This window comes from Mercenaria mercenaria, chromosome 6 (genome assembly GCF_021730395.1).
Source record: "Mercenaria mercenaria strain notata chromosome 6, MADL_Memer_1, whole genome shotgun sequence".
Lineage (NCBI taxonomy): Eukaryota > Metazoa > Mollusca > Bivalvia > Venerida > Veneridae > Mercenaria > Mercenaria mercenaria.
The window spans coordinates 40,822,855-40,894,943 of NC_069366.1; the positions used below are offsets into that span (position 1 = coordinate 40,822,855).

The following is a 72,089-nucleotide window of genomic DNA, read 5'->3' on the forward strand; positions in this document are numbered from 1 at the left end:
TCACAATTTACTATTTATTTTGCACCGGGATATTCTATGGGTATTTTTTCCCCCAGAGTTTAATGCATTGTAAACTGCCATGGACACATATAAATTTTATTACTGTATTCTGACTTTCGCCGTATTTGGAGATCTTATTCAACATTTGGTCGAATTGCACTCATCAATGTGTTTGAAATACAGAGAGTACGTACTGTTATTATTACTGGTAGAAGAGGCTACAGAACTACAGAATTAAAAAAAAATCCGAAGGAGAAGTATTATTTCCAAGCGATAAAACAAAGTCAGTATTTATGAATAATAAATGAACACACCAGTTAAATGTGTAGAAAAATCACATGCAATAGAAACTTAAGCATCCGCAACAGCTACCTATCAGCCGTCAGATACACTGACACTTAAGTCAAAGGCGGGGAATTGTTCAGTTTGCTTTAAGTTTGAGTCCAGACCTAAATATATAAACATTTGTCACATGTACAGATCAATTCAAACTTTAGTTTCGAAGATCATTGAAATTTCGTCAAATATTCCTTAGTGTGTAGAATTCTTTCATGTTAAGAAGCCATCCAGCTGGCTTTCGGGAGGTCTGTAGATCCGCTTGTCGTGATAAAATAATGCCCAGTGGGAAACCTAGGTTCTTATTCCGCCACCAAAAGCTGGAAAATCGCCATTATGACCTAAATTGTGTCGGTGTGACGTAAAACCAAGCGTAAAAAACATAAGTTCTGAAGTTTCATCAGATTTTCCGTATGATATATGCAATGAAAATCTATTTGGCATGTGACTATATCACGGCATATACATGACCGCAGTGATATACTGTGTACAGATTTCTATTTAAAATAAGATTGTCGCTATGGTAAATTTTATAAAAATTGTTTCTAAAATTTGTAATAATGTCCTTTCTTAAAGGGGCTTTCATTGTTGAGTAATCATCTTGTAATCATCTTGTAATTACGGTAAAATATAAAGTTTCATCATTAGGAACTGTATGTCGCCTTTATTATCATCATCAGGAAATATTTATAATCAGTTGTCTTCCGGTGATCAGCGTGTAAATAATGCATAGTATGATCAATGAACTTTTTGAGGAAATAATTTGTCTCGGCAACAATCGAGAATATATTTTCAAAGTTACTAAAATAGAAAATCCTGAAGAAATAATACAAGGATAGTTTAAATTACTTGTCGGATACTCAAAACTTGTCGGATACTCAAGTTCAGTTGCATCAAGACGGAGACTCTGGGCTACATTTAGTTGCAGCGACTTTCATTTGTGTTTAGATAGGTTTTTGTTTCTGGTATACATGTAGTTGCTATTGTGTTATTCGTCATTGTTTGGTTAATCGTTAAAGATTCATACACGTCATCTGTTACTGTATATAGAACGGAAATCCCGTGCGATTGGAAGAAAAAGATTAATAGCGACAACATTAAACTGTTAGACAATGTCTGAAGGTCACAAAAAGCCAATCCGAGTACCGCGACTGGACTGATCTATAACGTCATCAAAATGGCGGCCAACTTTGAAAATATAATTTTGCGTATCTTAAAATTTAAATAAGTTATACACCGCAATAATTAATAATGTCTGAAGGTCACAAAAAGCCAATCCGAGTACCGCGACTGGACTGATCTATGACGTCATCAAAATGGCGGCCAACTTAGAAAATATAATTTTGCGTATCTTAAAATTTAAATAAGTTATACACCGCAATAATTAATATTATTATCTTTGATTTTTCATCCTGGAATATTCGCTGTCAAAGTAATAACAATATCGGAGTATATAAATGACTAAATGATATGAAATAATTAAACTAATCGAACAGATTATTTGAATATTGAATGTATTTGTTTCGTATAAGCTATACCGTCAAAATACGAATATCATCATATTCCAACAGTGTTGTGGCTTTATTTATGATTTAAACTATCTCACAGTGATGTATACAAGTCAATATCGATATTTATATAGCCTGTAATTGAACAAAGCTCATTCTCTGCTACACATGAGCATTATTCTATACACTTTGCTAGCCAAGCATTCGTATCACGTTGAACTGCACAAAGATTTTAAACACCCGCACTTAATTAAATGTAACGATTAACATTCGTGCATATAAGCCCCGACCTTTCTGCTAGAGTTTCGTTGCCGTTTTAATTCAGTGATGTGATGAAGCTTTTCAAAGGTAAGGATTCATAGTTTCCATAGGATCTCAAAACTTTATAGAACAATAATGAAGTCTTTGAACAATAAAGTTTCCATAGTCCATTGTTTCCATTGTTACTTTCATTTTAGAATATGTCGGCCATTTTAGCCCAGTCTGTGGCAAGCAGTGTGCGAGAAGACAGAATTGATTTTTTGCTATCACATTCTTCTCCCTCCCTGAAATCATTTTGTCAACGGCAAAGAACGTATGTCGACCACTTACAAAATTTCTTGAAATGTAGACACCCTAAGTAGAGCACGGTTACTTTATTAGTCCACTACTGGTTGAAAACCAGTTTCGGGGACTATAGGGATGCGCTTTTCCGTCCGTCTTTCCGTCATTCCGCCCGTCTTTCCGTCCGTCCGTCCGCAATTTCGTGTCCGGTCCATAAGTCTGTCATCCATGAAGGGATTTTAATATTACTTGGCACAAATGTTCCCCATGATGAGACGACGTGTCATGCGCAAAACCCGGACCCCTAGCTTTAAGGTCAAGGTCACAATTTGAGGTCAAAGGTCAACTGGGCTTTTTTCCTGTCCGGTCCATAACTGCCATCCATGAAGGGATTTTAATATTACTTGGCACAAATGTTCCCCATGATGAGACGACGTGTCATGCGCAAAACCCGGACCCCTAGCTTAAAGGTCAAGGTCACAATTTGAGGTCAAAGGTCAACTGGGCTTTTTTCCTGTCCGGTCCATAACTGCCATCCATGAAGGGATTTTAATATTACTTGGCACAAATGTACCTCATAATAAGACGATGTGTCGTGCACAACTTTCAGACCCCTGCCTCAAAGGTCAAGGTCACACTTGGCAGTCAAATGTTAACATGGCATGAACAGGGTCTGTTTCCTGTCCGGTCCATAACTCTGTCATCCATGAAAAGATTTTAATATTGCTTGGCACAAATGTTCCCCATGATGAGACGACGTGTCATGAGCAAAACCCGGACCCCTAGCTGAAAGGTCAAGGTAACAATTTGAGGTCAAAGGTCAACAGAGCTTTTTTCCTGTCCGGTCCATAACTCTGCCATCCATGAAGGGATTTTAGTATTACTTGGCACTAATGTACCTCATAATAAAACGATGTGTCTTGCACAACTTTCAGACCCCTACCTCAAAAAGGTCAAGGTCACACTTAGCAGTCAAATGTTAACATTTGAAAAGGGTCTGTTTCGTGTCCGGTCTATAACTCTGCCATCCATGAAGGTATTTTAATATTACTTGGCACAAATGTTCCCCATGATGAGATGATGTGTCAAAGGTCAATAGGGTTCTTTTCCTCTCCGGTCCAGAACTCTGACATCCATCAAGGGATTTTAATATTGCTTGGCATAAATGTTCCCCATGATTAGATGATGTGTCATGCGCAAAACCCTGATCCCTAGCTCAAAGGTCAAGGTCACAATTGGAGGTCAAAGGTCAATAGGTTTTTTTTTCCTGTCCGTTCCAGAACTCTGACATCCATTAAGGGATTTTAATATTACTTGGCATAAATGTTCCCCATGATGAAACGACGTGTCATGCGCAACACCCAGAACCCTAGCTTAAAGGTCAAGGTCACACTTTGAGATCAAAGGTTAATGGGACATTTTTCCTGTCCGGTGTATAACTTTGTCATTCAAAACAGGATTTGAATATTACTTGGCACAAATGTTCACACTATAAGAGGGAGTGTCATGCACAATAACCTGGTCCCTAGGTCGAAGGTCAAGGTCACACTCCGATGCCAAAGGTCAGATACAAGAATGACTTTGTCTGGAAAACTTCTTCTTCATGCATGGAGGGATTTTGATGTTACTTGACATAAATGTTCACTATCATGAGACAGATTGTTGTGCGCAAGAACCAGGTCCCTAGGTCTAAGGTCAAGGTCACGCTTAGAGGTCAAATGCCAAATTCAAGAATGACTTTGTCCGGAGCATTTCTTATTTATGCATGGAGGGATTTTGATGTAACTTGGCACAAATGTTCATCACCATGAGGCACTCTTGTTTTGTAGAGTTATTTTTCCCTTTGTTATTACTATAAAGAGCTTATATTGTAACTTACCTATTACAGGCCGTAGGGAAAAATCGAGTCCAGTTTTCTGTGGTACAACATGGATGTTACATCCAATTTTTAGGTGTATTTTGACCTATCTCTACCTGTTAAAGAGTTTCGTGTGGACTTATATGGATTTTTTTTTTACTTTAAATAACATTACCTTTTATGTAAATATATTACAGACTTCATTTAACTATAGGGTTTTATATTTACAAATTTTAATCCAAGTCTTTGTTTATAGCATACTGTATATATAGTACAATATTGTTTATACATCATTGACAGATATCAGTTCATTATGCTATACTGCAGTAGAGAAAATTAGGTGCCTTCCAGTTAGGGGACTTTGTATTGCATGGCAATACTTCATTCACTTGTTATTAACAGCTATCTGATTCTGATGGGCTAAAAGTAATCTACTTAAATATTAACCCATGTAAGAAGTCTTTTAGTTCTGTAGGTTTTAATGTAGACTGGCTCCCGTCCCTATGTTTGTTCTTTTTTATATACAAATGTATATCAGTTTTCTTCATTGAGGTTATTTGTGCCCCAGGCTCCGAACATAGGTATGTATGGTTCTTTGTACATGTACTTTTTTAAACTTAAGATGTCTGTGAGTGAAAATAATACTTTCAAAATTGTATTTTGTTTAAACAGTGCTATATACATTATGTACAATAACCCCATCCCGTTTGTTATAATTAAGATCGATACATTTTCTGAATGAGCTAGTTTATACGTATTTTGGCGGGAAAGTTGCACGTGCTTTCCTTGATGTGCCTTCGGTAGACCGTTATATGTTGACCTTACATTTATCTTAAATTAGAAATCAACAAATAAATTGAAACGCAACTAATTTTTGATTGGCCTACACGCTTGTCATTGTAAGAGTAAACGATGGCTGGTGACTGTGACGTATACATTATAGTTCAAACATCTTTTTTATCCAATGCCAAGCGATGGATTTTCAAAAAAGTAACCAACTTATTTTCATATTATTACATATCTGAAAAAAAATGGTCCACTTAATCATGAAGTAGTACAAAATAAATGAGTATTCATTGTTCGGCCTAGCCTATTTCATAGTTTTTTTTCCACATTCAGGGAAGCGGAGAAACTACCAAAACAGGGACTGCTTACAAGCAATAATGTGTCTATGTAATGAACGGACCAAGTATATAAATATGATTTCTTTCTTCTTCTTTTTAATGCAAGCTGTACTTTCATAGATCAAGTTTGATCTTTCTGCATCTTTCACTCATGATCAATTACCCCTACTGGTCTAAAAATAAACCAGAATGCACTTACCTTTTCTTGTTTCATTTTTAAAGTTATACATATAGTTGCTTAAATAGTACTGTTAGATTATTACGAGTTAAACCTGCATATTATATTTTCATTGAATAAGAATGTAATATTGTGTTCTGCAAACTACTCGATAAGTGAGTCGTCTATGTATTTTCAAATCTTAAACTTTTTTCTCAAAGTCACCTTTTGCAAAATAAAACAGAAACAGATTTTTTAATTAGATATTGTAAAAAGTCACTATGTACAAATGTGCAAATATAAAAATAAATGTTTCTACTGATGTACAGTAATTTGATAAATCACTCTCGTGATCAAATCAACAGACGCTTATTAAAGTATTATACTGGCGAAACGGCCGTCACGTAATAAACCGAATCGGGTCCAATTTTCAAACGACAACTGTTGATTTCTCAGACTTTCAATCATAAATTCATTCCTTCCACATGTAGAAAATACTAATACTAACGATCTGATAGAAAGTTTTTCACGACACAAATTTTTGTCCTTCTGCTGTTCCCACGTGATGTTGGCGAGATTTGCTCTTTATGTCTTTTAAGTTGCCGGTCTATTTATTTTTATAGCTCTTTGTTTTTATATCTAAAAAAACCGCTTTCTGTCATTAAGGATAAAACGTCGTCTGGAAATGAATACATTGTTGTGACACGAACCAGTGTAACTGGGACATATTAAAATAAAATGATACTCGTACTCAACATCATTGAGATTACAGTATGTACAGTATCGTTCACCTCTAACAGTTCTAACACCATATCTGCCAGTTTGAACATGTATCGAATGAGATGATACTCTAATTTTAGTAAGAAATATTCTTAGATTACTTGGCAGTATATCAAGGTAACTATAAATGAATCTTTTACAGGGTTATATAAATTCAATACAGCACTGTTCTCTTTATCATTATGCCAGTTCTGTATAAAACCGTCTATAACTCTTTTCTTAAATAAAGGCACAAAGACTTTATCATTTACAGATTCGGGATATTCCCAAAAAAAAACCGTAGTTACAAAGTAAACTTTTAATATTTGACAGCCAATTTTTCTTTCCAAGACTACAATCAGCAAATGCAATGTTATAAACTTCTAACAATTTAAACCAGTATTTAACGATTTTTACATATCTTGATATATTTACAAAGGGTAAACGTGCAAGTTCCCCGTATACAACAGCATTACATGTATTTTGTTTAACATTAAGTATCTTTTTGCAAAATTTGAAATGGACTCTTTCTATTTCCTTTGACTTACTATTAGACCTTTATCATGGATATAGACATGGGAATGTAAATGTAAATGTAAATGTAAACGTACTCTGTACTTCGTTCAAATTTGGGGGGTTTTCTCAAACATGTTTTAGGAACTTGTTTTATTAAGAATATATATGATAACAAATAAAAGCGCATAGTGAGATAAAGATTTATCCAAGTATAGTTACTGCAGCATGTTGCATAGGCTTACAGAAAGCAGTCATTGTGGTAGAAAAAATACAGATCCTTCGCCTATTTGTTATTGTGTGGGAAAGGGTAGGCTGTACTGAAACAATAAAAAAGAAACACAAAAAATTTAAACAGAAAGGAATATGAATAGAAATTACAATGAATAACTGAGGATCGGTGTAAAAGTGTTTCGGGGGTGGGAGGCTGGGGCAGAGTGAGTGGTTTAGTGTACACTTAACAAAATTCCAAATTGGTCAGTTTATATTGTATTACTATTTTGTTAATAATGCACGTATTTACAAGAAGTCTCACATACTTGAATACATATTTGAATAGGTACTGCAGCTAATTATTGATTTATTTTTGGCCGACTCACAGCCAGTGTAACCGCATTTGGCGTTTTGACCAATATCGCATATTTTGCACGTGCAGGGCATGCGCACCAATATGCACTTGTTAGTGAACAGTTTTGGCATTACTGACGAAAGTCTTACTAGAAAAACACATATCACTGTGAAACTGACACAAGAGCAACGCGCCCGGACTGTCGGAATTTTACAACAAAAAAAAAACTTCAATGAATGGTCCTTGGGTTAAATTTTGCCAAAAGAGCGCGGTGGTAGATAACCAACGACTGAAGGTTCCTGTAAACGGAAATAAGGTTAAAAATGGAAATGACCATCAAAGTAACGGTTACAAACAAATTATATCCAAAACTCCTTTAAAATTGCAAATATAATTACACACGAGTCGAAAATGTGTCTCGCCTAGCAACATTCCGACAGCTCGATCGCGTTGCTTTTGTGTCAATTTCACCATGATATGTGTTTTTCTAGTACGACTTTCGTCAGTAATGCCAAAAGTGTAAACGAACACGTGCATGTTGGTGCACATGCCCTGCACGTGCAAAATATGTAATGTTAGTCAAAACGATTAATGCGGTTACTTTGGCTGTGAATCGCCAAAATAAATCAATAATTAGCTACAGTACCTATTCAAATGTCGTTATGTGAAATTTCGTGTGAATACAAGCATTATTAAAAAAAATAGTAATACAATATAAACTGACCAATTAGGGATTTTGTTGAGTGTATTTAGGAACAAAATGAGCTGTAACACGGCCTGTAAACACTTGCTCTACCTGCTTTTGTTTGCAAATGAGGTGAGTCGAAGAAAGAGCTAATGGTACTTCCGAGGTGGCGCTAAGTCTCCTTTTTAAGAAAGTCTCCTTTTTGTAACAATATGGAACAGAATTTCAGTTAAACGGTCAATTGGTTCCATATATGTAGAGCGATTTACAGAGATTACTGTCAAATTAAACGAAAGTTGAAATAGTACCGAAATTGTTTGGTAAGGAGAAAGGATACTTCTTTAGAAAAATAAGTTTTGTAGTTTACTGATTGTATTGTTTTGACTTGTCTGTTTCCATTTTTGAGATGCCAATTCCACATGTGTAGGCGTTAAGAGTTGGAGGATACTAAACAAAGTCAATCCTTAAGTAATGCCTTTTGATTAAGAAGGTATCGAGGAGCGTGATATAAATATCTAACCAACATTATTGCAAAATATGAGATTTGATAATCATAGGGACAATTTAATGTGAAGTTAAGATGGTGACCAACTTTTACCCACATCGGCACCGACGCCGGCGTGATAACAATATAACTTTCCTTATTCGCTTAAATTGATTGAGCCAAATAACTGTAGATAAAAAGGAGATATTACGATAAGACTTTGTTGATAGTAAGTATATAAGATTGAAAGTCTCGGATATATTGGCAGGTGCAGCTTATTTAAACTTATTTGATACTTAAAATAGAGACAAAGGTTTGAGGTGAACTTTGGATATTACATGCTTATAAAAACTCCAGCTGCTTAAGTATCATTTCAAGTTGCTTAGGTCAAAGCTGCTGTGTCATAAACGATAAATGTTGTTCTCCGAATTACTATACTAATTTGTTTGACTTAGTTCGACCAAACTTGATTATTATGCAGAGGCATAGCTCTGGGCTATTTGAATTGAGGTCAACTTTATTGTACCTAAACAAAGAAACAGCCACCGGTAAATGAATTTAGTTCTGACCTATTGTCACCAAACTTGGTGTATTGCTAATGTATATCAGGACTCACCTTAAGAATGTATTTTCGGCCGCTAAGATGAAAAAGATCAACCGTTCAAAATTTGTTTTATTGATTGGGTTGATTGTTGTCAGACTAACAAATTAAATGTCGTGAATTTACAAAACTAGATCCAAAAGAATATTTTATCAAATGGCAAGTAACAACAAGTAAAATTAAAGGAAAGTGACGTTTTATTAAACTGAACATGGTAATGTTTCGTAAGATGTGGAAATGTGTGTTCGTCTGTGTTCTTACACAAGATTTATTCACAGCAGAGTATAACACTGTCAAGAATTATGAAAATATGATGTGTCTTGATAATTGGGCAAAAACTTTGATTTGTCTTGATAATTGGGCAAAAACTTTGATCTTGGTGTCTTAGAAAATAAAACGCACCTCTGTGGTTATGTTTTTCGACTTTTATGTTTTGAGAAATCCCCCAGATTTTGACCATAGTACGTGTACATTGTCCATGTCCGTTGTAAAGGTCTATTACCCCATTCAGCAGCATCGCTTACAAAGCATTCCAACAAATGAATCAAAAAGTTGACATAAGATTTTTACACATTGAGAGTTTTTCCAATAAGTTGTTTTTGATTTAAGGTCCAGTATAATTAAAAAACAGTTCCAAGGTAATTAAAATCATTAAAATCATTTATAACCGTCATATACAAATTGTTCATTTTGCTTCAAACCGCCTCTTTTTCTAAACACAACAACTTTGGTTTTATCTACATTTGGTATGTTAAATCGTTTAATTCTGGTAATTTTGTAATGAGTTGCGATCTAAATACGACCATTTATACGAGATATAACTGTCATTATGTTTCCCACACTGATCACTCAATACCTCGTCACATCTTAGCTTGAAGGAAATATTATTATTATTATTTTATTATTATACCAGATTTATATAGCGCCCTTTTCATGATCAATCTCGTTCAAAGGCGCTTTACATAGTTCAAATGCAGCCACACAGGGCGCATAATTCATCCTCTACTAGTACAGACACAGAGCGATCTGACCAGAGGGACAGAGTGAGACAAAGCCCCCACGACAGAGAGATCAGAAATCAGATACAGGCTTGTCCGGCTAACTTAGCCTAGCTCGTTGCAAATAGACAGCCTGGTTCTTTAACGTGCCCAGTGTATAGCACTGATACACGCAAGGATTGCCTGGGTTCCTGACCAGTACACCTCTAGTTGGGTGGGAAACACTGAAAAGCGTTTCTGAAAATTCCCGAGTAGCTGCCGGGGATCGAACCCCGACCTCAGGATTGGAAGGCCAGTGTGCAAACCACTGAGCTATCCGTCCACCAAATAGGACAATGGTCACTCCATTCATTAAATTCGTGAACAGAGAAGTCACTGATTTGGGAAAAGTTACATTCCCTTACTAAAAGATAGTCAATAACCGATGCGCCTAGTTTTGAAATGTAGGTAAATTTACCGTTAACATCATTGATCCTTCCATTCACTACGCGTAAACTCGTGGAACTCGAACTCTAACAGCCGATAGCCAAACGCATTACAACGTGTGTCCGATGAGGCCCTACTGAGGGGTTCGTCAGGAACATAATCATCAAAATCAATGTCATTATTCACGGTGTCACAGACATTGAAATCATTTCTAGTTCCAATCCTAGAATTCCAGTCATCTATGAGATAAAGACTACCTTTATTTTCGAATTCATAAATATCATTTTTTTCAATTTCAACCAAATTATTGTGTCATGATGACTACGAATGATCTCAATTCCGTCTTTTAAAAATTCTCTATAATATAAAGCGACACCACCACTGCATCTTTTGGCATTTCTCTGTTGAAACTTTCTATAATAGTTATATGAAATATACCCGGAAATATCAATTTTACTGCTACTTTTGGACTATGTCTCATAAAAAAAAAACATAGGTACTTATAATAACGACTTAGTTCCCTCTCCTCGCGCTCCTAACTCATTTCCCTCTGTGCCTTCTCATCAATATAAAGGGTATCGTAAGACAGCCATGCCCTTTGACCCTTGCTTCAGGCCTCCTTCATCTTTGGTACAAGTGCACTGCGCTTAGCCACGACCTCCTTAGGAAACTGTTCATAGACAAAGTAATTGGTGTTCTTCAAAGCAATACCCGATTTTCTCACCAGCTCCCTCTTTTGGTCCTTAATGATATTCCACAATTTTACCAAATCTTTAACCGTCGTTTATATGACTGAAAAATTGTTGAAAAATTGTTAAACCCGAACACACACACCAAATCTTTATCAAAATTTTCAATTTTTTTCTCCAATGTCGCCAGAGATGACAATTTTGGTTGATATATGGTTATCGCCCGACGTCTTCCTACTTTAGTAAAGCTGAAACGTCCTGACGCTATCCGAATTTTATTTCTTCGAGAGAATTTTGTCTGTTATTACATTATTTTTTTTAATTACAGAATGAATAACAAGATGGTTCTAATGGGTGACGTACAGGGCAATTTATCTGTACCGGCAGTGATAGCGGAAATGATGCTAAATGTCGATCCAAATATGACGTACCTAGCAATGTCGCCAGAAGAACAGGTAAAACTAAATTTAACTTCTAACAGATTACAACAACAGTCTTTAAGTGCCGTGTGGCGGTCGTAGATTGTTCCCCAGTGTACACACTATGTACCCGGATAATCTTGACTCTGTTCAGCGATCCTGACTCAGTGCCAACATGGCTGACGGAAAGACCCGGTGAGAGAGAGAGAGAGAGAGAGAGAGGGGGGGGGTACCGAACTTCGAACATCTGTGGTATGAAATAAAATTCTTTTATCGTTATATAATTGTGTGCTTTGATATAAATTATTTTGAATAATACATTAAATTATTTTCGAGGGTTTATCCAGATTTTTGCAAGCATTGCTATTTGCATAATACATAAATTAGTATAATAAAAACTATTTTACTGTAATGGGCGTACCTAGAACATCTTGTAAAATTAATGACAAAGTTTGAAGACGATACCTCTTATAAAGTAAAGTAATGTGTACAATATTCAGACCATGTACATGTGAACTCATTCATTGCTATAGAATATTAGTTAGATAGGTATTTATCCTTCTACGATTTCGTGTAAGTTAGGTTTTATCTATTCCTCATGTAAACTCGAAGTTAGGTTTTATCCCTTTTCTCGCTGTCAGCACATTTGAACGTGTTTTGTATCAATATAGTATAAACGGGCCTATAAAGCAGTATATTTTTGCTTCCAAACAACAAAATAGTAGGGGCAACAAAAGCATATAAGTATTTTTTAAGATTTTTGGCTGCGGGTACGTGGACTCGACAATAGCTTTACAGTAACATCTGTCATATAATTGGACATTTAGATATATTAGGCACAAAGCTATAATTAACCATAAGGGTTAATAATAGTATTTTACATTTCAATGGCAGGGGATTCTTAAATATATTTAGATAGATTGTTTAAAACGTTCCTTTTATTTGTAGTGATAGTTCAATAAATTTCATCATTGATGGCCTATTGTAGTAATATTTCTTAAAGTATTTCTTTCTTATATCAATATAACACTGGCATATTTAGATGAAATGATATTCGTCTTCAATATCAAATGTTCCGCAACATAGACAGTATCTTTCATTGCGTGGTATTCTGTTTTGGCCATATCTACCAGGCTGGATTCTAAGAGCGTGTTCGGGTACTCTGATTCCTGTTACATTGAATCTAAAACTTTAAGGCATTACATCAAGATAATAGTCATATGCTATTGTCTTTTTACAATTTTCATACAAATCTTCTACAGACCCGTTCCTGTCGGTTACACGTAATACAAGTATATAATTATGGCGAGTTGGGACGACATCCCCTATATATAAACAGATACGTTAGTATTATAAAATATTGGTGTAAACAAATAAATATAGACCATATAATACTGAAATCTATTTATGGGCTAAGGGTATCCGATTGTTAATTCGGTAACAAATGTTAAGAATAGTTCAGAAATGTTTAAACGTAGAGATAATTATATACAGCTCTGTAGAAAATAGTTCAGTCTTAGATTTGTATAAAAATTGTAAAAAAAGACAATACTTCAAGTCCCCACTGATTACAATATGTATCAAGTAAAAGGAGGCTATTCTGTAAATCCTCAGGCGTTTTTACATACAATCGCCATATCGTCAGCAATAAACAACAAAATCAGTACAATCTCATTTTGTAAATGCAACTCTAAATCTCCAACGAAGAGGGAAAACAGGATGGGCGATATTACCTACCCTTGTCTCAAGCCTACTGCATATTGGAAATAATCAGAATATGAGGTGCAACCATATATATCCCTTATATTTCGTAACCTTGGATACCGCATTTATACATTTTTAACCACCATTAAATTCTATCAAAACAGGACTTTAGCATATAATTATTATGATACTGGCCTGAAAGACACTAATATTGTTTATATGGACTTCTCTTCTTTTCAATCTCTTCTCTGTTCTATTCTTCATTTCTTGCTATGTTTCACTGAGAAACCTTCTCAAAATCAACTGAAACAAAATCTTTTAATCCTTTATAATTGAATGATATGTGTAATGAATCTACAGAATGGACTACAAACACTACCAGGGCACAATTGGGTAGCTCACTGTCAGGGTTCAGTGACAACTTTAACACTGTATGAAGCTTTGATCCGTCCCTTTAATGGTTAAAGAGTCGTACCCGAATAGACGGTGTGCCATCTCAGGAAAGCCGAGCCAAGAAGAACAATGCTTTAGGAATAACATCATTACACCAAGTCGTATCCCATACAGCAAAATGTTAAAATATATATTGAAAGCGGTAAAATGATAGCCTCAGTCTTCAAATTATAATACTTTGTATTGACATACCAAATTTGTATCTGTCATTGTAAGTATTTGTGCTTTTGTTTGTGTTCTATCTAAAACATTTGATAATGTCGAAAAGAGTTTAATGGTAGACCTCCTAAATCATGGAATAGCTTTCTTAGATGGGATGAAAACAAAACTGAACTATTTAGATTTCTTGCGGATAATACAATACCTATCACTAATGGCACAAAGCATACCCCCAAGACAGCAGCGTATTATCAGAGGATCGGGAGAGGAACGGGGGTATTGAAAGTATGATACATTTGTATATTATAAAGGAAGAAAATGTACTAAGATGCACAAAAAAATGTTGTGCAAAACTGTATAAGATCTCAGAATTTCGTTGCTGTGGCCTTAAAAAGAAGAAGGTAGGTCAAAATCACGTAAAGTCAGTTTTGAGATGTGTGGTCAGAACTGTACAAGTAGTCCAAATGTTATGGCAATAACTTAAAAAAGGCAAATGTAAGTCAGTAGGTCAAGGTCATGGTCAAAGGACCATGTAACATTCTTTTTAATCTTGTTTTTGGCAGTTTCTGTGATATGCAGGCTCCATAACCACAGACCCCTGCGTTTTTGGTACGTGGCATTCCCTGTTTGATATTTGTCTTTGTTATTTTTTACTTGGTACCAATAATAATTACAAGGTTTGATAAAAGTCTCGCATATGATGACCCAGAAAAAGCGCGGACAAATTTTTCCCATATACACAAAAAGAAAGAATTATTAATAGGCCATAACTTAATTGAAAAATCATCCAAATGGAATCCGCTTTGCACATGGACAACTATAGGCTTGTACTGATCATAATTACAAGGTCTGATTGGAATCTGGCAAATAATTGCTCAGAAATAGCGCAGACTAATTCCGTCTACAGCATCTGGGGATGTGCCGATATTGTTTGCAATTTAAATATAAACAGAAATGCGCTTGCTCCATGTAATAACGAAGAAGCTAACAGTCGTATGTTTGTTCATGCAAAGCATACCTCATTGACAATGCCACCAAACAATTACAATTGGTAGTTAGTTCTTGCTATATTAGTGTACCCTGATTTAAATATTGATGCTTTGTAGCTAGCTTTTGAAAAGGTAAGAATTTTAGATTTATTCGGATTCATGATGTTTGTAGATCACTTGATCCTCGTTCAAAGGCAATTCCATTTTTTTCATGTTTTTACTGGTTGCGACACTGTTCCTGCATTTGTCGGCAAGGGCAAGCAATCTACGCGGCAGGCATGGAATGGAAGTATTTCATAGTCTCAGCGCTGCCAAAGAAACAATAACTGAGTCGGAAATGGATACATTAAAGAAAATATAGTTACATTGTATGATCGATCAAGCACGACATGCAAGGTGGATGAAGCTCAACTTGATTTGTTTGCCAAGAAACAAAGAGTGTGTATATTGCGGTTCCACCAACAAAAGGTGCTCTGAAACAACACATCAAACGAGCAATTTTTCAGGCAGGTCATGTCTAGGGTCAAAGCAACAGTTTCCATGTAGCAACTGCCAACTCCGTCAAACTGGGGATGGCTGAAGCAGAACAATGTGCAAATTCCTTACTGGGCGTAGTTGTCTGTTATAACTGAATGCTGCCTGGGGGCAATTGCAAGTGCCACCGCTCAGGTCTGTTATGCACAGCAGTTTCTTCTTGCAAATGTCAGGAAAATGACTAAATGCAGCATATGCATATTTTTTGCTTCGGTTAGAACATTATTTCGATGTGTATAGATTCATGGGTATATATAGTAAATCAACAGTGGTAGTTTCTTAAGGTTTGCATTATAGGAAAATATGGCTTTTGACTGTGCAAGTGCTCGCGCTTGCCCTATTTCTTTGTCCCCTTATGGTTTATAAGACGCATTTTCTTAAGATGTTGATTTATTGCATTGAATTTAATCTGAATAAAATGTATATAAAAAAACTGTATTGGTTAGTGTGCTTCAGATTTAACCACTGTTAAAAAATGTAAGTTATAAAAACAAAGTGTTGGGATGTCTACACACATGAGCGTAGTCTTACAAAGTTGATTACAAATTAAAATAATATGCATTCTAAAGCTGTTCTTAAGTGAAACGAAAGTGTATAAATAAAAAAAAATGCAATCGTTTTAATGTATTACATGCTTACCTGAAATGAAGTATTGAAAAGTACCAAAAAATGGCGGCCATTTTGTTTTTGTGGCGGCCATCTTGAAAATGACAAAATTTCAAGTGGCCCCTTGATCTTATGTTAAAGTGCATGAAAGGAAGTTACTATCCTGTAAATCTGATGCTTGTATCATCAACTGAAGTATTTTTGCAATATCCCGCTCCACTATTCTCGTTTGTCTCTACAACATCTTAAAACATCCACAGCAATCGCGAAGTATCAATATGCCTAAAAAAGTGGGGCCAAACATACGGGGTGTTAAAGCAGTAAAAAGACCCAACGTCTCAAAGCTCCTGCATATCAGAAGTCAATACAGATCCTCCTGAGCCAGCTCCTGAACGTGAAAGTAGAAAGGATGAGCATCATAATTTATCCCCTCTCTGTCTCAAAATCCAAGGATGGAGGAGGACGTTGTCTTCTCTCTAGTGTTCCGTCACATTGTATTCTTACTCAGATTCCACCAAAAACTGCATGAAACCAACATTTAATATGTTCAGAGCTACAATATTATCCATGGTTCCGGCTAAACCTTGTGCCCAATTGTTGAACCTGTTCGGCAAATGTGCAAATGTATTGAAATTGACGCCAGATCGCATTACGTCATACCAAGTCTCTAGTACGATCGAAGTACGGCAGTTCTTAGTAGAAATTGTCGGCTTAAGTTGATGTGGACAATGAACTGTGAATGTGCTGTAAATCCTGGGGGTCTTCTCATACTTGTTCATTTTCATTCACTGTTACAGTAGCTGACTTTGTTCATGACAGAACGTCATTCAAGTATAATACAAGTTAAAGCATAGCAAAAGTTCCTTCTAGGGCACATCTATATAAATATATAATGATCATCTTGTAAAATTTTGGTTGCAATGTCTGTTTTATACTGCCAAAAAATGTCAAGTAGGTATTAACGCTAGTTATAATTTAACATAAATTGTCAAATCCAACATCAAATTAAATCTGTTGCCACTTTCAGTTGAGTAAATAAGGCAATAAGACATTGATCCGGTCAATCCGTTATGATTCGATGCGTGAATTTGTTGCACATAATTAGAGGGTCGCAATGGGGTTTGTTTTCACATATTAACCATGCATTTGAAGATAACGATAATATTTAGTTGTTTACATGTAAATTTGCTGATATATGTCTATCTGTTTGTACATATGTTATGTTCTTCAAGAATGAAGGAAATAAAAGAATCAGTCAACCATCCTCGGGTTTAGATATGTAATCCATGGACGCGTTCAGTCAGATAGTCGCCTCAATTAGGAAAGAATAGTTTTAACGTCAGAGATTATTTCTAAGGTCACGGAGTTTGACTGGCCAGCTTATAATGACAACAGCTTTCGATATCAGTAGCTCAGTCTAGTGTGACTTACCAAACTATAATGTTCCTTCTCAAGAGAAGGAACAATAAACAGACTGAATGAAACATAGTCTTGGTTATGTTCTATGCTTGTATATAGGAAGTAATTAAATTTGGGACAATTTAAATGAATGTTAGTATAGAAATGTTTTTATTAGAAGAGAAGCATGAGTAAAGTGTTTGTATACATGTACTAGGAATAAGATTTCTTGTTTTAAAAAGATAGTCATTCTACAAAAGTTCCATAAACTATGTTTCCCATTTCATTTGATACATTTATTTACTGCCCTCGTCATATGTACGTCCGTCTCTCCTTCTTTATATAGCCTGTTCTAGCTTCTCAAAATCCTCTGCTAGGATTTAAACGGAACTTCACAGAAATGCTTTTATGAAGCCTTGTTGTGCGTATCCTCTGATTTTTTTTTGTGAAGTTAGAGTCTTTTCGAATGAAATTTGTCCGAACTTTTTTATAATTAGCAGAATTTGAAAACAGTTTCATAGGAATGATCCGTACAAATTCTAGCTGAGCATGTATCACGAGGTTCATATTTAAATGATCTTGTACTGAGTAATGGCCCTTTGATTATCATACATAAAGTCTATGAAGAGATTTTTTCTGTAATTCATCTCCAAATTTCATTGAAGCCTAAGAGATTTATTGAAATAAGATGCGCATATCGTTGTTACATACTGCTCGAAATATTTTTCCGGAGTTATGTCCATTATTCATTTTACTGAGAAAAAAAATTGTTCTGACTACTTCTCCTAGTTATTGTAAAACTGGTCCGGAATCAATATTTATGAAAGGTCAAACCTATGAACTGATAGTCTTATTAACCTTTTACAATACACGTACTGGTGTTTCGTTAAACGGTTGCACGGCATCAAATTTTGAAACACCGCTCCAAATCACACGACATGGTTTCAGTATGCATTAGACGGCGCCAAACTTTAATGAATCGTTTCACTTTACACTGCACGAACTCATGTTGCATTAAACGTCTTCACATTGGACTGCATGGCATCAAGTTTTTATACACCGCTCTCAATTACACAAAGCGGTGTCAATATGCATAAGACAGCGTCAAGTTGTAATGAATCATTTCGTCTTACACTGCACGTACTCATGTTGTGTTAAACGGCTTCAGATTGAGCTGCATGGTTTCATGTTTTATTGGATGATTTCATATTACGGTGCATCGCAACAAGTTTTTCAATGCATCGTTCCATGGAATGAAGTTTTGTATTAAATGGTTTCAAAATACAATGCATGGAGTGTAAATATATTGGATGGGATGGAGTTTTGAACTAGACGATATTGAAATGTATTGCAAGTCAGTACTTGTTTATGAATGGATTGTATATTTCCTAACTTTGGCGGTAACCGCCGACCATAGATCCCATCTTATTTGTAAATACACAATATGTGGTTATGTTCATGATATTTCCTTAAAAACGCTTTACTTTCGATTTCGTTAATGCACGGGATCCCTCTAAGTCGGCTCAATTTTGCCTCACAGGATCCCTCTTGATTCTCTACACACGGCACGGGAACCCTCCTAAACACAATTAATTTTCTATCGGCACCGGCGACATGAAAGTCAGGCGTGTATGGAAAAATATCGATGTTTCTGGTACAGACATGTGTGCCCGGGCGGACGGGGATTTGTTATGATACAGATGTGTCGCTGAATGAGTCTTTAGTCTTTTCAGACTAGCTATATGCATGAATGGCCTCGCTTTGTGTCAAATTATACAAATTCGCGTTTAAAAGTTACTTGAGTATCATCACTAAGTGATAATAAAATTTAAATATGCATGTTATGTGTTAAGGGAAGTAAAACCACCATGATTTATTTCTCTTAGAAACTGTCACAGATGTTGTTAAAACATTGAAGTTGAGGGTGCCTGTGCCGATAGAAAATTTTGTCGAAGAGGGTTCCCGTGCCGGGTGCAGAGAGTCAAAAGGGATCCTGTGAGGCAAAATTGCACCGACTGAGAGGGGTCCCGTGCATTAACGAAATCGAAAGTAGGGCGTTTTTAAGGAAACATGATGAAAATAACCACTAAAAGTGTATTTGCAAGTAAGATGGTATCAACGAACTCACATCTAAGGTACTAGATATTTGCTATATTCAAGAAAAGTCGTATTTAAGTTTCATAAACATCGCACGATGTTCATCCAAGCCAGTATCCTCCTACATTCCATTTTCGTTTGGACTTGTGTCAACTGATAAAACAAATATAACGATAAAAAAACAATGGTACATAGCTAAGTCATTCCGTGGTTCATATGCTTTTATGCACAAAAATGTGTTCAGGACAAAAATTTCGATTTCCGAGCTCACTGACGTTGGAGTTCGTTTACCACAAGGAGTGTCCTGTGCGCGAACAGAGAGGGATCCGTTTTCTCATTTTCCACAGAGAGGGATCCGATATACATATACACCGTGTCTTATCCTATGTTGCTTGTGTTCCATGATGTATAAATAAAAAGCTTTGGAATAATAGTGGAATACTATCCAGTGTGGCCATACCACGTGATCAAATGGGCATGGAACACGCGAAAATCGGCCTCGATTCAGGTATGCTTTTTCTTGATTACTCAGCTTTTACAAAACCGATTTTGATGAGATAAAGCGCAAAGTACCCGGCATTGTAATAGCTATCCCCGGTTAATAGAGATTTTAAAAATGTTCCTGTGGATTTTGAGATTATTCGTGAAAAGTTCTCCTAATGATTGGAAACGATAGACACGGAACACACGCATCGAGTAAAAGCTGCGCTTCCTGGTGTATTTGTCTATTTTTCTCGATCTATCCATAACAGAAGGTTGTATTTTTCATCTTGTTACTGCATGCAAAAAGCTTGTATTTTACTGATTTGGCTCGTTTTTGAAAGTTAAACGAAAATGGTACGGAACACGTGGATTTTAATAAAGATACGGAACACGTGTTTCTTTTGCAAACAAGCTTGAAAATATGCATGCTCCTTTATAAAAAAAAAAAAATTGTTTATATCGCCCGTAAACGTAAATTTTGAGTTGATTATAATAAGTAAAATGCACTTTATTACAAGTAGACGTTTATCACGGACACGGACACGGACATGGGAATGTAAATGTAAACGTACTCTGTACTTGGTTCAAATTTGGGGAGTTTTCTCAAACATGTTTTAGGAACTTGTATTAAGAATATATATGATTATAAATAAAAGCGCATAGTGAGATAAAGGTTTAGCCCAGTAAAGTAGCATGTTGTATAGGCTAATGAGCGACCTGTGGAGTTTCCACTTTTTCTATTTTACAGAAAGCAGTCAATGCGTAGAAAAAATACAGATCTTTGACCTATTTGTTATTATGTGAGAAAGGGTAGTCTGTACTGAAACAATAAAAAAGAAACAAAAATAATTGAAAAAAAGAAAGGAATATGAATAGAAATTACAATGAATAACTGAGAGTCGGTGTAGAAGTGTATCTTGGGTGGGGTGGGGGGAGGGTTGTGGGAGGGTGAGGGGTTTAGGGTTTGGGTGTTTTGAATAATACAAACTTTATCTATTTTAATGTCTCATGTTTTGGTGATCAGTGTGTAAGTGTCAGTGTGTTGGAGGAAAAATTAGAAACAAAATGAGCTGTAACACGGCCTGTAAACACTGGCTCCACCTGCTTTTGGTGGCAAACGAGGTGAATTGAGTCGAAGAAAGAGCTAATGATACTTCCGACGTGACGCTAAGTTATAAAGAAAGTCTATTTTTTGTAACAACATGGAACTGAATTTCAGTTAAACGGGTATTTGGTTCCAATCATAAAAGGCTTGGATATATTGGCAGCTGCAGCTAATTTTAAACTTATTTGATACTTAAAATAGAGACAAACGTTTCAGGTTAATCTTGGGATATTACATGCTTATAAAAACTCCAGCTTAAGATTCATTTCAGGTTGCTTGGGTCAAAGTTGTTGTATCTAAAATGATAAATCTTGTTCACCGATTTACTATACTAATTTGTTGAACTAGTTTGACGAAACTTGGTTATTACGTAGAGAAACAGCTACCGGGAAATGAATTTAGTTCTGATTGAGACATATTGTCACCAGACTTGGTGTATTGCTAAAACTCACCTTAAGAATGTATTTTTTGGCCGCTAAGATGAAAAAGATCAACTGTTCAAAATTTGTTTTACTGATTGGGTTGACAAGTTAAATGTCGTTAATTTACAAAACTAAAAAACCATTTTATCAAATGGCAGGCAACAAGTAAAATTAAAGGAAAGTGATATTTTATTAAACTGAACTCGGTATTGTTTCGTAAAATGTAGATATATTATGTGTGTTCGTCTGTGTTCACCTTACACAGGCAATATTTATTTAAAGCAGAGTATAACACTGTCAAGAATTATAAAAATATGCTGTGTCTTGATAATTAGGCAAAAACATTTGAATTTGGTGTCTTAGAAAATAAAACGCATCTCTGCGGTTATGTTTTTCAATTTTTATGTTTTGAGAAATCCCCCAGATTTTGACCATAGTACATAGTACGTGTACATTGTCCGTGTCCCTTGTAAAGGTCTAATTAGACCTTTATCACGGACACGGACATGGACATGTTGATGTAAACGTACTCTGTACTTCAGTCAAATTCGGGGGGGTTTCTCAAACATGTTTTAAGAATCATGGTAACTTGTTGTACTTTAAAAGTGTGTATTGAGAATATGTATAATCATAATTATAGCGCATTTTTTTAAAAAATTCTGTAGAGGGAAAGTTTAGCCCTACAAAGTTGCATGCTGTATATTCTTACAAAAAACACTGACCTTTGACGTATTTGTAATTGTTTGAAAAAGGATGGGATATTCTAATAAAATTAAAAGATACACAAGGAATTGAAAAAGAAAGGAATATGAATAGAAGTTACAAAAATAACTGACGGTTGGTATAGGAGTGTAATAGGGAGGTTTAAGGGTCTGGGTGTGTTTGGGAGAATACTAAAATATTAGAAGAACATAAAACTTATTTATTTGTTGTCTCATGTTTTGGTGGTCAGGGTGTAAGAGTCAGTGGGATTGAGGTAAAAGGATACTTAGAAACAATATCAGCTATAAGACGGCCTGAAAACACCAGATCTACGTACTTTTGATGGCTAGTAAGGTTAGTTGAGGAAAATGCTAATGATACTTCCGAGGAGGCTCTAAGTAGTAAAAAAAGACTACTTTCTGTAACCTTATTTCAGTTAAACGTGCGATATAATTCTAATCGTAAAAAACTGTAACTTACATTTATAAAGTTCGATTTTCAGAGGTTTACTGTTTTACGTTAGTACTTTTGGGTAGTGATATAGAGTCTGTTCAAAACGAAAGTTAAGTTTTGCAGTATATTTCGTTCGAAATAGTACCTATCTATTTGAAAAGCTTACTTTATTAAAAAATAAATAATGTGGTTTACTGTTTGTTCTTACTTGTCTATTTACACTTTTGAGATGAAACCATTGCCGTTTGTACAGACATAAAGAGTTGGAGCATATGAGATATTTACCCTTTAACAAGATCAATCCTTAAGAAATGATTCTTTTTGATTATAGGGACTGTAGTTAAGAAGGCATTGAGGAGGTTGACCTAAACATTTAACCAACACTCTTACAAATTATGAGGTTTAATGATTATAGGGAAATTTAGAAGGTGGCCAACTTTGACCCGAGAGCAAAGAGCAACACCGAAACCGACGTCGGCGTGGGTTCAATATAGCCATCCTTATTCGCTTAAATTGATTTAGCTCAATTACTGCAGTTCTGTAAATAACAAAGAGATATTACGATAAAACTTTGATTATAGGTAGCTCTTTCCATATATGGGGTAACTGCAGCTAATTTCAACTTGTTTGTTACTAAAAAATAGAAACAAAGGTTTTCGGTCAATAACTAAAGTTTGGAATGACATATTGTCACCAAAATTGAGAAAAAACATGGTTATAAAGAAAACAGCTTGTGATTGCATTACAGCTGTTTGGGTCAAAGTCCTGTATCTAAATTAATACATAATGTTCTGCCATAAACTATACTTATTTGAGTGAAGAGACCTAGCCATGGGCAATTTGAGTTGCGGTCAGAATTTTTTTTTACCTATAAAAGAAACAGCTACCGTCCAATGAATTTAGTTCAGAATGTAATTTTTGTCACTACGATGAAATTTGTTTTAACTGCGTTGCTTGCTGATAGACTGGTAAAATAATTCTCAAAAATTTACAAAATTGAAAAAAGGTATTTTATCAAATGACAGACAATAAATAAAATTACGGGTATTAAACTGAACATGATATTTTATCATCAGATGTATGTATACGTAGATATAAAGTCTTCGTCTGTGTTCTCCTTGGAGACAAGATTTATTCTCAGCAGAGGATAACACTGCCAAGAATTATAAAGATATGCTGTGCCTTGTTAATTTAGCGAAAACTTTAAGATTAATGTTTTAAAAATAAAACGAATCCCTGTGGTTACGTGTTTCAATTTTTGTGTTTTGAGAAATTCCCCAGACTTTGACCATAGTACATAGTACGATTACATTGTCCGTGTCCGTTATAAAGGTCTAATAGACCTTTATCACGGACACGGACATGGAAATGTAAATGTAAACGTACTCTGTACTTCAGTCAAATTTGGGGGATTTTCTCAAACATGTTTTAGGAATCATGGTAACTTGTTGTATACTTAGTGTGTATTGACAATATGTATAATTTGTGTAGAGGTAAAGTTTAACCGTGCAAAGCTGCATGCTGTATATGTTTACAGAAACACACAGATCTTTGACGTATTTGTAATTGTTTGGGAAAGGATGGGTGTTCTAAAATAATTAAAAGATACACAAGGAATTGAAAAAGAAAGTAATATGAATAGAAATTACAAAAATAACTGATGGTTGGTGTAGGGGTGTATTTGGGAGAATACTAAAATATAAGAAGAACATAAAACTTATTTATTTGTTGTCTCACGTTTTGGTGGTCAGGGTGAAACAGTCAGTGGGATTGAGGTAAAAGGATATTTAGAAACAATATCAGCCATAACACGGCCTGTAAACACCGGATCTACATACTTTTGATGGCTAGCAAGGTAGCGGAGGAAATGGCTAATAAATGATACTTCCGATGAGGCTCTTAGTAGTAAAAAAGACTACACTTTGTAACAATTTGGAACCTTATTTCAATTAAACGTGCAATATAGTTTTATCATAAATGACTGTACCTTACATTTATGAAGATCGATTTTCAGAGGTTTACTGTTTAACATTAGCACTTTTGAGAGTAGCGATTTAGGTCCTGTTCAAACAACGTCAAAACGAAAGTTAAGTTTAGCAGTATATTCCGTTTCGGTTTGTACAATATTAGTATTTCACAGAAATGGTACCTATTTATTTGAAAAGCTTACATTTTTTACAAAATAAAAATGTGGTTCACTGTTTGTTCTTACTTGCCTATTTACACTTTTGAGATGAAGTCATTGCCGCTTGTACATGCATAAAGAGTTGGAGCATAATTTATGAGATATTTACCCTTTAACAAGATCAATCCTGAAGAAATGATTCTTTTTTATTATAGTGACTTTGGTAAAGGCATTGAGGGGGTTCACCTAAACATTTAACCAACGCTATTACAAAATATGAGGTTTAATGATTATAGGGAAATTTAGAAGGTGGCTAACTTTACGCAAGAGCAAAGAGCAACACCGACGACGGCATGAGTTCAATATAGACATTCTTATTCGCTTGAATTGATTGAGCTCAGTTACTGTAAATAACAAAGAGATGTTCCACAAAACTTTGATTATAGGTAGCTTTCCATATATGGGGTAAATGCAGTTAATTTCAACTTGTTTATTACTGAAAATAGAAACAAAGGTTTTCGGTCAATAACTAAAGTTTGGAATGATATATTGTCACCAAACTTGAGAAATAGCATTGTTATTAAAATAGAAAAAGTGGAAACTCCACAGGTCGCTCAACACAACAAAAACGAAAATGTTGCAGGCTCGGTTTGATTGAGCCTGTTCATAGACGGTAGTGGAAATCCATGCTACCGTCCACGCCCTCTAGCCCCGGGTTGAGCAGAACTCAACATTTACATATGCTAAAAGTACAAAAAGCAATTTAAAGGCAAAAACCGCTTGTGATCGCATTACAGCTGCTTGGTTCAAAGTCCTGTATCTAAATAAATAGATTATGTTCTGCCATAAACTATACTTATTTGAGTGCAGAGAACTATCCATGTGCTATTTGATTTGAGGTCAGAATTGTTTTACCCATACAAAGAAACGGCTACCGTCCAATGAATTTAGTTCAGAATGTATTTTCTGTGACTACGATGAAATTTGTTTTAATTGCTTTGTTTGCTAGACTGGCGCTTGATAGACTGGCAAAATGATTCTCATAAATTTACAAAATTAAAAAAAGATATTTTATCAAATGGCAGACAATTTGTTTTATTAGATGTATACGTAAATATAAAGTCTTCGTCTGTGTTCTCCTTCGCGACAAGATTTATTCGCAGCAGAGGATAACACTGAGAATTATAAAGATATGTTGTGTCTTGATAAAGTGGCGAAAACCTTTAAAATATCTTTAAAATATTAATACGTTTCAATTTTTGTGTTTTGAGAAATTCCCCAGACTTTGACCATAGTACATAGTACGATTACATTGTCCGTGTCCGTTATAAAGGTCTAATAGAATAGACCTTTACAACGGACACGGACAATGTACACGTACTATGCACTATGGTCAAAATCTGGGGGATTTCGCAAAACATACAAATTGAAACACATAACCACAGGGATTCGTTTTATTATTCGATTATTTTTTAAACATCAAATTCATCTTATTATCAAGACTCAGCATATCTTTATAATTCTTGGAAGCGTTATTCTCTGCAAGGAATAAATCTTGTCTACAAAGAGAACACAGACGAACACATATATCTACATATTAAGAAAAAAAATACCATGTTCAGTATAAACAAATTTTAAACAGTTGATTTATTTTCATCCTTACGACCGAAAATACATTCTTAAGGTAAGTCCTGATATACGTTAGCAATAACCAAGTTTGGTGACAATATTTCTCAATCGGAACTAAATTCATTTAATGCCGGTAGCTGTTTCTTTGTTTATTGACCCCAGTTCAAGCAGCCTGAAATGCAATCTTATGCTAGAGTTTTTGTAAGCATCTTTTGTGAAAATATGTCATTCCAAATCCCGCATCCCCATCTCCCACCCCCCCCCCCCCCCCCCCCAAAAAAAAACGAAAACCTTTGTCTCTATTTTCAGTAGCTAACAAGTTGAAATAAGCTGCAGCTGCCAATATATCCAGGACTTTCCATCTTATGTACTGCCTATAATTCTAACATGGCTCAAATTGATTTCCAGTTAAACAAAGAAGAAAATCAAACGCAATATATCCTGCGATAAACAACGGTTGAAGCACGGACCGGTAAGAGAGCATTATGACGTCAATTTTGACGTCATGTAGCCGCCTTACGTTCGATACATTACTCCTCGCGTAAATGAATTCCAGCATAATATCTATTGAAATATATCAACGTGCATGTCAGAATGAAAACAATCAAGGCCTTCTTGTGATTTATCATCTAATTTACCACGGTTCATCGTTCAGATGCTTCAATATTTAACCACTCGGGCTAACGCCCTCGTGGTTCAATTCCTACGCATCTGAACTCTGAACCGTGGTAAATTAGACGATAAACAACGCGAAGGCCTTGATTATTTGTTAAACAAAGTGTTATCGTAATATCTCATTCTTATTTACAGTAATGTGGTTCAAACAATTTAAGCGAATAAAGAGGGTTGTATAGTTATCAATAACGTTGGTGTCGATGTTGTTAAAGTTGGCCACATTCTAAACTTCTCTATCAACTGCCCCTATAATTATCAAACCTCATATTTTGTAATAATGTTGGTTAAATATTTATGTCCAGCTTCTCAATACATGCTTAACTACATTCCTAGGCTCCAAATCTTTAACGTCTACACAAGCGGCACTGGCTTCATCTCGTATCTCAAAAATGTACTAATAAACTTTGATAATGTGGCAGTTGACCTCAATACAATCGACACTGTTTATTTTCCAATACAGGTAAATCCAATGATTGCTTTACAATAGATCTGTGACGGATTATCTTTGAACACCCCTGGACTTACTGGTCTCAACTGCCACATTATCAAAGCTTATTAGTATATAGACAAGTAAACTACCTAATTTATTTTGTAGTGAATTATGCTTCCCAAACTTTTTCAACTTTCATTTTTGAACCGGCTCTATTTCGCTTACCCTCAAAACTTGTCAAGTCAAAAGTGCTAACCTAACTTAAGAAGGTAAATCTATGCAAATCGCTCTACATATATGTAAGTTACAGTCATTGATGACTATAACTTTTTATTGCCCGTTTAATTGAAATACGTTTACAAATTGTTACAAAAAGTAGCCTTTCTTTACAACTAAGTGCCACCTCGGAAGTATCATTAGCTCTTTCTTCCACTCACCTCATTTGCTACCAAGAGCAGATGGAGCCAGTGTTTACAGGCCGTGTTATAGCTCATTTTGTTTCTAAGTATCCATTTTCCTCCAACCCAGCGACACTTACACCTTGACCACCAAAACATAAGACAACAAAATAAATAGAATTTTATTCTCCCAAACATCCAGACCTTTAACCCCTCTCCCCTCCATTAAACCAATATATATTAAGAATAAGGGAAATCCCAAATTACCTGAAAATTATCGCCCAGTGTCACTTTTGAACTTTTTACATGTATAATTAATCATAGACTAAAGAAATTTGCAGATAGTTCGAACTTGATAAGCGCAGGCTTTCGCAAGAAATATTCAACCATTGATAACATTTTTATCCTTAAAGGACTAATTGATATCGTACAGTCAAACAGGAAAAAATTGTTTTGTTGTTTCGTTGGTTTCAAACAAGCTTTTGATTCTGAGTGGAGAGTTGGACTCTGGCAAAAATTGAGACAAGAAAACATAAATGGGAAATGTTTTGATGTTTTACAAAGTCTTTATAATAACATCAAGTCAAGAGTAATAACCTCTGATGGATGTACACCTTTTTTTTGATTGCCTTGTCGGTTTGCGTCAACTTTAGTCACCTTTTTTATTTTCAATTTTCTTGAATGATCTTGAAAGTTTTCTACAAAATAATGATGTAAATGGAGTTTCTAAAGATATAAATATTGAAGGAGTACATGTTTATTTGAAACTTTTTATTCTACTTTACGCTGATGACACAGCAATTTTCGGTGAAAGTGAAGAGGATCTTCAAAATGCTTTAAACAAATTCAAAGAATACTGCGATTATTGGAAGTTAAGCATAAATGTAAACAAAACTAAAGTCATTGTTTTCAGTAAAGGCCGTTCAAAATATAAAAGATCATTTACAATTGGAGAAAATGTTTTGGAAATTGTAAATAAATACAAATATCTAGGTATACTTTTTAATAAGAGTGGTTCATTTTATAAATCAAAAATAAATATTGCCGAACAAGCAAATAAAGCAATGTTTGCATTACTAAGAAAGATCAACTCGTTGGTTCTACCGTTTGATCAACAAATTGAACTATTTGAAAAGACAATTAAACCAATTTTATTGTACGGAAGTGAAATTTGGGGATTTGGAAATGTTGATGTTTTAGAGAAAGTCCAGCTTAAATTTTATAAATATATCTTTAACATGAAAAAGTCTACTCCGTCATACATGGTATATGGAGAAACAGGTGTTTTACCACTCAAAATTGATATTAAAAGTAGAGTTATAGCTTACTGGGCCAGACTTATCGATAATATAAATAATGAGGACACAACAAAACTTTCATCAAAAGTATATATTGTTTTAAGGGAATTTAAAAATCTAAAAATATAGTGAAGTCATTATGGATAGAAAATGTAAAGCAATATCTATTTGAGACTGGTTTCTCTGGAATCTGGTATATACAAAGTTTCAACAGTAGTAAATGGCTTATAAAAGCAACGTACCAAAAAGCTAAAAGATATGTATATACAAAACTGGAGATCAGAAATCAGCAATACGTCAGATTCAAATCTCTACAAATATATCAAGAGTAACTTCTCAAGAAGTCCATACTTAGATAAACTACCTCTTTATTCATCTAAAATTTTGTGTCTATTTTTAACAAGAAATCATCGCCTTCCGACTGAACTGGGGCAATGGCAAAATATACCGGCACATGACTGAAAATGTATGTATTGTAGAGATATAGGAGATGAATTTCATTATATTTTTGTTTGTCCAACATTTGAAACCGAAAGGAAAAAGTATATAGATAATTACTGTAGGTATAGACCAAGTATGTTTAAATTTATCAATTTGTTAACATCTTATAATATGAATAAACTTGAAAAACTAAGTATTTCTGTGACAAGATTATGCAACACTTCAAATAAGACTTTTTTTTCTTCTTTAGAACTTTGATAACCTTTTTACTCAGACCAGTGTGAAATTGTAAACGTGTTATTTATCACTGTAAAATGTTATACATACTTAGGATGATAGATTGATATGTTTCAAGTTTGAAATACGTTTGTACGAATTTATATGCACTTTGTATATTGTCTGTAAATGTAATAATATATAGCCGTTTTCCATTATGCATTATGTATATAAATATATGATATCATACTGCTGATGTTTCCCGCTAGTGGTTGGACTTATGCATTTATTGTAAATAAAATCTTGAAAATCTAAATATTGGAAACATATGTTAATGTTAAAACAACAAAATGTCAGTCAGACGTTCAAAATGCATCAGATACGTTAACCCGTTAATATTATTTGCGGCGGTAATTTGGTCGTCATTAAGTCTTCATATCGTCATTATTAAAGTACATTTGAATGAATTTAAGTGCGTGTTCAAGACTATTAAAACTAATTAATCTTCTAAAGGATACAGCAAAATGCATAATTTTACTTTCTCAGCAGACGTAACCTGTTAATGCTGCACGCACAATTATCTTTATACTTTTTGTTGGTGTATAAAGAAACAAGAGGGCCTTGATGGTCCTAGATCGCTCACCTGAGTTTCACAGCTTGCTTGGACAGTTTTGACAGAGGGTCACAAACTACTTTGAAATAGGGCCAGTATTTTCTGACAGGAAGATTTTAAAATGGTAATGACATTGGTTGTTTTGTGTGTGTGTGGTGGGGGAGGGGCGGGTGGAGGGGTGTAAGCGAGGGGAAATGAGTGAATAATGACACGGCCATAATACCTACAATTATTAAAAAAAAAAGATTTTATTTTTGGAATCTTGGGTGCGGTGGGGTGGGGCTAATGTGTAGGGGTAGGGCTGAGAAGTGAGGGAATATATGGGCAGGGAGGATGATGATATGATACTAAGAGACAATTTCAAGAAACATAAAGCAAAAAAAAAAAAAAAAAAGTACCAATGTGACCGCTCGTGCCTGAAATAATGCACGGAGGGGCACATTGGATCTTCCTCCGCAATTAAAACTGGATAGTCGCCTTATTACCTTAACTATAATAATCTTAGAAAGAAATAGAACCAATCAATAGCTCTTAGATGGCTTGCTTTCGAGATAAAACGTCATGCGGCCGAGGTAATATGTTGAGCGCTCGAGATAGTTATAATAGTCCTAGATCGATCATATTAATATAGAATGGACATAATATAGTAAAGAGTGCACATAATGTAATAAGTTGTCCGCATGATGTAAAGATGTTTCTACACAATATAACCAAAAGTATCATAATATTACTATAAAAACACAACATATAACAATTTATTTTATGTTTTCGAGTGAATTATAGAGTTTTCTCGGTGAAATAAAAGTGATAATCCACAGTTTTGAAACAGTAGATTATCATTTTTATTTTTCACTGTTTTTGCCGAACTAGTTCCGGTCCTCCGTCGCGATTGAAGTAAAATTGTATACCGTGCGTTATGAATACCGGGGACCATAATGACGACGACGTCGTTAAAATGACGTCATTTTTGTTATGCTTTCTGTTGATCTTTCCCGCGATTTTCGACATTTTATAAATTACGCAACAAAAGTAGAGTTTTACACATGAAATAAAAAGAAAATTTGTTTGTTACAGTGAAATATCAATTTTATTTCACTCGGTGAGCACCAAAAAAGTCATTTTCACTCGTGGCTATGCCACTCGTGAAGATATCAGTTTTTGATGCTCACCTGTGAAATAAAATTGATATTTCACTGAAACAAACAAATATCCTCTATATTAAATATGTTTACACACCATGTAAAGATTTCGGTATATAATATAATAAAAATCAAACATAATAATAGATTTTCATGACTACAAAAGACGGTGCTGGCGTTCCAAACATGTTCATTAAACGAGTGAAATGTATTCTGAAAACGAACAATTTAACGTGCACCGAGGAACAAATATAATAATACAGAATTTTCCTTCAGACTTCTTTGTCTTATGATTATTTGATTATAACCAATGATTTTTAAATGATTATGTTGTAGTAAAGAATTATGTTTAATTAATGTAAATGATTGCGTCCCTCGCAAGCGTATAAACAGTTTTTCCTCCAAGCTTTCTAGCTTTTAACTAACTAGCTAGCTTCTAATTAACTCTCTATAGTATATTTACATTCACAACTTTTCACAGGTTTCCGTCCCTATATATAACACTGTCTTTAACTTCTACTTGCACCTTACCCATCTATTTGTCTGCAAACCTCGTTTTCTGTCTACTATTACTGACACAGCCTTTCTACGAATAGAAAATACGGTTAAGCCAATGTATAGTAGGTATAACGCAATGAGTATGCAGCTGAAACGTCCTCTTCGTAATTCAATACAACATTACAACATTGAACAAATGTTCAGAGAATGACTGTTAGTAGCGCAATTTAGTGTTTCGTTCTGACTGGCTAATTGCAAGTAATGAACGCCTGTTATTAAGCGTTATATAGCGTATAGCTATTTGACCCTGTATCACCATAAATACAATGTACATAGAAATTCTAATCTGATTTAAGATTCATGTTGTCATTTCTGGTATACACAAGATCAATATTTATAGGAATCACTGTATATTTTGGCCATAAAACACGAAATTACTCACCTAAATACTCGTTGATTTTTCTTACAAATGGGACTACCTAAATCTATTTATATACTAATCCTGTACGCACCTACCGAAATATATTCGTTACATATATTTAGACCAGAAGATGTATTTACTTTATTGATATAAAAATAATAAGCCCGTCCATCGCGGAGCCCGACTATAACAATTTTGGTGGAAAACATTCATCTCGAAAAAATGTAGGTCAAATACAGGTCAGTCATGTTGGTCAGAACAGTTTGTTAAAAATACATTTTTCCTGTCTGCATTTCACATTTTGAATAAATCTTTTGAAAATCGTGTAAGTTTCATCTAAACAATACCCTGGTCGAGTTCAAATCCTGGGTCTCCTGAGGTAACTTGGGTGAAATAATCATGGAACTCGGTTACATTTCTTGTCCAATCTTCATGAAACTGTCAAACTGATGCATTGAAATATAGATAAAGTCATGTCATGGCGTCAGAGTATAGGCAAACCTATTTGTCAGGATAGAGTCCACAGATTTGATCAAATTTTTATGTAATATGTGCGCTGCACACTGAAAATCCTTTATTTAAAAAAAGTTTTAAAATGTCCCTTTTCTGAAAAAAATATTTCCCACTTTGGTGTCGCAAAAGGTTCACATGTATAATGCAGTCTTTTCTACATTTCTCATTTGAAAGCTTTATTGTCTTTTCTAATTATTAAATATGATTTTATATACTTAACAAGAACTGATTTACAACGTTCAAATAAGTTTTAGTAATTGATTTAGCCAAACATTTTCTTAAAACTTACAACACATTTTGCCTTTTCAGCCTTAAATTTTTGTATTAATCCCTTTTGTCAAATGGTTATGGTGGCTGATTTATGCCATTTCATTCTGTCGCAACGAAAGAACGACAAACGTCGTTATGGCGGGGCGACGTTCGGCGGGGCGTCATAACGACGTTTGTCGTCTTTTCGCTGCGACAGAACGACATTTGGCGGGGCGACGTTTGCGGGGCGCCATAACGAAGTTTGTCGTATTTTCGTTGATACAGAACGATTATTCGGCGGGGCGACGTTCGGCGGCATAACTACTTTCTTTTCGCTGATTTGCCGTATTTTTATTTACTGAGGTATTATGTGGCATATTTATATGATTTGCACCAAAACGTCTGTGAGACTATCAGGAGTCCCTGAGAAACTGACCATGCTATCAGACCTATTTGTATATTTTATTATTGGTTCAAACTTCAATACCCTTCTATTTTTTATTTCTAATTTTCTAATCTACAGCTGTATATCAAAAAATATCTAGAAGCACAATGCTGATTGAAATTATGAAGTAAATCAACCTACATTACGAAAGTGGGCAGGATACCATTATTTGCGGTCTTTACTGCATAATCGGCAAACAACACTCCCCATATTTTAATTTTCTTTCGCTGCTGCACCTTTACATATCTTGTAGAATCCAAACTACTTCCACACAGGCGGTATAGTATTCGCTGGATAGGGGAATATAGCTTTGATTGCATTATTATTTTGATCGAACGCAGTATGCTTTGCCTCCGTTTTGAAGAGTGGAAAAGAAATGAGCCTAAAGAGGAAATACCACCAAAAAGATGCGTAACTCCCGAATATGCTTTAAACTAGCCAAAGTGTCAAATAATCGATTATGCAAGTTCATAATCGATGTCGGCGACTTTGGCTCATTAATCGACAATCGGAACATCGCTAGTTTTCATCACTTTTGTGATAGGTCTATTTGAAAACATCTTCCTGTAACTACACGTTGTCTGCTGCCTAATGTTAGTGTGTCATTGGTAGGTACGCTTAAAAATTTCTCACATGGAGATGACGTCATTAATTTAGGATCAGTTGTTGTATTACAATATTCTGTTTAGATTACACACTGATTTAATGTTGAAAATTCATAAACCAACACAGTTTTGTCAAAACATGTTTCGCTTTAATAAGCTTCTTCAGTTGACAATGATACGTGAAATACGGAAATGACGTTGACGCGCCAAATGGACGTCGACGTTTAGACGCCATAAATGGCTGATAAAAGTGCATCATGAAATAATACGTCTATGAATGTTAAATAATATACACTATTATTCTATTTTTCAATGTTAATAGTTGTAGACGTTATAATTTAGATAATACACATAAACTCATCATTAATTAACTGGATCAAACGATACATGAATTTCCACAGAGACTCGGCCAGTAAATAATATTCAAAAAAGTGGAAATAACAGTTAATTATTGAAGATTCAAATACAAAAGTTTTAAAGGTAGAATCTAACAGAGATTCATTTTAAAATTCATAAAGCCAAGATAAAGGCACACTTTCTTATATATATATGAAGGAAAGACATTAAATTATTAACAAGATAATTGAACATTTAAAAAAATAATCTAATTGTTTATAATATACAGGTAGTATATAAAAGTGCAAAACTTAACTTCAACATCATACTCATAATACGAGACATTTCAGTTCTCATAAAAGTTACTGTGAGAATTTATACAATGACTTTTGCATTCATACCGTTCGGATATAACGTATCTAGTTTATGAATCCAATACGTCTCCTTGAGGAGTCTATCCATGTTATCACGCACTAAGTCAATCGGCATAAATAGACAGTTGGCAAAAGCCCCGAGAAAAAAATCCGTAGGCATTTTTTAGTACAACATGGTATCATACATCAAAATGTTCGTTGGGGTATATGGAATTCAGCCAGGGTGGATACCAGGCTCAAATATCCTTATTCAAGTTTTCATGAGGCCCCAAAAGGGGTGCACGTGATAAGAAATAAAACTGAAAGTAAAATGTTGTTTAAATTATAGGTAAAGGTAAATCTGACTTATATATATAATAGAGAGGAAAGATTCAATTATATAATATAATTTGTCGTATAAATGTAATTTTCAAGTGAAATTAAAGACTAAGAGGCCCTTAATTGGGGGTTCTCCGTCAGACGGCATTTACATGATGATGTGACGTATCCAATATCTTAAAATTTGCGGTACATTGGTATTAACATGTAATTAAGAAATGAATGTTTATCCTCTATAGTATCCAGTGCATATAAAAAAAACTAAGACATATTACATTTCCTTTGAAATTTCATATATAATTCAAGAGGCCCCAAAAGGAGTTTCACTCAAAATGAACAGTTTTTATCGGACATGCTGCATATCATTTTTGCTATCAACGTAATATTCAGTTAAGTGTGTGGATATACTCACGCAGTCTTAAAACATTAACTGTACTAAAACTTATTGTGTAAAGTAATTTTACTGTTTTTATTATTGCAGCATCACTTTCTATTGAGGTCTGAGAACACTAAAACAGAGACTTTCGCAAAACACCTTGATACATATAGAATAAGTAACTCTGAGAATTTCAAGAAATTGTAGAGCCAATATAATACATATACATGTTACTTCGCTGCATTTCATTTCCTTATTTTCATTTAATTGTTACTACAGTAAGAGTGCGTAAAGTTTCGGTTTATTTGTACTAACGTTTGAGACACATATAGTCAAATTGCCCAAATATGGAATACTGAACCGATATATACACTCAAAAAAAGTAAGCACGCAATATCACTTCCTGGCAAATATTTCATTCTTTTTTGCAAAACATTGTGTGTAAATATTTGATGTACATTGGTATACACATATAAATTGCCAAACTTTTCAAAATTTCAGGGTATTTAAAGAATAGTGAGAGCTATCCTGTTCACTCTGGTGTTGGTGTCGCCTTTGTTGACATCCTCACCTTTGGATAAGTTTTGCATGTAAGTTCATATCTTAGCAACCAATATATGTGTTGGATTAAAACTTTACATAAGGCTTTTGTGTCGTCTAACCTTTTGAAATAAAAATGATCTTGACTGAGTTTAATACAAAATATGATTCGTTTTCAGCCGAGAATATTTGGTAAAAGTTCAGCATGTCCCTAAAAAACAAGGTGTATTTCACACGCCATGTACCCGGATAATCTTAACTCTGTTCAGCGACCCTAACTCAGTGCCAACATGGCGGATGTAAAGCCGATACAACTTTGTTTTCTGTGTAATTACGATGTATAAAGGAATGTTTCTGTTGTTAAATCTATATACATTGATCAAGTGTATATTTATTTCAAAATGTATCATGTTAAATATATCAACCCTTGTGATTTCAAGTGGAAAAACGACGAACAAGGCAACTTTTTCAATGAAAACTTTTACAAAAAATCTTTAAAAATGCTTCTATGCTTTTGATGCCTCGACTTTTTGTTGTTTGAAAGCAAAGATATACTGCTTTATAGGCCCGTTTACACTATGTTGTTAACCCACTGCATGCTGACACAATACATGTTCAAATGTACTGACAGCGAGAAAAGGGATAAAAACCTAACTTTGATTTGATAAAAACCGAACTCAGTTTACATGAGGAATGGATAAAAACCTAACTTACACGAAAATGTGTGACGGATAAACACCTAACTGAATAATATTCTATAGAAAGGAATGAGTTGACATGTACATGGTCTGATTATTGTAAACATTATAAGCGGTATTCTCTTCAAACTTTGTCATTAATTTTACAAGATGTTATATGTATGCCCACTACAGTCAAATATATTTTCATAATTTTAATATTATGCAAATAGCAATGTTTGGAATAGTCTGGATAAACCCTAAAAAATAACTCAGTATAAAAGTCAAAATTATTATATTTACATAAGAAATTATTTAATATTATCGATGTTCGAAGTTCTGTAGTACCCAACCCTTCCCCCCCCCCCCCCACACACACACACTGTTTCAGAAGAATTGTGTTTGTTTCAAATCTTGTATATCGTATAGTGTAAGAGATTTTTTATAGAGGTGCTAATGGAATATTTTTGATATTGTTTAAATGGGATTAGATTTATGATTAATTATTAAATATGATATTTTTCAGACGGTAAATAGGGAAGAAAAGTGTGTATGTGTTGTGTGGTAGGGGTGATGCATGGATTGACGGGACAGGGGTGTGGGTAACCTTACATTTTTCACTTGTCCACGGACACTTAAAAATCTACTTGTCCATTGTCAAATTTCATTTGCTTTGATTTGTAATATTAAACCTTCATTGAAAGCGCAATAGACTAGAGATCGAGTTCTTTATATAGGACAATGAAAAGAAAAGCATATCACAGTAACTGTGGTAAAAAATAAGCTGTTGAAATATTTGCCTTTTAACGTTTATAAAAGTCTGAAATCGCGTAAGCAGTGTTCGGGATCTTTTGAGGTCATGCCCGAAACACTGCCCACGCAATTCTGCAAAGCCAGATGAATTCAGAGAAAGACTCTTAAAACGTTCCGACTTGTTTTAGTCATACTTGCGATCTCTGTGTGCTTTTGATTTTAATTTGGCTGACTACTGGGTCAAATATTTCCTTTGACAGTGACTTATTGTCTCAGCAGTTAGAATTTTACTTACAAACTTGTCATAATGCTTTTTTTAAGTTGTTTACGTTTCTGATGTCTTTAAATGTCCTTTTAGTTCTCTGCGTGTAACCCTTGTTTTCCTTTTCTAGTTTTAGTTACAGAATGCTATATGCTGATGATGCAAATATTGTTCTTCGGCTACTTTAAAGTGGAATGATACGCATTTTTCAAGTAAACATCCAGCTGAAATAGATGTGTGTGTAAAAGGGGTGGAGAAAATTATAGCTTTTAACCCAATATACCGGACTCTTCCTGTTACCAGTAGGAAATAATAAGTTTCCAAATATGACTTTTCTATTTTGAGTGGGGCAGTCTTTTACGAAAAGTAAAATTGCATGCAAGAGTTGCTTCCCTTTGACTTCAGAAATCTCTACCTATAGGTAAGGGAGATCACTGTGTAGAAGATTGAAGAAAAGAACTATAATTTATTTGTCCGATTTCTTTATTTCTAAAGCATCAGCTTCAAATACTTATGTGGCAGTGTCGTTAATTTAACACATTTAAATGCACAGCAACTGAAAAATGCTTTTATAAAACATTCACCAGAAACACACTATGTGCAGTAAGATGCGCATAATGCCACTTTAAGTAGTTCTTATGTTCCCTTTAGCATGTATATGAATTCTTCTTTTATGTTTTTTTAATGCATGTTGTACAATGTGACTCTTCTTATTTTTGTGTAGTGTCTGATAATTTTTTATGTTGCTTTAAATGTGCTAAACCTGTATGTGGTAAATTACCTTTTTCCTTTTATTTGCTAGTACATATGTGCTATTTTGTTTTAATGCGCTGTAACATGTATGATTTGTGATTTTTTACTTATCTACTTAGAGCCAGATGCTTTATTTGCTTTAATGTGCTTTAACATATTTGCATTTTATCACAGCTGTTTTACTTATGTTGAGCTTATTTACATGTGTTTGTCGGAAAATAGCTTTAAGCTAGGGTTATATGTTTATACTTTTCCGACGTTAAATAAATCTTCTTGTATCTAAATCTTCTCTGATATTTTATCATAGTCACCGAGTTACAGTGTGCGCAAGACCTAGTCAAAGAACCCATTATCTTTATCACCTCCATACACTTGAAGCAACACACAATCTAAATGATATTTTATGTTTTCTCATTTTATACCTGAAAAAGTATGCTTGTCCGCGGACACACAGAATGAAAAATGCACTTGTCCGCCGGCAAAAAAATCACGAGTCGGATAAGTTGGACATAGGAATCCCACATCCCTGCAGGGGTGGGTAGATCAAAGAACTTCGAGCATCAGCAGTCCATAAAAAAGCACAGACGAACAGCAGTTTTCGTTTGGTTAGGTGTTTATCCATTCTAAGTTCGTATTTATCCAGCACTGTTTCCTATACCAGTTAGGAATTATCCGCAAATTTAAACCCACCTCATAATCAATACAATTTTTAAGCTATAAAAATCGATTTCAAACTTTGATACTGTTAAACATTGTCAACGAGATATTTATGGAACTAATACATTTAATAAGTAAGGTCTTACTGCAATTTCTGGTACTTTAAAACAGTTAGAAACATAAAACTTGTTCATTTTGAAGACTTTTTTGAGTACATTTTAATGAATTCCAGCCACATAATGTGACATTTCGATTGAAATATTTAGTACACAAAACATGTTATCAATACAGGATATTATGACTATCAAAAGTTTTACGCTAACATTGCATACTCACATAAAAACACGAAAAAAAACAAGGAAATTAACTACATACATCGTCTTTCTGTCAGCCATGTTGGCACTGAGTTAGGGTCGCTGAACAGAGTTAGGATTATCCGGGTACATGGCGTGTTTCAAGGCTTTGATTACTTTTTGAGAGTATTTTCAAAGCACAAGGCTAGATAAAACAAATCGCATGGACAAATATTCATTAAGAAAAACTACGTTCAAAGAAAGAACCTCCCCCCTCCATATCAGTGATTATTAAATTAAATATTAAATTGCTGTGAAGAAAATATTCTGGTAAATTTTAAGGTTTACAACATATGAAAGAAGATGGCAATTGACCAATTTTTTTCAACAAACTTTAAAATTTGCTTATCAATTATTCTACAATAACATGACCCCACAGTGGTGACTTTTTTATTATTTTGTGTATAAGAATGCCTGTTACACACCTGAACGTTAAATACTCAACCTTACTATCGTAGAGGTTTCACAAATAGAGTAAAAGCAATATACTTCTAAATTATGCGACACCTATCAAATATTGCAAAATATTTTTTCAAAAACCCTGTAATGGGCCTCAAATTCTAAAAGAATTAGTGTGATGAACATATTTATTCATGTTATAATACATTTCATCTAAAACAGATACACATTTTCATCAAATAATGATAAAAATGAAAATTTTCTTTAATTTCCCTTAAAATTGAGAAAAAACTAATTGTCCCCTTTTTGGGGCCTCACATTGCAAATTGACGATTGTGCTACATTTCTCTTTAGGGAAAGCCTGGCTATTTTTAGACAGAAATCTGTACGCATGTAATTGCCTTACAGATCAGTGGAATTAGACTATAAAATAAGCTCGAAAGTGGAACTATACTGGTCGCAAAGACCGGAGTTCAATTCAGGGAGCGCTGGCGGAAACAAAGAATTGGAATATTTTGTTCATTTTAATTTGTATTTTGTATCGTTTTAATTGTTTAGTACTTTCTTTCTCCCTTACCGCCCCACCACCCACCAGACTACTGACCATAACTGAGTTACTTTAATATTATGTTTCCCTTTATATTGACAAAACCTGTCCCTATTATTGGATCTGAGACAGAAATATGTTTGGTAATATTGTTGGTAATATTGTTGCATGGATTATATTGAATTGTTTTTCTTTCTAATATAAGAGGTGTATGCTTTCGATTGTGCAACATTTCACTGGTATACAGCAATTTAACAATAATATATAATATATACATATCAATTAAAAAATTGTGATTATAGTAAAGTTAGTCCATTGTAAATCAAGAAAGGTAAGGGGTGGGGATTACCCCTGCTTACTTTTCAAAAACTATAAACATAAAATAAATGAACAGATGAGGGTAAAGTTAACGTTTGGACAGCCGGCTCGCAGTTTCTTAGCTTTCTTGAATATTTTTAATCATATAATGAAAGGTATTTTCAGGAATGTTAACCTTTTGGTTCAAGGTGCTTTTTACATATTTGTGAGCATTATGATATTGTCATTTGCTGTTCTAACTTTGATTGCTAACATCAGTGAGACGAAGTGTCCTGCGCAAACCACAGATCTCTATCTCAAAGGTTATAGTCACAGTTGGAGGTCAAAGGTCATATCAGATCTTGTCCGGGTTGTAACTCTGTCATGCATTATGCAGTCTTTCTTTTAATGGCATAAATGTTTGCCTCAATGAGACAATGTCTTGTGCAACTCCCAGACCACTACCTCAAACGTCAAAGTCACACTTAGAGGTCTAAGGTCAAAACTAGGTGCTGTTAGTCCTTGTGACACCTGGCGGGCTCGACATTTTGCCCAAGGTAATCTAGTTTGAGTGTAAAACAATTTCGAAGATCTTTGGTTGCCTTGTATGGCATGCAGAAGGGTAGTTGGCTGATATTTAAACCGGTCATGAATAAATGAAGTATAAATCTGAAGCATTGAAGATACAGAATCTTAACATCACCGTGCACCAATCATAATTTTACATGATCCAATTTTCATATCATTTATTCTACTTAGCATTATACTTCATATATACTTCATTATACTTCCTTATTTCTTCGTCTAAGACATTATAAGGAACAAAGAAATTACGGCTTCTTTGATGCCATGCATTAAAAATTCGTTTTGTGTAGTACTGGCACTTGCTTCGACACAACACGTTTCCGTACACCTGCTCCCTTTTCTCGCAGCAATATTTGTGCTTGTATAACTGTAACGTAGTTTTATATTGCGCAGTCATGTCTTTTTTTTGCCCTATGTAGAGTGTTTACATTTCGTTGTAAGGATGTGAAAATAAAACATGAAGTTTATGCAATGTTTAGAAACACAATAATTTGATTTCATTCGATTATGTTACATACAAATTACAATGATTGCACATTTTAGTTTATGATAAAATCATTTTACTTTTAAAGAAAAGTTAAACATACAAGAGCTTGCGTCTGCAACTAGAGATGATACACATCTCTCAGACCAATTATACAGGATAAGTTATAGTTACTGCTTATAAACATGATCTTATTCAGGGGTGGTAAACGCGCAAATCCAATTCCGGCTGGGAAAACGCTTAAAATGGGTTGCGCGACGTCCGGTGTTGGTGTTGCGCATCAAAATATACAATATCGAGGTAGGTTGATTTTTGTTTTGGTAAATAATGACGCATTTAAGTGTGTTTTTGCAAAATGCTGTTCGACACAAAAATGAATAAAGATCATATATGTGCCTTCTTTCTGGAACTGTGACGCTACTAATGATCAAACAGGTGTTAAACAGTTATGAATATTACATGTACTTGAATAAAATGTGGGTTTTTTTTTGTAAAAAGATTGGCAAAAAATAATCGGGAATGGGGTTGCGCCCCGGGAATGGAGTTTCTCATATACATTATATAATCAAATAATCATTTTTATATCCCATTTGTTTTTATAATGTCCTTGTTTTCTTTTTATATTATTTTTATTTATTTAGTTTTTGGCAAGGAAACTCTTCTCTTTTGTAGTCAGTGTCCTTATACTAGAGATTTTCAGCTTACTTCGACGCGGACTGCGGTCCACGGACTGCGAACTTACTATAGGGGTTTTCTCAAAATGTATATACATTTTTTATGCAAAACTGAACAGCGGCATATTTAGCATGTAATACTATCCGAGAAAAGACAGTTATAAGATTTATTAATATCCTTTGTAATGTATATATGAATTACCGATTTACATGTATTTTGTCTTACAAGCATTCTTAACAGCGTGGGCGCATTTAAAAAAAATATCCGTGAGGTTTCTAGCCAGCATTCGCTAGCAATGAAAACGGGTGATTATTCAACGATCAACATACCTTTTATTCAAGGATTTTAACCAATGACCACCTGGTAAGGATACAGACTCTCTTCCCCTGTGCCGCAAGAGGTTCGCCTGTTATAAATCAGGGAATCAAAACAACATATGTTACAAGTTAGTTGAATATTTAGTATCAAAGAATGTATATAGTGATTTTGGAAACATAGTTTCGTATTATTGCACTCGGGTCGCTGAAATGCTATTGTACAACGCACAATTTTGAATATGCACGATACAAAGCGTGACAGTTTAATGCACCGCGGTGAAAAGTGTCTTATTTGGTATTATACATGTATATTCTGAACTATTTCAAACCCTACAAATTTATTTCAATACGGCACTGAATTAATTGAGTTTTCCCGGTCACGTTATCAGGATATAAAAGATGGCTACATTGTATTTTTTTAAACCAATATTTACCGTGAGTTTTCAGAAGTTTAAATCTTTGTCCAAGTTCCCCAAAGCCGAGTATCTACACATACCATATGTATGCATGTGTTCGAAAAGGTACCCGACTAAAAAGGCTTTGTCAATAATGATAAAGGCTAGTCTCGACTACTAAGCTGGTTGGACCACAAAGAATTGCTCAAATGGTGTCAAAAATATAATTTAATAAATAAATAAACAGTTTTTTAATATGATCTGAATTTGACCTTGGACGCGTCCCATGCCTTAATGTTCACAAAACAATTTTCGGTCTCCGCTGGGTTTTAGATCGACATTTTGACAGCCAGTTTTAATAGTACTTAAAGATTAAATTCCTGTTGAAACTGATAATCCATACTGAGTAGTCACTTTAAGATAGTAAATTTATAACAAATTTTAACTTGCAATTCTGATATCAGATTATGTAAACACAAAGAGGCTATTTCCTTTGTTTATTTCCAAACATGCTGATACAAGACTCATTCAGGATGTTTTAGCTAAAATACAGTTATTTATTGGGTCTCGTTTCGACGGGGTTGAAAGATACATGTATGAGAACTTCCTGTATGTTTAGACAAACTGTTGAACTAAATCATTCATGATATTTCAATAAAACTTCTATTTTATCGAACAGTAGGTACAATTATCAAAATTAATGAAAAACAATTAACTTTTTCGTACAGAAGTCTACGAGAACACGGTATTTATACTGTGCAACAAAAATTAAACGGACTTTCATTTCATTCAGAATATTTGTTTTTTTTTCACAATATTTTGTACCGCATTTTTTCTTATATTGTTGTTAGGAAAAACTAGTCTCGGAATTGTATTGACGGACACATATTAAAACCAGGAATCGCCGCTATCTTCAAATCCATGTTTCAAGTTATATTTTTAATGCATGAACATATTAATTAACGTAAGGTATTATAGTAAAGTGGGTTCGAAACGTCGCATGTCATGTCGTTCGATTCGCGCCGAAGTTAAGTAACGCCAGAAATGTCTCAAAATATAAAAACGAAATGTTAAAGCATACGGATAATTGAAGATCCTGCTTAACGCAAGTAAAATGCGACAGAGTATTTAGATGACATCTGAATATTATTATTCAAACGTAGGTATTGCATAATAGCAGATAATTATATCACAATACACTAATTTGTACAGTGAAGGCAAAAGTTACTACACATGTAGGTAAAAAAAATCATATATACTCTAAGTATGTTTTCTTTTTTGCGAACCTTTAAATATTTTGAGAAAACCCCTACTGTAAGTACGCAGTTCGCTGTCCGCAGTCCGCGTCAAAGTAAGTTGAAAATCTCTAATAGCAGTTTACGGTCACCGCTAGGCTGAAAGTACACATAAAGTTCATCCACTGGTCCATTGTTAGTCCAGAATTGCAAACGTTGCACATTTGTTTGTCTACTGTAATTATTGAAAATGATAAAGACAATGATAATAGGGCGATTTAAAATAATAGTACGTTTTCCTCATGACTATATTTCCATTATAATTACACTAACATGTCTCAGGTCCACTTTACCATTGGTACGTACAATGATACAATGCGTGTGTTTCTTTATCTCCCAATCCAAATCATGGTCCCTTTTTTTCTTGAAATAATTCAGGCAGTTATTTCCATTGAACGATACAGTTATAAGTACATATGTAGGCGCAAACTTGTTGTGCAGTCAAATACGTAAAAGAAAAGTTTGACATTATGGTTACGCAACCCCATTCCCGATGATTTTTTTGTCAGTTTTGTCCCCGTAAGCAGGATTTGAAGCAAATAAATGTGATATTCGCTACTTTATTACAATAAGAATCATTAGAAACGTCAGATGTCCTCAGATTAGGCATTTGAGGTCAGAAACTGCCATTTTTGTTGATTTCATACTTTTTTCACGCTTCGTGTCGCCAGAGTTTGTGTGATAATAGAGCCAAATCATAAATTACAAACCAGATATCTAACACATATGATGTATTATCATATTTGTGTCGAATAGCATTTTGCTTTTTTCGAGAAAATTTATTATTGTCTCATACTGAGCAAAATCATAACTTCACATACCTCAATTTCGTCTTTTTTACGCGCAACACCAGCACCGGACGTCGCGCAGCCCATTTTAAGCGGGATTACCACCCGTGTTATTTGGAAGTTGTAGTTTACTAGTTATTTTCATATATGTGGCTGGATAACACCTAGGCATTTCGTGAAGATGCAACTTTTATGTTTTATATGTGAAGTATATGATATATGTAGTTCACTGATGCCGGTAGTCACAATCCTAACGTCAAATTAAGGTCAAGAATTAGGTCGAAGGTCATCAAGTGCAGTTTTTACAAATTTTATTTATATGGCCTCATATCTTTGCCATTTGATGAAATAAGTGAGCAAAAAAAAAATGGTATTTAATTGAAGCCAATGTATTTAACTATGAAATAAAATCACTACATGCAAATTAGCTTATTTGCATATTACATGTAATTAATATTAATGAAAGCGGCAAAATCGTACAAAATTACGATAAAAATTGGCATGTATGTACAGCTGTACAATAATTATAGTTTTGTATATAATTTTCATGATTTGAAAAAACAGAAAGGTAACAAATGGTATGTGGGATACTTATCTATTGATAAACGCAACTGTTTTTACCGCCATCGTACGTGTTTTATGTATAGTGGGTGGTGTGAGTTGACTTCTGACCAACAGTAATCTTAAGCAAAATTGTGTATTTTTTCCCCAAAAAAACCAAGGCATTTTGTTTTGTATTAGATACATATCTGCCGGTTATTTCAAGATATGAACCTTTTTTCAAAATGGCGACCAAGATGACCACCAAAGGTAAGTATGTTCAAAAGTATGCATATATATGACTGTTTACATATGTTTTAATGTAATTTATTGCAGTATTAAGATTGATAAATACAATTGATAATAAGCCCATAAGCCATGTAGGCAACCTCAGATAACCAGTATGGCGCTCATTTTTCGAAATGGCTGCCTGAAGTCAATGTGTTAAGGTTTCTTCGCATACATTATAGAGTTTACATAGTTGTTTTATGCAGTGTAGTGCAGAATTGTGATTGAAAAAAACACTATTTTAATGCAGGTTGACACCATCTCAGACAACCAATAAGACAGCCATTTTCAAAATGTCAGTATGTTCAGTTTTTCTAATATACTGGAGAATGTACAAAAGTTTTATGTAAAGTTTTGCAGTTTTTTGACGGATAATTAAACAATATACTATTTAAAACATATATTGGGTTTACATAGAGGATACAATTGGACTGGGCACCAAATGTATCTAGAGGTATAGAGAAGACAACTATGGATATCTTAGGTATATCGGAACGCAATCTTGGCTTTTCATACAGGCCACTCTGGATATTCTTAGGATACAGACAGGCAAACTGTGTATTATTGATACATGGGCAGGCCATTTTTGGTATTATTTGTATACAGACAGGCTAAATATTCATGCCACTATCGGTGGCTACGCCACTCGTGAAAATATCAGTTTTTGATGCTCACTTGTGAAATAAAACTGATATTTCACTGAAACAAACAAATATCCTCTATTATCTCATCACTCGCACTGTGAAAATATGAATTCTATATTTTCACACTGTGAGAGATATAGTTCCGCCCCCTCATACATTGTGTATGAATTTTAAATTATTTGCTTAAAACAGGATGAAAATTTTATTCGCCATTTGTTCTTTATTGTATATTTCTCGCTTCAAATTATTTTACTTAATGAGAATTTCATAACGTTATGCAGCAAAAAATAAAATGAAATGGAACTTTATGTTGTGTGCGTTTTTCTATCGTCACACCACGTCTGACGTCATGTCTTTCGTAAATATGGAATATATCTCATCTCGAAGTGAGAAAATGTACACATTTTCACTCGCGCTACGCGCTCGTGAAAATATTTGAAATTTTCTCACTTCTCAGTGAGATATATTCCATATTCGCTCAAAACAAACGTGTATTCTTCGTGAAATACCATATTTTATCCCTAAATTATGCAATAAGCAAGAAAGTACAACTATCCAGGTATTTGATTTTACACAGTAAATAGACTCTTACACAAATAATATAGAAACTGAAAAGCTGAAATTTATTATGCCAGAAGATGCAAGTACCCATAAAAATGACACAAAAAACATTTCTTACTATATTATAGGTAAACATGTAATAAACAGGTAAATACACGGGAGAGAGGTGCCTTTTAGTGATAATGGCCCTGGCAAGGTGATCCCTCGGACTATTATCACCTTGCCAGGGCCATTATCAAGCCCTCGGACTATTATCACCTTGCCAGGGTCATTATCACTCAAAGGCACCTCTCTCCCATTTATTAACACATATGATGGCGGTATAAACAGTTGCGTTTATCAATAGATAAGTATCCCACATATCATTTGTTACCTTTCTGTTTATTTTTAAATCATGAAAATTATATATAAAACAATAATTATTGTACAATACATACATGCCAATTTTTATCGTAATTTTGTACGATTTTGCCGCTTTCATTAATATTAATTAATATGCAAATAAGCTAATTTGCATGTAGTGATTTTATTTCATAGTTCAATACATTGGCTTCAATTAAATACCATTTTTTTTTTGCTCACTTATTTCATCAAACGGCGAAGATATGAGGCCATATAAGTAAAATTTGTAAAAACTGCACAAAACATAAAAGTTGCATCTTCACGAAATGCATGTGTTATCCAGCCACATATATGAAAATAATTGGTAAACTAATATATTTTTCAATTTATCTTTAGATTTCACCAACCATGTTTGAGTTTAAAAATCCGATCTAAGTTGATTTTATCGATGTGGGGTGGTGTGCACAGCAAAATTTTCGACGGATGTAGGCCTGGGCCTAGATATTTCATTTTCAAAGATATGAAGAATATGGGTATCGATACCAATTTCAATTACGAAAATATTTACATTTAAAAAAAAAAGGTAATGGACTATTAATTTAAACCAAGCAGAATTGTGTTCTGTCGGCATCTCTCCCACACCCGCAAACTGTGTAAGACAAGATGCCATGTAAAAAGGGGTAGTCATACTTATTTTACATATACTAGTATTCAATATTAAAGAAATTATCACATGTCAAGAATGTCCGTTCGACATGTATAATATGAATTATAATGAATTAAACATGTCTCCATAACGACCTGAAACGGCCGACATTGACTGGCAAATGTCAGCTGAATAGCCTTGTTTTTCCCAATATTTCCAGCACTTTAATTGAGCCGCACCATGAGAAAATCAACATAGTGCATTTGCGACCAGCATGGATCCAGACCAGCCTGTGCATCCCCTCAACATGGTCAGGATCCATACTGTCCGCTTTCAAAGCCTATTGCAATTAGAGAAACCGTTAGCCAACAGCATGGATCCTGACCAGACTGCGCGGATGCTGGTCGCAAATGCACACTGTTGGTTTTCTCATGGTGGGGCTCAATTGTGTTTTATGCAAGAATAGCGATAACACACGTTTGTTTCGTGAAACAACATCTATGGAATCCCTCAGGCTATGTTGGTGCCCTCCGGGCTCGTGCACCAACCAATCCCTCAGGATTCTACAAATGTTGTTACACGAAAAAAGGTGCTTAAATCCTATATTAATAAAGACCAAAAGACAAGAATGTGGTACAGGGAAATGTGCATTATGTCATCATTTTATGGACTCGACGCTTATATACAAACATCCGCAAATCTACTGCTACTAATCGTCGTCATACCTTCGAATAGCAAGATGCAATCGGTGTACTAGATATCCAACATTAAGAAGTAAAGAGCCTAAAAGACTTCTCACACGTTTTATGTACGTAAATTACTACGTTAAAGCTTAAAGCGCTGATATTATGGGTGTTTATATTCCAAGAAATGTAGCCAGATATGATTTTCTTTGACAATATGATTTCCCCATCACACTTATGATTGGAAAATTTCCTTCATGAAAAGTCTGTAAAATGTTATAAAATGCTGTTTGCCAGCCTTGACCATTACTAAGACTATCAGTTACATCAGAATGGCAAATGTTTCATCACTCATTCGTGATTGCCCATCATTAAAACTTATAATCGCAAATTACTTCCCGGAGACTTAGCTTAAAATGGTGGACAGATTCTAAAATCAATGTTAATTTGTTTATTGTTCAAAGACTCCAATATTGTTCAATAAAGTTTTCAGATCCTATTGCATTATTACTAACTTCTGAAAGTCATCTATCAAAAATAAAACGTATCTACCGGGAAAGAAACATAGTTAAAAAAGATAGAGGCTTGCATTCATTACCAATTAATTACATGCGGATGTTGAAAATAATTGTACAGTTCAACGCGATACGAATGCTGGGCCAGGAAATTGGTACTATTGAACAAACATCCGAGCAATATATCGACGAGGTTCTCAAGCCTCTCTTTAACATTTACGAGTTACAGTAGTAACAAGGATTCGAACCAATTCCTTACTCATTAAAATTTTCAAAACTTAGGATTTTAGACAGATCTGAACATTTTTCGTCGACACAATGCATTACTTCATCAAACTGTTTTCATGGTGTGATTTATACTGAATTAAAGTGATCAAATCTCGGCTCGAATCAATCGTCTCGGTGAAGAATGCAGCAGTAAATGAGTACCTAAACATGCTCAGTTCTTTTGACTACGCCACTTATATTGACACTCCGTCGGCAATGCTGATTTAACAAACTTTCAAGCAATATATCGACATGATAATGCCTTCTGGAACATTGTAAATTACAACAGTATCTAGGATTAGAGATCTTTTACCCAAAGTTACAATTTTAAACAGTTACAACAGTGGCCAAACGTGTTTCGAGCCCATCGTTTCGCTGCAGGCAGGGCGGTTAAAATAAAATTCATATCAAGGTGACTTCACATATCACATTGAACAATTAAAGCGTGCAGTTGGCGAGAACTTGAAACCAAGGACAACATTGGACATTCTAACCAAGAACGACATTGGGCATTCGAATCCAGAACGACATTGGACATTCGATACCAGAACGACATTGGACATTCGAACCCAGAACGACATTAGACATTCTAACACAGAACGACATTGGACATTCGATACCAGAACGACATTGGACATTGGATAACAGAACGACATCGTACATTCAAACCAAGAACACATATAATCTTGACTCTATTCAGCGACCCTGACTCAGTGTCAACATGGCTGACGGAAAGACAATGTATGTAGTTAATTTTCTTGTCTTTTTTCGTGTTTTTATGTGTGTGTGCAATGTAAGCGTAAAACTTTTAATAGCCATAATATCCTGTATTGGTAACATGATTTGTGTTACTAAATATTTTGTCCAACAAATCACTTTATCTTGCTGGAATTTATTTAAATGTACTCGAAAAAGTCATCAAAATGAACATTTTTATGTTTCCGACCGTTTAAAAGTACCTGAAATTGCAGTAATACCTTACTTATCAACTGTATTAGTTCAATAAACATCTCTATGACAACAGTATGGAAGTTTAAAATTCACTTTTATAGCTGAATGTGACAAGGATGGAGGTACCGGCGACAATAACTATCAGAACAAATCAACACCCTTTACAATATTTACAAATTTATTTACATAAAATGATTATTAACAATGAATAAATGATAAGTAGAAAAAACTGATTATAAGAAAGAAAAAAAATCAGAGTTCAATATCTCTAAATACAAAGTTCTATCACTGACAGTATCGTGGTAACGTGACGTGGCACAGATGTTTCAATTAATTTCGAACTTTAAATAGCACAAAAATATAACATATCTTCAGAGAAAGTCCCTTTAAACCGTGAATACGTTGACTCCGTTTTGGCTCCCTATGATGGTAGGTGATTGCATCCCTGAGCTGACTTCAGAGGATAATAAAAATCAGCGTCTTTGCGGTTTACGGCACAACCATGGGACGAAAGCTCTGCGCTGGGAAAATCACATCCAGGCGAGTGAAGACAAGTGAACCTCGGGCATTGTACTTCCAGGTTATGACATCGCCAGGTAAAATCTCGTCTGGCGGAAGAAGCTAAAATATATAACATATGGTAAGCACCATAGCAAAACAAATAAGTTAGGGCATAAAACTGCTCCTTTGGGTACACCATACCTCCGTAGGCTCCCATAAATAATAAGTGCTACTTATACAAAATATATGTGCTACTAAGTTCAGACGTCACGTGGTTATTTTAAAATACGTCACTTATTACTTCCATTATTACAAAAATTAATTACTTAAAAGTCTAAAATTGAAGTACGAAAAAGATATGAAAAGTTTATGATGAAACATTATAGATATGGAAATGATAAACTGCAGCTATTATTTACAACTACAAATTAACAAAATTCAATGCAAAACAAACGTTATACAATAGTTGGTATCGATATAGCATCAAATACCATACAACAAACGGACATTGTATGTATATGCTATAGACTGGCACAATATCTCAAATTACAATAATATATTACATACACAGTACTAGACTTGCCATATAAATTTATACATACCAGTGCAATACAATATCGGGGTTCCATAACAACGAAATGTTTGACATAAGTTTTTGAAACAGAGTACTTTACAATTATCATGTTACAAATTTCAGTACAAATCTAACATCTTATATAAACGAAACATTTTAGACTCCTCTTTCAAAATAATTTACAAAAGTCTGAAAAAATTGAATAAATTATCCTGACATACCGGAAGTAGCCAAAATCACATGCCGAAAAGTAAATGTTACAGAATTCTGTAGAATGCACATAAATTTACAAAATAATATCGTAATGCAAAAATCATACAAAAATCTAACAAATAAATTTCTTACCTCGATCGAGCATAAATTTCTAGCAAGAAAAATCAATCTGACATAGTAAATGTCACTACAGATACAATAAGGCCCGTATGTCAGTTTGTGACACTGAAAAACTGTATTGATTATGAGGTGGTTTTGGATTTGCGGATAATTCCTGACTGATATAGGAAACAGTGTTGGATAAAACAAAAACATAGCTGTTTGTCCGTGCTTCATGTATGAACCAGTCTGTGCTTCATGTATAAACCCATAGATGCTCGAAGTTCTGTCCCCCACCCCTCTCCCCTTATAGCTGTCTGAAAAATGTCAAAATATCTGTTTTAATATCAAATAATTCTGTTACAAAAAACATGTATATTTGATAAACTGACGCATTCTTTAATTCGGCAAAGAAATAAAACTGAAAAGTTTGCTTTAAAACTACTGAGTTACTAAAATGATAGTATTATCCGATTTAATCAACTATCAATATATTTAGAACATAAACTGTCATATCGACTGTACAATGGCTCGATCCACAACAAATATCGTACTTCCAAATAAATCAAAATCAGTTTCTTGCTGTTTTGTCTTTTTATGTTTATTCTAATGCGAGCGTGTCTCGAATAATTATTTTTATTTCAGATAATGTTCCTAGAATCTTTAGAAACACAGCTGGAAAACCAACATCTACAGCACGAAATAGTTCTGATGGAGCTGGTCGAATATCGAGTCCATAAAGTTATCAGTTTATATATTCCACCTATTCTACTTATTATGGGAACATTCGGAAACATGTTTTCATTTCTTATTTTGCGAAACAAAACAATGACAAGACAGTCAACCAATTCCTTTCTGTCGGCTTTAGCTCTGGCAGATTCGGTTGTTCTGTTTGTTGGTCTTCTGAAAAATTGGATCGGGGAGATGTCAGGGTTAGATATACAAAATCAAGCTGACTGGTTATGTAAGCTGACATCCCTGCTCATCTACAGCAGCAGTCATTTTTCAGTTTGGTTAATTATTGCTGTTACTATTGAACGATATATCGCTGTGAGCCAGCCACTTCATGCATCGAGATACTGTAAGCTATCAAGAGCAAAGCGTGTTATAGCACTGTTGACTCCTCTTTCAAAATAATTTACAAAAGTCTGAAAAAATTGAATAAATTATCCTGACATACCGGAAGTAGCCAAAATCACATGCCGAAAAGTAAATGTTACAGAATTCTGTAGAATGCACATAAATTTACAAAATAATATCGTAATGCAAAAATCATACAAAAATCTAACAAATAAATTTCTTACCTCGATCGAGCATAAATTTCTAGCAAGAAAAATCAATCTGACATAGTAAATGTCACTACAGATACAATAAGGCCCGTATGTCAGTTTGTGACACTGAAAAACTGTATTGATTATGAGGTGGTTTTGGATTTGCGGATAATTCCTGACTGATATAGGAAACAGTGTTGGATAAAACAAAAACATAGCTGTTTGTCCGTGCTTCATGTATGAACCAGTCTGTGCTTCATGTATAAACCCATAGATGCTCGAAGTTCTGTCCCCCACCCCTCTCCCCTTATAGCTGTCTGAAAAATGTCAAAATATCTGTTTTAATATCAAATAATTCTGTTACAAAAAACATGTATATTTGATAAACTGACGCATTCTTTAATTCGGCAAAGAAATAAAACTGAAAAGTTTGCTTTAAAACTACTGAGTTACTAAAATGATAGTATTATCCGATTTAATCAACTATCAATATATTTAGAACATAAACTGTCATATCGACTGTACAATGGCTCGATCACAACAAATATCGTACTTCCAAATAAATCAAAATCAGTTTCTTGCTGTTTTGTCTTTTTATGTTTATTCTAATGCGAGCGTGTCTCGAATAATTATTTTTATTTCAGATAATGTTCCTAGAATCTTTAGAAACACAGCTGGAAAACCAACATCTACAGCACGAAATAGTTCTGATGGAGCTGGTCGAATATCGAGTCCATAAAGTTATCAGTTTATATATTCCACCTATTCTACTTATTATGGGAACATTCGGAAACATGTTTTCATTTCTTATTTTGCGAAACAAAACAATGACAAGACAGTCAACCAATTCCTTTCTGTCGGCTTTAGCTCTGGCAGATTCGGTTGTTCTGTTTGTTGGTCTTCTGAAAAATTGGATCGGGGAGATGTCAGGGTTAGATATACAAAATCAAGCTGACTGGTTATGTAAGCTGACATCCCTGCTCATCTACAGCAGCAGTCATTTTTCAGTTTGGTTAATTATTGCTGTTACTATTGAACGATATATCGCTGTGAGCCAGCCACTTCATGCATCGAGATACTGTAAGCTATCAAGAGCAAAGCGTGTTATAGCACTGTTGGCGTTTGTATTCATATTACTCAATTTACATTTCATATGGACAGTGACATTGAACGACAGAGCGATTGGGAAAACTGTGATGCATAATTGTAAGGCTACACATCATTTTGTGTTTTTTATAACAACAATTTGGCCCTGGGTTGACGCAGCTTTGTATGCACTTGTACCTTTTCTACTCATCATAGTATTTAACATTTTAATAATAATACAAACATTACGGGCAACAACTTGGAGAGGTGAGGCACAGAAAGGACCGTTAATGAATGTTGAAAAACGATCAAACGATAATAATATCAAACTAACAGTAATGCTTTTATGTGTGTCGTTTACATTTCTCATATCGACATTTCCAATGTCAGTCGCTATGGTCCTTCACAATCAATGGGAAGAGGAGATGCATAGACCTTCAACAACCGTGCAGTTAGTTGCTCAAAGAAGACTACTGCGGACCATTGCAGAAATGCTGATGTATTTGAATCATTCAATTAACTTTTACCTTTACTGTGCTTTAGGACAAAAATTCCGGAATCAAGTGATAAAGACGCTTTGCCGAAGAAAAATCTCAAACACATCTAACGCTTCAGATCATAGTCAGCACATATACTGCTCGCGGGTAAATGGATCTCACAATCACAAGAGTACATGTATTGACGAGACCATATTATGACATTAACACAGTAACAAAAGTCTTCTTTGGAAAGTCAAACTAACTTGAGACGTCAAATAAAATATTTGGTATTATAATAAATTATGTTTCTCCCGGCAGAAATTGACAGACATAAACAAAATCAACAACGACCTGTCGCAAGCCAGCTTGATGACTTTCTGGCATAAAAGAATATTGTTTTCGGCTGGCGTTAAGAGAGGTCCATGCAGCATTAATAAGTACAGACTATCCAGTGATGCCTTTTTGCCACTGATCGTTGCAAGGCGATGCCTAACTATGTTTCATTATTGTTTATTTTGTCCTTTCAATGTATTTTGTGAACATGTCGTCAGCCATGTTGTCTGAAATGCTCGAACTGTTTTAAAACTACTCAGCAGGCTTTGACGGTAAATTAGAAGCATCCATTTCTCTAATTTTTTTTCTGGCATTACTCTATGATGACCTGATATGTCAGCTTTTGTTGACATTTCAGATTTTGCCTTTCCATGGCATCATCGTCATTATTCTAGCTGCTTCTCAAACATTTAATACGAAATACCATACATCTAAACACAGAAAATACCTCCTCACAAACATTCGAAAACGAAACACAATATATCTAGGCAAAAAATGCTATCTGTCAAACATTCGAAACGAAATACCATACACACCGTGTCCTATCGTTACTTGAAAAAACCGGATCAGTAATGAATGATCTCGGATCTAATGGAGCAGTTTTGGTGATTTTGAGTAAGAAAGTTATATTTTTCTGTTATTTAGAATTTGTTATCAAGGACGGCATATAGCGCAAGATGTGCTCAGAATATTATGAAATACTCTTTACTACTCATTTTCCAGCAAATCTAAGCACTTTTCTCAATTACTTTTTTAAATTTCTAATTCATATTGCATTCGTTTTTCTTACCTCTCTGTTCCTTTCTTCTTTCTCCATTCCTTGGATGAATAACAGGTTGAAAATTTAGAAGAGGCTGACGATTCAACTCTTAAACTATTTTCAACAAGAAATCTTATTCACGAAATAATTCTAGGTTCATCCGGTTCATTCTAGTACAGGAAGTTCTCAAAAATCAAAATTTTAAGGTAATAAACCTGCTAAAACCCTTGTCTTTTCCTACTTGCAGCTATTTGCAAGAAGCCTGGACACATTATCTCTGAATATTTTTCTCTAAAGAGGAAGCAGGGAAAAGACTTACAGGTCTTGCCTCTCTGAAATGTACTGATATTAATACAGAAGTATTAATGCAGAAATCAAGGACACCAATTCTACTGATATTAATACAGAAGTATTAATGCAGAAATCAAGGACACCATTGGTGATTCTACCAAGTCTACTCCTATTAAAATCCTTAGGGATATTGGAGCGTCTCAATCTTTTTATTCGTGCAGATGTCCTGCCTTTTTTTCTGAGAAGACGATATTTATTTGCTGATCCAGTTCAGCAGGAAATTCATATCCTTCTTGTGCAGTTACCCGTTCAATGGTGAGAGTAATCTTGAGCAAAACATAGATTTGTCCGACACCATTATCAATGGAACATTTAATTTTGAGACACATGAGTCTGTTTTTTTCTAATCTGTCTGGTCAAATAAAATATTCAAACACCTTCTCTGATCAATCTCTTTTCAATGACCGACGTCATAAAGGAACAAAACAATGATCCTGAAATTTCATTATTTTTCAAAGGGCTGTTAGTGAAGAAGAGTCTTTTTGGAATTTTTATGAGAAAATGGCGGCCTCCAGGTATGATGAATGGACAGTTAATTACCAGATTGTGGTCCCAAAATTTTATCATCAGGAAATTCTAACCCTTGCTGATTAAAATGCCAATGTTGGGTCATTGCGGTGTAAATAAAGCATACAATTTTTTTTTAATCATTTTTATTGGTCCAATTTAAAATCTAATGTGTCCCAATTTTGTAGGTCTTGTCACACATATGGTAGGCAAACTTTATCAGAAAATAATGCACGGAGGGGCACCTGGGATGCTCCACCATAAATAAAGCTGGAAGTGCCATATGACTAGACTAGCATCAGTTAAGAGTCCTTCAAAACAGATATCTCTAATATAAAAACCTCTTTAATAGCATTTTCTTCAAAAATATACAATATCTCTTATCTCTGAACTACATGAGTCTGGAGAGAAAACGGTTTTATGAGAAAATATCAGTGTCAGCTGAAGAAAGAAGTTAACATTATTACAGATTATTTGATCTCAACAGACTTTGTACGTCTACCATATCAGTGCGAAGTTAAACCCAACAAAAAATCTCACTTCCATTAACAAAATTAAAAATAACAATCAGAGACAGCTGAGGTGGAAGTCTTTAACGCGGATATTCAGCATATCAAGGGCAAAACCTTATACCAGACGTTCTATCCAGGATTTGAACCAAGTGCTCTGTAGTTTAATGACATCCATTATCAAAAAATGTCCACGCGCATACATTTTAGCCCTGCGCGTGAACCCTGACTATAGACCAATGCAGTTTCAAGTTTAGCCTGTTTATTTTCATTTATTTTACTTCCGGAAAAAGCTAAAAGGTCGCCTGACGTCATTTTCTGTGTTGTCAAAAACATAAGTGTGCCTGGCTGCATAAAAATGTGCCGGTGTTTATATTGACCCCGTTGAAAATTGACCCCATGGGTCCTTTTTCAACGTTGAGAACACTGGCACCAGATCAGAAAGAAAATGCCTCTGTACATGTTATACCCTACATCTAGGTATTCTATAAGAACCATGGTCATGAACGGGAAAATATGCTAACCCATTTCAATCGCGCATTTCATACCTATAACACGCATTTCTGTAAATGTGTACTATGGATATTAAACAAGTGGTAACCAAAATAATTTTTGTCGTGTACAAAAAGGTGCGTTTGATGGTGCGTTTCATTGACTGAGCTAAGTTTGGCGTATGAAGCGACGTTCTTTTAACCAAAACGAGCGCCAGAATGAAAACTTTTCACGTTCACATTAGCACTTTGGTCTACAAGCACGATGGGTCTGAACGAAATAAAGACGTATATACTGTGACTCAAATCCACGACCGTTAAAGGGAAAGAGAATGCCTATTCATAAAACACAGTGGCGATTATAAACATTTTCCATGCTTTAACTGTTCATGTGTACTTATAACTGTACAATTGACTGTTACAAACTGACCAAATGAATTTGAGGACCGTCTGTATTTTTGCAAAAACTGTTTAATATATGGCTTACTGTCTTTTTCCACAATTTATTTCGGTATCAGTCGTAGTGTAAAGCCAAGTGGTTACTGAGGTATGGTCTTGATGGTACTTACACGCAAAATCTCAACCAGAATTCTTTTAAGTCAAACAAGGGCCATAATGTGAATTATATTAAAGCAAGAGTTGTCTAACTTAATTAATTTAATAGGGATGATCACTGGGAAGGCTCTTGTGATGTTTCAATCCAATATATCAAGTGGTTACTGAGATATGGCCTTGAAAGTAACTTGCACGTAAAATCTCAACCAAGGTGTGACGCAGATGGCGACGCAGACGCCAGGGTGAGTAGAATAGCTCTCCTTATTCTACGAATAGTCGAGCTAATAAAATATATGACTATGAGTATAGCATTGAAGTTCTATTTTCTTTCAGCTGGTTGTTTTTAATTCATAACATGCATCTTCATATGACACTAGTAATGGATGAGCTGAAGGAACCCAAATTTAGATACTTCACTGATTACAATAACAGGATTGTAACAGTTAACGGTGCCCAATCGGATATGATATTGTTTTGTAAATTGTAGATTTACACATAATTGTATCACTTGTATATATCTGATTATAATCAGACAAAAAGAAAGCATTTGTTCTCAGTCAAGTTTTCATTTTTAGTGAGCAATTTGGCAAACTATTTGGAAAATATTTCTCTAGTTCACCACAGTTAAGTCAAATGAAACATAAAATAACTTCTTCAGATTTTGAAGAAATTATCCGATTTGGCACCTTTAATCCCCATGCTTTTCCCATGCAATGACCATACATTCCTTTCAGCGGAAAGTGGGACATATTATGTCTTTAAGCGGTGATACAAGTCGGCGACCTTCCATCCCACATAGGCGATCTCGCTTAAAAAAGGCATGCCAAATTGGTCAGAGTTAAAGCCCTGCTCCGCGGCAATTCAAATTCTATTATGTGTATGCAACCCATGATTACAATAGTTAAGGGCCACAGTTTAAGGGCCACGCGTCACACTTAGCACGTAAAACCACAGGTATTTTATATCCTTAGGACGGCCAGCACATATTTATGCCAGGCATATGTATGTTTTTGACAACACAGAAAATGACGTCACTCGACCTTCAGCTATTTCCGGAAGTAAATAAAATGAAAATAGAAATGCTAAACTTGAAAACGAAAGCCACATGTTGATTCGTAGATAGTCAGAGGTCACGCGCAGGGGTCACCCCGTCTAAATGTATGCGCGTGGACTTCTCTTTTTTTTTTTGCTATTGGGGAGCCAATTTTCAGCACTTTATTACGAATTGATATTACCTGGGCTTTACTACAGCATGTCAGCTTTTAATCTACGAACAGATATTTGAGCTCTGGATAAACACAAATCTCAAAGGGGTCCGTAACGGACCAAGGGTACATTGATAATTTTGGAACTTCATCAAATCGCTCTAAATGTCATTTTTGATGTTGTCTGAGAGTGTCAGTATATGCCTCAGATGTAAGATATAACCGTATTTGAGAGCTGCAGACCTAGACATTTCAGAAATATTTTCAAAAAAGTTTCGTGTAATAAATGTTGTTTCTACGGAAGCGTGAAAGGGCCATCAGACGCTAGTACGTTTAGACTGCGGAAAGGATATAGAATTTTATATAAAATAGACTCTATTTTGACAGGCGTCACTGTTCATAGTCAGGGTTTTCATGCTTTTTCAGTGACAATTTAAGGTTAAAAATGTAGGACTGGAGTACGTCTTTTAATGGTAACATGTAGAAGTTTTGGCTGTACGATTTCCACAGTATATAAATTCTGAAAGTTTCGGAATACTAAGAGGCCTGTACACCGGGCACGTTATATAAATCTGGTATAACAATGATAACAATGATAATTATAATTTCACCGAGTCTTAAACTGTGAACTGTCAATGGTTTTACTTGATCCACCCATAATATATTAAGCATTTGTGTCAGTGAGTGTTTCATTTTCGGTCATGTAAAGGTGTAAAAGATCTTAACGTTACACCAGCATTACATGTCAGACCCATAAAATATTCAAGCATCAAACTGCTGTTCTTCGGGATTCTGAAGATGTTATAACACGAAAAAACATGCGTTATTCCTACATAAACAACCAAGTCAGTACTGCGACTCGAACCAACGGTCATTAATCGATGAGAGCTTTTGAATTTAACGTCGAAATATGACCCGACTGTAGTTGATCAGTTTTCAGACATCCCGTCCATGCATTACACATATAGTCATCAATTTTACAAATAGACGATAATAAGCATCTTAAGATGTGTAGCTGGGTTAATTTCTATATCTGACCAGTTTCTGCCGAGTTATGGCCGATTAACTGGCAAATAACTAGACGTATTTCGACGCCGCCCAGGAGGCGGCGTCGAATATATGGGATACACTTTTATTTCGGACCCTGTAAAGATGGTAATGAATAGTTTCGGAGTGATAAACTGAACACAGAGAATAGTTTTTAAAATGACCAACGATAATGCACAATAGATTTTAGTGAATAAACAAAAAATGGCAAAAAGAAAACATAAAAAATGTATGTAATGCAACTTATTATGTGATATTAAACAATGTTATCTGTCTTTCCTCTCCTTATTTGTAGAGCAGAAAAGATTTTTTTTATTTATAATTTCGTCAAAATGTTGGTCCGATTTATTGATATGGGAGGTTACTCTGTAAGTCAAGTTTTCTATTTCTGATCTTAGCATGACCTACTTACCTATCTCATTTTCTATTAATAGAACACACCGCAGATATACCGCAACGTGTGAATTGCGGACAAGTGAGCACTCATGTATTTTACAATACCATTTCAGTAACTTCGAGGAGAATATTAAAAAATAAAAATACGGAAAATTACACTTTGCCTGCATAAAAATCATTGTAAAACGTATTAACAAATTAAATAAAGGAATCAATAAGCATATATATGTTGAAATGAACGAAGGAAGTGCCACTGTTAACTTATTTTTAACCTTTTGTCTTATTTACGGTTCAACGAGGACTTCAAGTTAATCGTTCGTCCGAAAAAAAAAAAGAATTCTATGATATTCCAAAAGTATACAAGAAAGATTCATGCTTTGTGAATAGGGGCAATAAAGAGATTACTCATGTTACATCATTCTTTTCTTGGACAAAATTTTTGGTTGTTTTGGCAACGGAAACAGTAAAATGGTGTGTATAATCTGCATTCTGAAAACTATAATGTAGGTGACTAAGGTCTATGAAACTTCATCAATGAACAGAAAACATTCATTACATTACATGATAATAAAAATAATGGTTTCTGTGAACCACAACTTTGAAATAATTATCTTTTAACACAACCTCATTTTCCAACAAACTGCATTTCTGTGAAACTTCATACACACGCTCCTGCATATAAGATTTCACAGGTGCTGGCCTTAGTGAAATAATAACTTTAATTTTGTATGTAAAGGGACCACCTACTCGAGATGTCAATGTCATTGCAAGCAGAGGATTTGTATTGCATGGTAATACTTTTCTTTTATGTTTATTCTTCATGTTTTAAATAGTTTATAACATATATTGTTTCATGTGCTAATGTTGATAATTATTCTTCATGTTTTAAACAGTTTATAACATATATTGTTTCATGTGCTAATGTTGATAATTTGTAGCCGGTGAGACTAAGAAAGTAATGATTAGGTAATTTCTCATATTGCAATAAACGTACTTCAGACACAACACTTGGCGGCGTCTTTGATGCTTGCATCAGTGAATTTCCTTGTATTAGCCTGTTGCGCGCTCGAATGTATAACTAAACGTTTATTACTTAAAGTTAATATTGTGTAAGATTATTAGGTTGAAATATGACCCGACTGTAGTTGATCAGTTTTCAGACATCCCGTCCATACATTACACATATAGTCATCAATTTTACAAATAGACGATAATAAGCATCTTAAGATGTGTAGCTGGGTTAATTTCTATATCTGACCAGTTTCTGCCGAGAAATGGCCGATTAACTGGCAAATAACTAGACGTATTATTAGCCTGTTGCGCGCTCGAATGTATAACTAAACGTTTATTACTTAAAGTTAATATTGTGTGAGATTATTAGGTTGAAATATGACCCGACTATACTTGATCAGTTTTCAATGAGGGTCAACGTTGAAAATTGATCAGCCAGCCGTTGAAAAAAGACCCATGGGGTCAATTTTCAACGGGGTCAATATTTAATGTTACACCGGCCGTCCTAAGATTTTATTTGTGTCCCATGCCCTGTCGATTTTTTTTTCTAATTACAAATGTAATACAGATATAGTTATAAATGTGTCATTTTAACCTTTACCATGCTAAATTTCTAAAATGGCTGGTCTGTCAATCAATTGAGGCAGTACCATTTGTTATTCAAAGGGGCGTCCACTGAAAACGTGTTTGTAAACATGGACGGTTCCAAACTGAAGGGGATCCATGCTAAAAATAATGACAAAATACAATACATATCGCATATCCGTAATCCTGACCAACCTATAAACCGGGCCAGTCCATTTTGTCCAACAACACTGTTGACCCATTTAAACGAGGACTACGGGGGTATTTCCCTACCCGAGGGACAGTGTGGAATGGAAAACTGAGCGTTAGCGAGGTTTCTTATTTAAGCTGTCCTGAGGGTTGGGAAAACAGCCGTCTTACATAGGCAGACATGTTAGATGATTTTTCTTGCCTATCACGTTCAAAATAGATCACGGAGACAAATAACTTTAGGTATTTCCTGACATTATTTATATGTTTATGACGTCATAATAGTGCCAGTACTATGTGACGTCACCTAAGTGCACGCTGTTTTAGACAAGGCTTTTTCCCTAGAAAGACATATTCATGGCGCGTGCTCGGACAAATGTATACTTTCCCCGCAAGAAAAAATGTTCATGCGTGACGGTCAGAAAAAAAACCCAAATAGAAGCCAAACTGAAAGTAGGAATTGATATAAGCAAAACATCTTTAAATTGACCTAATATTCCAGCAAGTATGTCCTCCCTGTGCGGCTAATATAGATTTAAGCGACTTTTGATTCTAATATTAATTGTGTCTTTGAAAAATGATTTGCAACTTGTTTTTAAGCTGAAAAGGATTTTTTGACAAATTTTCTCTGCCTTGGAACCTCTTTATGGTGCGCACGTAACATAATTCTTAAACCCGCCCCCCCCCCACCCCCACCCCCATCCACTAGGCTCTTGAATCGAAGTCAAAATTTAGACATTGTCACAGCTCAGCTCATTCAACTAAGAAAATTGTGCAAATATCACAAAAATAAAAGAATACCGTGTGAGGGGGTTGTGAAGGGGGTTGCACTTTCCATTACCTCTCATGAACAGACTTCAAACCGAGTCTGCTGTTTTTTTGCTTAGTTGCATTCTATGTTTCAAAGGGATCTTATTAAAGACTTTTTCTTACAGCAGTTTAGCTTTGCACTGTTTTCTAATCAAGAAAATCATATCTGATACTAACCACCTAGTGTGTTCATTATTCAAAACAAAGAGGTACTACTCGTTTATCGTTGTAAACCATTTTCAGAAATAAGAATTGATATTCTGGGCAACAGATTCCTTAAACATAATAAAATTGCTTATAGTGCTGCAAATTTATAAAGGGTTAGTGCACCATACGTGTTGCAACAGAAAGTTTTATATACCAAAATGTATGTTAGAGTCTAAAGTTTCTGGAACTGTTATTCATTTGGTTCGATCTGGAAGCAAAGTTTTAGAATTCCAGGATGGCTACCAAGATGAATATTTAGTGAATATTCATATTCGCTAATTTCCCTTACCACTATTGAGTTTCAAACTTTTTACATCACCTAATAAGTAATAGGTAATAATACTTATGCAATATAAGTATGCCCTTTTCTCGTTATACCCCTTAACTGGTATTTCAGTTCTTGTCGGAAACAGTTATAACTTTCAAAAGAGTTTTTGCTATTGTTTGATACTCCAATATCTAAACTTAAAAAATCCCCATGAAGAAAAATTGCAAGGATTGTTGTCAATGAATAATCCAGGCTTTCACATGATGACTCTCACCCTCTGAAACAGCCAGATGCTTTCTCGTTGAACCGAGACTTGTGATCATTTGTACAAGCTCTCAAAAACTAAGACTGTTTTTGAAAAAGATTTTTTTTTAATATTAAAAAACAGATATGTAATTGTGTTTGCAGACAAAAAAGTATTACAATAAGTGGTTTCTGTTTTCTGTAAGAAGGTTAAATATTACCCCAGTGAATTTAGATAAGCAAATTTTGTGCCAAAATTTTTTGTTGTGTGTATTTCTATTTTAATGTGAGTAATACTATTTTCTTTTTATTTTTGTTTGACTGTCGTATGATTTGCCACAACATACATAGAATTTAGAAACATGAAATAGCTGCAAGTGCAAATTTTCCAAAGGCTCGGATCAATAGGAAGGCTCGGAATTACGAATAAGAGGCATATACTTTATTGCTTTTGTTTTTTTTTCCCATTTTCACCTAATATCTGCTGTATTAAGGTTAAAAATAGGGGTTGGGATAAGCAATTTCATGTATGTGTTTAGAACACATGTTATTTTATGTTATTTTCATTTGAAATTAATGTATGTACATTGTTTGGGCATACATGTATATGCCATATTATTGGCAATTTGTCGGTTTTCATGAAACAGTATTGGATGGGGAAATTCAAACACCTTTCAACTGAACCTCATATTGCGTTATTGTTAACTATACTGTCCACTCTTACATGTACACATTTTATAACAGTAAGGTAGAGTTTGTGATAAATCACATAATTTGTATGCCATTGACATCTGGTATCTGCGTCTTGTTTCTTTCATAAACTCTTCTTCTCCCATTGTAGCACAAAAGATGCACTCTCATCCATAAAATGTTTTACTGTATCAGTTACCAACGCCAAATGCACTACACCCAACAATGTATCGTACTCGTTTCTCCCATTGTTTACTACCCTTTTAGAAGTCGGCGTCGATTCAGTTTTTGTACGTAAGAATCGTGTGTAACTTATGCGATTATTTTTAGGAATGATGTTTACAAATGATTTTGGTAAATACCAGTCGGTATGTTTTAATCTAATTTCTCGAAGAATTTACATAAAAAGCTGGACAGTTTGTCACTACGTTACTCATCCGTACTCGAAGTGTGTTCGTACTCAAACTAGCAAGAATGTAAAGTTATTATTCTTGAAATTGTGCTCCTGTTTACCGAATTTTTAAGAAATATATAATTTTTTAGTACTGTCAAGACATTAAAAAAATCGTAAAAAAACCTTCATTTCGAGCTGTTTGTAATGTTGTTGATTTCTGTGACCTGGTTCGTTAATACACAAATCAAACATGTATTGCCCACGGGAATGTTTGTGACTGAGGCCGAACATTTCCGCGAGCTTCTGCAGACAATACACAAAAAAAACGTATTATTCCAACATTTTGACTAACATTAGAAGAAGACTGAAGTTTATAAAATGTTACCAATGAAGCAAAAATGTGTGTTCTATAGTGTATAGCCTCGTTGGATATCATCAAAATATCCGTTCAATTAAACAAGCGTATAGAGATTCGATGCTTGCAACTGGCATACTACTGTAATAATAATATCTGTCATATGTTTACGAATCGGATAGAAATATCCGTGCCGAGGGCACCTGCGCATTGTGTAATAATGTAGCATATGTTTTAGCAGGCATCGATATCAATTAGAAGACAAATACTTAGTAGTTTACTGCATTATTTACACATCTTAGCAATTGTAAAATGCTTGACCTAAGTTCATTGATACGTACGTATCCATATTTATCATGCATGCAACAGCTTTAACTGTCTAAGAAACTGCTTGTTCTGGAAAATTAGAATCATTTTCTTAAGGATGTACGAGCGTTTTTTAAGGATATCCGCCATTTTGAAAAATGTTTCTTCGAATATTGATTTCTAACAAAAAGTTTTGCCAAAAATTAACGCTAAATAATTATATTAATAATAATAAAAAATATGGCTAATATTACCAAATAGATTCTACTTTTTGGCTGGCATTTGCCTGAAATTGACGTAAGATTTACAATGGGGTAGGGGTGGTTAAATATTTTTCCTGAACAAAATAATCAAAAATCACCAGTTTTTAAGTTTTTTCTTATCAATAGCGGTTCAATTACATAACTCTAAGATGCACGGTGACCATAACTTTTGAAGCATTTTTTGTGTGTCATTAAAGCTGCAAAATATTTTGAAAATCTTAACGTCAGAATTTTTTTATAAATACGTCTTTTTCCTATTGAATATAAAGCGGATGGGGGTAATTATGTCAACATGTAAAAATTCTTTCGAGTTGTTAGTGACATTTATGCTTATATTATACGGACATCACCTTGTATTCATATTAACTTGTAAGACCTGAAATCCCTATAATCTTTAGTGGGATATTGTATGTTAAAGTACCACTATTTTTTCAATTTTACGAAATGAAACAGTGGGTGAAGGAAATGCCCTATAAAATTAAAACGAGTTCGGTAACCTATGTTTTTTCTTCTCTTGTTTGTCTTGGAAACTTATGTTCTTCAAGCTCAAAGTGTATAAAAAAATTCTTACTGCCAATTTCAGAAAAGCTCGCCGGATGGGCGTTTACATCAAACGCTGGTAGTAAACGACGTAGGTGTCACTCTAGTTATCGGTAAGAGGTTAATTTGATCACGCTTGTAGTTTGCACCGCCCTAAAGTATTTTTCTATTGATCGTTACTGGTTAGTTACAAAAGCAAAATATCACAGGTAGATAATTCTGCATAATAAATACATTCATGTGCAGCATATACACTTAAATCTATGTAGATTACAGATTTGAACATTGATGTGTATACATGTATTTATATAGCAACACTTGACGAAATAAAACAAAACTGCTACCGCAGATTTTGTCTCGAAAGTTTCATGTATTTATTTTAAATTGATGTACATGTATCCAGTCTTTGTAAGATGTCCACGGATGTCGGTCATGGAAAATATCGCATACTCGATGATGTCTTTACACATTGAACTATAAGGTTTGTTCTTCAATTTTGCTTTAACAAACTCGGTAATATTCATCCATTTATTGATTTAAAACTACATGCCAAGGATGCCAGACGCTTGAAGAATACTCCAGTTGAGGGCGAACATAGGTGTTATAGGCAGTAATTTTTACCTTTTTATTGTCAGTTTTGACATTTCGTTGTATGAAGCGAAGAGTGGAGTTTGGACCAGTTTAGATCTTTGGAAATGGTAATGCCTAGGTATTTAGCTGCCTCACAAGTTTTTAACTCTATCTTGTGAAGTTTGTTGGGGTAGTTCATGGACCATGTCTTTCCCAGGTTTCTAAGCTAATGAGGTCTTGTTGCAGAGATATACTATCTGAAATGGAGTTGATGACCCTGTTCATTGTTATTGTAAAGTTCCTGAGTGAAATTAATGAGCTGAGTCTCACAACTGTGTCCTGATCAAAAACCGTGCTGGAACTGGCTAAGTAGCTGATGCTTGTCAAAATAGGTCATAAGACTGGAAACAACAATGTGTTCAAGGAGTTTAGAAGCAATGCAAGTTAGGGAAATTGGACGATAGTTACTAGGTTTAGACTTGAGACTTTTTTTTAAATACGGGGGTTACGGTGGCTTTTTTCCAATCACTGGATACTAGGCCAGATTCGAGAGATAACCTGTATATATGGGCAAGTACAGGAGCAATTTCATGGTGGAGTTCTTTTAGGATGCGTGGCGATAATTCATCAGGTCCTGATGTGGGGATAGGCCATGGAGCAGTTTTTTCCACACCTTCAGTGGTGACCTGTATCTTATACATCTTGGAGACTGGGGATGAGAGGACGTTGGAACATATATGCTTCAGGCTAAGGGGCTGGGGAGGGGAAAAGACAGATTTAAATTGTTTGTTTAAGATATTAGCCTTTTGGACGGGGTCTGTGTAGGTAAGGCCATCTGATTTGAGGGGGGCAATGCCGACATTTTCTTTTTTGTTGTGCTTGATGAAGATGTAAAACTTTTTGTTTTTACCAGGTTGAGAATCATGGTCAAGTATGATGCTTTCCATATATGACCAGTATTGGTCTCTTATTTGCTTCTGGATAGAAGGCTTTAAGGGATCTGAATCTTTGTTGGCGGGCTGGGGAGGGAGATTTGTGTAGTTTCTGGTATAGTTTATCACGCTTGTGTTATAAGCCTGATAATTCCCGGGGTTAACCATGGCAAGTCGGCACGGGGTTTAGACATTTTGGATGGAATGTGTTTTGACTGGGATTCATTAAGGCAGTCCTTGAATGAATTCCACGCTACTTCAGGGTCTGAATGGTTTTCGGTGAGAAAGCTAGCACCAAAAGCCTTCATGTAGAGTTTAATAGGGCGTCTAGGTTGGGTTGAATACCCAACTCAGAGCTAGCTGGATCACGATCACATGGGATGGTTTGTGAAAAAGTGATCAAGGGTGTTGGATAACCTAGTTGGGATCTTAACTATTTGTTCAAGATTATAATGGGAGTATCTTTCAATAAATACTTCATAAAAGGATCTGTTTAGGGGACTCTTTTGACCAGTCAATGTCGGGGAGGTTAAAGTCTCCAAGTAGCCATACTATACTGCCCTTGGGTATTTTACTAAGAGATAACCAGAGTTGTGACAGGGAATCGGCGCCTAATTCTTGGGGTTTATAGTAGGAGCGACAAAACTATTAAACGCTAATATCCAGTCAGGGGCGAATACACAGCTACCTATGAGTTGGGTATTCACACCACATAAGAAAAAATAATACACAGCCAGAATCGAAAATCCAGCTAGCTCCGAGTTGGGTATTCAAATATATAAGACGAATATCCAGTCTGAGCTGAATATCCAGCTAGCTCTGATTTGGGTATTCAACTTACCTAAGACGAATATCCAGCCAAAGGTGAATACACAGCTAGCTCTGAGTTGGATATTCACGAAACATAAGAAAACTGAATACACAGCCAGCATTGAATACCCAGCTAGCTCTGAGTTGTGTATTCAAATATATTAGACGAATATCCAGCCCGAGGTCAATATCCAAGTAGCTCTGAGTCGGGTATTCAAATATATAAGACGAATATCCATTTAGAGGCTACTGGGACGGTGTTATCTCCCTTGGCACATGTTCCTGGAGGTCTGCAAGTGTTCCTGAAAGTGTCGCAGACGGTTAGTCTTATCTCTCCTGGCACCGATTCCTGAATGTCTGCGAGTCCTCCTGAAAGTGTCGCTAACCGTTCTGAATGGTTTGAAAGGACAAAGGGATTGCTGTGTCGGTATTTTCTCCTTTGGCATCGATTCTGAAAGTGTCACAGACCGTTTAAAATGAATGAAAAAACAAGGACTATTTGGACGATGTTTTCTCCTTTTTGCACTGGTTCCTGAAAGTCTGCGAATCCTCCTGAAAATGTCACAGACCTTTCTTAATGGGTTGAAATGATACAGAGACTACTGGGACGGTATTATCTCCCTTGGCACCGGTTCCTGGAGGTCTGCGACAGTTTCAGGAACACTCGTTTTTAATGATTTAAAAATTAAACAGGAACTACTTGGTTAGTGTTATCTCTACTTGCACCGATTCCTGAAAGTCTGCGAGTCCTCCTGAAAGTGTCGCTAACCATTCTGAATGGTTTGAAAGGACAAAGAACGGTCTGCGACACTTTCAGGAGGATTCGCAGACTTTCAGGAATCGGTGCCAAAGGAGAAAACACCGACAACAGCAATCCTTATGTCCTTTCAAACCATTCAGAATGGTCTGCGACACTTCCACGAGGACTCGCAGACTTTCAGGAATCGGTGCAAGTAGAGATAACACTAACCAAGTAGTTCTGTTTCTTTTTAAATCATTTCAAACGGTCTGCGACACTTTCAGGAATACTCGCAGACCTCCAGGAACAGGTGCCAAGGGAGATAACACCGTTCCAGTAGCCTCTGTATCATTCTTAGATAATTTGAATACACAACCCATTGCCAGCTGGATATTCACCTCTGAATGGATATTCGTCTTATATATTTGAATACCCGACTCAGAGCTACCTGGATATTGACCTCGGGCTGGATATTCGTTTAATATAATATGAATACACAACTCAGAGCTAGCTGGGTATTCAATGCTGGCTGTGTATTCAGTTTTCTTATGTTTCGTGAATATCCAACTCAGAGCTAGCTGTGTATTCACCTTTGGCTGGATATTCGTCTTAGGTAATTTGAATACCCAACTCAGAGCTAGCTGGATATTCAGCTCAGACTGGATATTTGTCTTATATATTTGAATACCCAACTCAGAGCTAGCTGGATATTCAGCTCAGACTGGATATTCGTCTTATATATTTGAATACCCAACTCAGAGCTAGCTGGATTTTCGATTCTGGCTGTGTATTAATATTTCTTATGTGGTGTGAATACCCAACTCATAGGTAGCTGTGTATTCGCCCCTGACTGGATATTAGCGTTTAATAGTTTGAATACCCAACTCAGAGCTGGCTGGGAATTAGAACCTAAAAAGATATCGAATATCCAACTCCCAATACTTATCTTCCAGCCAACTTCACAGACCTCCATTATTTTGGTCTTTCAAAGTTTGACGCATAGATTGCCCGTCACAAATATAAAACAATCTGAACGTCGAATTATTTTGACTAATACTAGGTATTACCAGACTTTCACGAGTCTAGGGACAAAACTTCCAGTTATATTTCGACAAGATACTGCATGTAGTTTTAAATAAATAAATGGATGAATATTACCGAGTTTGTTTTCTCACAATTGAAAGCAAAATTGCTTTTGTAACTAACCCGTAAAAATAGAAAAATACTTTAGTGCGGAGCAAGCGTGATCAAATTAACCTCTTACCGATAACTAGAGTGACACCTACGTCGTTTACTACCAGCGTTTGAAGTAAACGCCCATTCGGCGAGCTTTTCTGAAATTGGCAGTAAGAACTTTTTCATACACTGTGAGCTTGAACAAGAACATTAGTTTTCAAGACAAACAAGAGAAGAAAAAAACATAGGTTACCGAACTCGTTTTAATTTTATAGGGCATTTTCTTCACCCACTGTTTAAAGCATTTCTGAAATTTCGTAAAATTGAAAAAAACATACAATATCCCACTAAAGATTATAGGGATTTCAGGTCTTACAAGTTAATATGAATACAAGGTGATGTCCATATTATATAAGCATAAATGTCATTAACAACTCGAAAGAATTTTTACATGTTGACATAATTACCCCATCCGCTTTATATGCAATGGGAAAAATACGTATTTATAAAAAAATTCTGACGTTAAGATTTTCAAAAT

General features: G+C 34.9%; 2 protein-coding genes across 2 annotated transcripts; both read left to right on the top strand.

The window, feature by feature from the left end:
- Nucleotides 1–2,305: 2,305 nt before the first annotated feature.
- On the top strand, nt 2,306–53,610 carry LOC123549127 (thyrotropin-releasing hormone receptor-like). The gene is made up of 3 exons (XM_045336969.2): nt 2,306–2,418; nt 11,578–11,704; nt 53,119–53,610. The coding sequence occupies exons 1-3, from the start codon at nt 2,306–2,308 to the stop codon at nt 53,608–53,610; spliced, it is 732 nt and encodes a 243-aa protein (XP_045192904.2).
- A 12-nt stretch (nt 53,611–53,622) lies between these two features.
- On the top strand, nt 53,623–55,639 carry LOC128558124 (probable G-protein coupled receptor 139). The gene has a single exon (XM_053546978.1). The coding sequence runs from the start codon at nt 54,392–54,394 to the stop codon at nt 55,526–55,528; it is 1,137 nt and encodes a 378-aa protein (XP_053402953.1). The 5' UTR covers nt 53,623–54,391; the 3' UTR covers nt 55,529–55,639.
- Nucleotides 55,640–72,089: the final 16,450 nt, after the last annotated feature.

Coding starts and splice junctions, on each gene's coding strand:
- LOC128558124 (XM_053546978.1), top strand. CDS start 54,392: ATGTTCCTAGAATCTTTAGAAACACAGCTGGAAAACCAACATCTACAG.
- LOC123549127 (XM_045336969.2), top strand. CDS start 2,306: ATGTCGGCCATTTTAGCCCAGTCTGTGGCAAGCAGTGTGCGAGAAGAC. Junction 2,419..11,577: donor TTTTGTCAACGGCAAAGAAC/GTATGTCGACCA, acceptor TTTTAATTACAG/AATGAATAACAAGATGGTTC. Junction 11,705..53,118: donor CAATGTCGCCAGAAGAACAG/GTAAAACTAAAT, acceptor TTTTTATTTCAG/ATAATGTTCCTAGAATCTTT.